This window comes from Acomys russatus, chromosome 14 (genome assembly GCF_903995435.1).
Source record: "Acomys russatus chromosome 14, mAcoRus1.1, whole genome shotgun sequence".
Classification (NCBI taxonomy): domain Eukaryota; kingdom Metazoa; phylum Chordata; class Mammalia; order Rodentia; family Muridae; genus Acomys; species Acomys russatus.
Genome location: NC_067150.1, coordinates 53,574,188 through 53,645,485, shown reverse-complemented (window position 1 = coordinate 53,645,485; position 71,298 = coordinate 53,574,188). Strand labels below are relative to the sequence as shown.

Below are 71,298 nucleotides of genomic sequence, written 5' to 3'. Positions count from 1 at the left end.
CCCTGGAAGGACAACAGCCAGCACAAAATGAGCCAGGAACTGCTGGAGTAAAGGGGAATGCTGGCAAAGCTGCTGGGAAGCTACTCTACAGGCCCAGAGATGCTAGGGGGTTTCACTTCAGGCTAGCTGGCCAGAGAGCTTCCAGGAATCCCCTGTTGAGCCCCAACCTGGCCAAAGTCATGCAGGGATTACAGACACACGCCACTGTGACCAACCCTTGCATGGCTTCCATGGACCCAAACTCCAGTCCATCAGGCTCGCCCCACAAACACTTTCACCCACGGAGCCACAGCTCCTCCGTGCAACCCTGGGAGGTTTCAATGCATCCACATGAGCAGGTGAGATCAGAAATACTTTTTATAGTGTGTGTCTTAAGATAGATGAGGCGGGAGGTAAGGGGGGGCGGGATACGTTTCACAATCAACAGGGTTTGGTAACCTAGAAAAGGCTAACAGTGTCAAGCAGAGAGGAATTGTCACAAGGTTTCCAGGAGACTGCCACCATGCCTGATGTCAGGGATGGCTTCCCAGGACATCAGTGCTAGCAGAAACCAGGCCTTGAAGAAGCTCAGGCGTGAAGGAAGCTGATAGAAAAGTAAGACAGAAGCCAGGAGTGGAGGCGCACACCTTTAATCCCAGCACTCAGGAGGCAGAGGCAGATCGCTGTGAGTTCGAGGCCAGCCTGGTCTACAAAGTGAGTCCAGGACAGCCAAGGCTACACAGAAAGACCCTATCTCAGAAACGAAGAAGAAGAAGAAGAAGAAGAAGAAGAAGAAGAAGAAGAAGAAGAAGAAGAAGAAGAAGAAGGAAAGAAGAAAAGAAAGAAAGAAAGAAAGGAAAAGTAAGACAGGGCTGAGAGGAAACCTTGGGAGGCTACAGCCCTGGCTCCATGCAGTGGTATGCAGAGTCCTCAGGGCTGGAGAGGTGGCTCAGTAGTTAAGAGCACTCACTGCCTGCTCTTCCAGAAGTCCTGGGTTCAACTCCCAGCACCCACTTGGCGGCTCACAGCTGTTTGTAACTCCAAGATCTGACACCCTTGCCTGCAGGCAGGCTCCCTCCCCAGCTGTCCACTCCTAACAGGCCAAGATGGCTATCTTAGGGAGATAACATTCCACACTGTGAGAAAAAGAAGCCGGTTCTGCTGACAGCTCTGTCTTTTCCTTGTGCACTTGTGTAAAAGCTGTCTAATTAGCCCCTATCTGCTTGGACCTTCCTTATAGGGACAGCACGTTCACCCTCAAAAGCACTGCCTTGACCAGTAAGGGATAGTTTCCTTTTCCTAATAACTCTCCAAGTGAAACAACTGAATGCGCTGAGATCTGGGTTTGGATTCTAGCTCTTCATAAAGTGAGCTACAGAACAGGCATGGAGCCTGTGATCCAACCCCTTGGGAGGCAGAAGCACGGATATCGGAAGTTCAAGGTGAGTTTGAGGCCTTTTTAAGCTACTTGAGACCCTAAATCAAAAATAGCAAAGGAAAGATAGAAAAACAAAACAACCAACCAAGAACAAAAACAGTGATGGGTCCTGTAATCCCAGGACTGGGGAGGCCAAGGCACATGTATTACTATGAATGCAAGGCCAGCCAGAAAATTATTTTTGATTTTTTGGTTTGTTTTTTGTTTTTTGAGACAGGATTTCTCTGTGTATCTTTGGCTGTCCTGGAGTCGCTTTGTAGACCAGGCTGGCCTCAAACTCACAGCAATCCACCTGCCTCTGCCACCCGAGTGCTGGGATTAAAGGCGTGCACCACTACGCCCAGCCCCAGCCAGGAAACTAAAAAATAAGCAATAAAACAACATGTGTTAGTCAGAGCTACCCAGCCTTCCTGAATGTGAGAGCTCCACTGAGATGGTGGCTGCTGAGCAAAGCCACCAGGAGTGTCATTCTAATCACTGGCCAACAGTCCCAGGAAAGTCGGAGGGCCAGAGAGTAATTACAACTTGGCAACCTCATTGCAGATGGGAGAGATAAGAGGAGTTACTATTTTATCAGCTGACACCAGAGTTCCTTTTAAGGAAGAAAGTGTCTTTATTTAGGAAAAATTCCTTGATAATAGGTAAGGGTGGAAACAGAGATTGGGAGGAAAAAACAAAAGATATCGAAAGACTCTGAGGAATAAGCAGGGATTTAGGATGAGGAAGGACATGTAGCTAAGAGAGAGAAAACAACATGTAGCTAAGGACCACTCAGGCTAACACCATGGCTTCTGCACTGGAAAGGCTGAGGCAGGAGGAGCATCAGTTGGAGGCTAGCCTGGGCTAGATAGTAAAAGTTCAACTAAAGACAAAACAAAAACAACAGAACAAGGTGCTAAAGAGATGGCTCAGCGGTTAAGAGCACTGACTGCTCTTCCAGAGGACCCGGGTTCAATTCCCAGCACCCAGCATCCACATGGCAGTTTACACTGTCTGTAACTCCAAGATCTGACACCCTCACATAGACATACATGCAGGCAAAACAGCAAGGTACATAAAACAACAACAACAACAAAAACAAACAAACAAAAAGAAACAAATCCTACCTAACGCTAGGGGCTGGCAAGATGGTTTCTGGTTCTTGCAGAAGACCCAGTAGCCACATAGAGGCTCACACTGCCTGTATCCCTAGTTCCAGGAAGTATGACACCCTCTTCTGGTCTCCTGGGGCACTGCATACATGTGGTGCACATTAGCTCATGCAAGATAATACACATACATATAAATTGATTAATTTAAAAATACAAGTTAAAGGCCGGGTGGTGGTGGTGCACGCCTTTAATCCCAACACTTGGGAGGCAGAGGCAGGTGGATTGCTGTGAGTTCAAGGCCAGCCTGGTCTACAAAGCGAGTCCAGGACAGCCAAGGCTACACAGGGAAACCCTGTCTTGAAAAAAACAAAACAAAAAAGTTAAAATCTGAGCGGTGGTGACACAGACCTTTAATCCCAGCACTTGGGAGGCAGAGGCAGGTGGATCACTGTAAAGTTCGAGGCTAGCCTGGTCTACAAAGCGAGTCCAGGACAGCCAAGATTAAACAGAGAGACCCTGTCTCGAAAAACCAAACAAACAAAAAACCAACTCCCCCCCCCCCAAAAAAAAACAGTTGTAAGATTTAACCTAACCTTTTTCTCCAGCATAATAATACACACTTCCAAATTGCTAATAAATGCTATACCAGCCCACTAGCAGCAAATGAACAGGGAGTAGAGAAGAAAGGGATGTGTTCACTTGGAGGATATTATGGGATACAGATGAAGGTGTGCCCATAAGACAGCTACAAGGGAGCTTTAGACACCTGAGCTAGGGAGTTCTCGGAGCTGGTGGCAGCCATGAAGCTTTCCCTACATTGCTGCGCATGTAGCCACTGTACTGGCCTCAGCCCAGCAGACATCTCTAAGTGTGAGGACCACAGTCCTTGCCTTTTATCCGGGTAAACATTTCCTCTAGGCTTCTCTGGGTCTGAGGTCAGTCATGTTGACTGTGACGGCTGAACTTCAGCCCTGACTTTGGAATCAACCAGATAAGAGATTACACGTTTAGCTTCTTGCCTCCCTTTTCTGACTGCCTGGGGCCACTGCAGCCTCTGGGCAGTGTTTATCTGGAGTCTTCAGTGATAACAACCTACTGTGCCTGCCTACAGGTAAAACTTCTCCACTTTCTCCTCTTGTTGAATCCTGGGTGGTCAGAAAGCCCCAAAGGACAGAAAGGCAACAAAGAGACAGAAGCACAAAGGTTCAGAACTCAAATGTGGATTAGACATAAATTGTAAGCTCTAAAGAGACAAGAGAAAAAGATAATGAGCACCATTAAAGAAGAGAAAAGAATCTGGGCGGTGGTGGTGCACGCCTTTAATCCCAGCACTCGGGAGGCAGAGGCAGGTGGATCTCTGTGAGTTCAAGGCCAGCCTGGCCTACAAAGCAAGTCCAGGACAGCCAAGGCTACAGAGAGAAACCCTACTTTGGAAAAAAAAATACTGAAAAAGAAGTAAAAAGAATTATAAAAACACGTGGACGGGCTTGGTGGTATGTGCTCATAATCTCAAAAATCGGAGGTAAAATCTAAAAGATCAGGAAGTCAAGGCCATTTTCAGATAACTAGTGAGTTTGGAAGCCAGCCTAGACTCCATAAAACCCCCTGTTTTAAAGGTTAGAGAGATGGCTCAGTGATTAAGGGCACCGACTACTCATCCAGAGGTCCTGAGTTCAATTCCCAGCAACCACATGGTGGCTCACAACCATCTATAATGTGATCTGATGCCCTCTTCTAGCCTGCAGGGGTACGTGCAGCTAGAGCACTGCATACGTAATAAATAAACAAAAACAACAACAAAAACCTGTCTTATACAGGCTCTGAGGAGAATCCACAGGAATTGAGTGAGCTGGCCCGAGGTCCTCCAGCACAGTGTTCAGCAGGTCCTGTTGGAGACGAAGTGTTTCATTGGCAGGCTACAATAACGAGGCCAAGTGACAGCCCCTATCACTTCATTTCCCAACAGATTACCCCTTCAAACCACCTGCGGTTGCATTTACAACAAGGATTTATCACCCAAGTGTTAACCGTAATGGCAGCATCTGTCTTGATGTTCTGCGGTCACAGTGGTCTCCAGCACTAACTAGTTCAAAAGCACTTTTGTCCATCTGGTCTCTGTTGTGTGATCCCGATCCTGATGACCCCCTAGTGCCTGAGATTGCTTGGGTCTACAAAACAGTGAGAGAAAAGCACAACAGAACAGCTTGGGAACAGATTCAGAAGTATGTGGTGTAATTAAAGAAATTATTGGATAACCTCTCCAAATAAAGCCAGGGGAGCTCTGAAGGACAGATTCCCTTTGATTTCCACTTGACCGCCTTCTGTGAGCTCAAGCTTCACCCTTCCTGTTTACCTGACACAGCAGGGCTGCGTGTTGTACATACTTGCGGTTGTTTGTTTGTTTGTTTGTTTTAGCGATAAGATTTCTCTGTCCTGGATTCTCTTTGTCGACCAGGCTGGTCTCGAACTCACAGAGATCCGCCTGCCTCTGCCTCCGGAGTGCTGGGATTACAGGCGTGTGCCACCCCACCCTGATTTTTTGTACATACTTGGAATAACCAACTGGAAATACTGTACTTCTGTACCAACATTGCCTCCTAGCAGAAAAGTGTGTGTGTGAGAAGCCAGTTCTCTGGGTGTAACCTAGGTGTGAGCCTAAAAGCTTCCCTTAGTGACTTACGTTTGGATAATGTGAGGGGTAGTGAGCACACAGTGTGTGTGGTCTTGAATGGGAGGAAAAAAACCTGTAAGAGATTGTTCTTAAGTGGAATCCACCTAATCTCAAACAGCTATAAAAAGCAAGGTGAGGGCCGGTGGCACACTCTTTTAATCCCAGCACTTGGGAGGCAGAGGCAGGCAGATCACTGTGAGATCGAGGCCAGCCTGGTCTACAAAGCGAGTCCAGGACAGCCAAGGCTTCACAGAGGAACCCTGTTTCAAAAAAAAGAAAGCAAGGTGAAAAAGGCTGTTTCTGTATTCATTTGAATAACCTACAACTTAGTTGAAAATTAGGACCAAACATTAAACTATACCTTCATGCTGTATTTAAAGGTCTAGATTTGTCCGCTTGGTTTTTTTTTTTTTTTTTAATTGATCTAATTTTATTTTATGTGCATTGGTGTGGGGGTGTCAGATCTCCTGGAACTGGAATTACAGACAGTTATGAGCTGCCATGTGGGAATTGAGGCCAGGTCCTTTGGAAGAGCAGACAGTGTTCTTAACCACTGAGCCATCTCTCCAGCCCTATCAACATTTAAGTGGACTGGAGCTGTTAGTACATAGAGGGTGATGGGCTTGGTTCCCAGCACTTTCCCATCTCCCTGCCCTTCCAGCTTTCTCCTGTTAGCCCCTTTCCAGCTTTCTCAGTTAACACATAGCTCATAGTGTTTATTTTTCTTACATTTTTAAAACTGTCTTAGGCCTATTTCGATGTAAGGGTCAAAGTTCATTTGATGGAAATACTTGTGTTTATTTAAAGACCCAGTTGCTCCTCTGGAGTTTGTACATTCAGGAATGATTAATCTGTGTAATAAACTGATTACTACAGTTAAAAAAAAAAAAAAACTAGCCAGGAGTGGTGGCACCTGTAATCCCAGCACTTCGGGAGGCAGAGGCAGGTGGATCTCTGTGAGTTGGAAGCCAGCCTGGTCTATAAAGTGAGGCCAGGACAGCCAAAGCTACACAGAGAGACCTTGTTTTGAAAAAAAAAGAAAAGAAAAACTCAAAGCCTCAAGATGTTGGCACACTTCTTTCTTTACTTTCTTTAATCCCAACAGAGGCAGGTGGATCCCCATGAGTTCCAGTCTACAGAGCAAGTTCCAGCCAGGGCTATGCAGAGAAACCCTGTCTGGTGAAATGGCTTAGTGGCCAGAGCACTCGATGCAGAAACCTGACATCCTGAGTTTGAGCCCTGCAGCCCACAGTGCGAGGAATTCCTGAAAATGGTCTTTGGAATTTCACACATGGCTTTGGCATCGGCTCTCATGCTCTGTGTGCGTGTGCACACGCATGTGCACGTGTGTCTCTCATGCACACACCAAACATATATACAATTATATAAATGAAAGCAGATTTTACAAACCCTATAAGGTACTTTTAAGACTGCTGGGGCTATAAGCAAGTCAGTAGAGCGCTCACTCACACGCACGAAGGCCTGGGTTCAGCCAGCAACTCTGTAGAAAACTAGAATTATGGCACCTGCCTGTAAAAGCCAGCACTCAATCGGTGAGAGCAGGAGGATCAGTTCAACGCTGCTAGCCTGGGGAATGCCTGCTTCTCTGTATCTGCTCCTTGGCCTAAGCATCCCACTCTACCCAGTTCGATGGGCCACCATGTTGTGCACCTCAGCAGCAGCAAGCAGCACATGGTGCCCTCTTGACACTTGTGGGAGCCAAGCACTGAAGACTATCATGTGCCAGAGAGCCAGTCCTCTGAAGGCATTGCTATAGGGAGGTTGGGAGACAGGGGCGTCTCTGCAGGTGCCAGGCCAGGAAACAAACTGTGAAGAGGGAAGAAGGAAAACTCAGTTCAGATTGACTCCGTCAACCTGGATCAAACCTTGGGGAGTCTGATGCCAGGCAGTTTATTGTCAGCATATTTCAAGCAGAGCACAACTTGGGGGAAAGTTTCCAGGCAGTAAACATTTCCACTTCAGGTTTCCAGGCAACAATCATTCCGGTTCCAGGTGCAAAAATAAAGCTTAAGGTGTGACTGCATAAAAACTCCTTTGCGAAGTACTTGTGACCATGAAGGCTGGTACTATAGCTAAAAGGCCTGGAATCTAGTGTGGTCTCTGACCAAAATAACATAGAGGTCAACAGGCTATAAAGTATCTGTGACAGTTCCTCTTTAAAAAAAAAAAAAAAAAGCCAGGCATAGTGGTACACGCCTGTAATCCCAGCACTTGGGAGGCAGAGGCAGAAGGACCTTTGTGAGTTCGAGGCCAGCCTGGTCTACAAAGTGAGTACAGGACAGCCAGGCTACACAGAGAAACCCTGTCTCAAAAAACAAAACAAAAAATGGGAGCTGCAGATAATGGTGTAGAGAGGGGGTCTGGGGTAATCCTTCTGGGGGCTGTGGCTGAGGTCTGCCTCCACAGATAGCAAAAAGTCACTGGCTCTTTAACCATCTCCACTCCCAGCCTTCTGGACAGGAAAACAGGTATTTCCTCCTTTGAGAAACACCCCTGCACGATTAACATTTCTGGTTTTCCTAGTGATCTAGGGGCAAAATGACCTTTGTGCCCCCAACAGAAGGTGTTCTCTCCCTTCTAAGAACTCTTAAATAAAGAATACTTTTAAAGCCAGGTGTTATGGTACACGTCTTTAATCCCAGCAATTGGAAGGCAGAGGCAGGTGGATCTCTGTGAGTTCAAGGCCAGCCTGGACAGCCAGGGCTGTTACACAGAGAAAACCTGTCTTGAAAAACGAAAACAAACAAACAAAAAGTTGACTTTTCAGGGGCTAGAGAGATGGCTCAACAGTTATGAGAGACCAGAATTCACATTCCCGCACCCACATCGGACGGCTTACAACTCATATAAGTCCAGCTTCCGGGGCTTTTTCCTGGCCTCCATACACATCTGCACACACATGGCATATACACACAGACACACGCAAACACACACACACACTCACACGTGCACACACTTATAAATTAAAACTCTCAGGCTGGAGAAATGGGGTGCTGATTAAGAGCACACACTGCCTCTGCAGGGGATGGACATGACAGTTCCCGTCACCCACATTGTGCAGCTCATAACAACTCCCCATGTCTCAGGGCCTCTTCCAGCACTTGTACTCACATGCATTTACCCTCATGCACGGCACAACTCAAAACAAATGCATTTTTTAAAATTAAATTCTCTCTTTAAAGAAAAAAAAAAATTATCCAGCTTTGTTTTTGTTTTTTGTCAACTTAGAACAAACTAAAGTTATTTGGAAAGAGGTACTCTCAAAAACGCTTCCATAAGACTGGCCCGAAGGCAAGTCTGTGGGGCATTTCTTTGTTAACGACTGATGGAGAAGGGCCGAACCCACTGTGAGTGATGCCATCTCTGCGCAAACAGCTCTGGGCTCTATAAGAAAGTAGGCTGAGCAAGCCATGAGGAGCAAGCCAGTGAGCAACACTCCTCTATGGCGTCTGCATCAGCTCCTGTTGTCAGGTTCCTGCCTGGGCTCCTTCAGGGATGGAGTCTGAGCCAAGAGTTGGAAGCCAGATGGATGACCTTTTACTCCTTGCTTTTGGTCAAGGTGCATATCACCGCAATAGAGACCTAACTGTAACGCCACCTGTTATTCCATGTCACAGTCACCTGCTCTGAGTCCCCAGCAATAGCTTCGGTTTTAGGTGCCCAAGTGGCTGAGCCAGCACCCTGTCTCCTCAAAGGTATCCCACACCAGCAGATGTGGTGACCAAATAATGGTCCCCCGGAGACGTCTATGCACTTTGGTCCTTGGACTTACCAGTGTATTCTGACACGTTGCAAAGGGAGCTTTGCGGATGTGGCAGGGATTCTGGTTTGGCTATGGCGACTCACATCTGCAACCGTCAGAAGACTGAGGGCACTGGGACGGGAACAAGTTCAAGACCAGCATGGTCTATGTGTCAGGTTCTGGGCCAGCCAAAGCTACACAGCAAGTAGGATCAGTCTAATCACAAAACTTCCGCACTAGGGAGGCAGAGGCAGGAGGGTTTCTGCAACTTGGAGGCCAGTTTGGGATAAACACTAGTTCCGCCCAGCCAGACAACATGGAAAGACTCTTTCAAAATAATAAGAATGAGGCCAGGCGTGGTGGCACACACCTTTAATCCCTTTACAAAGTACTCGTGACCATGAAGGCTGGTTCTATAGCTAAAAGGCCTGGAATCTAGTGTGGTCTCTGACCAAAATAACATAGAGGTCAACAGGCCATAAAGTACCTGTGACAGTTCCTCTTAAAAAAAAAAAAAAAAAAAAAAGCTGGGCATGGTGGTGCACGCCTGTAATCCCAGCACTTGGGAGGCAGAGGCAGGAGGATCTCTGTGAGTTTGAGGACAGCCTGGTCTACAAAGGGAGTCCAGGACCGCCAAGGCTACACAGAGAAACCCTGTCTTAAAAAAAAAAAAAAAATGAAGATAACAACAAGAAGAATCTTTGAAGATGGGTGTTGTGGGCTGGAGTTCAGTGGCTCTTCTTCTAAAGAACCCGAATCTGCTTCCTAGCGCCCACGTGGCAGCTCACAGCTATCTGCAACAGTAATCCCAGAGGGTCTGAAGCCTCCCTAAGGCACACACATAGCGCATAAACTACACAAGCAAACAAAACACCCACGCACATAAAATAAATACTTTTTTAAAATGTATGTTGTCTAGCATGCCCTGGGTTCAACCCCAGCATAAATAAATAAATAAATAAATAAATAAATAAATAAATAAATAAATTTGTTATTTTTTTTTTTTTAAGTGGGAGAGCATATGTGGCTGAGAATGAATCAGTTGACGGAATGTCTGCGCAGCATGCACAGAACCCTGGGTTCAATCCCTAGGCCTTCACCGGCCTGGCGTGGTGGCATATCTCTGTAATACCAGCCCTTTGGGAGGTGGACACAGAAGAGCCAGAAGTTCAAGGTCATTTTCTGCTACATAGTGAATTTGAGGCCAGCCTGGACCACATGGGATCTGTCTCCAGAAAAGAAGAGGAGGAGGAGGAGGAAGAAGAAGAAAAGGTGGACATGGTGGTTCATGGCCATAATCCTGGCACCTGGGAGAGAAAAGCAAGAGAATCGCTATGAGTTTCTGGCTAGCACTGTGGTATCTGTGGTGATTCATGGGGGCAGCAGCAGAAAATGAACACAGGGAGACACAGGGAGCCCCTGTGTTAAGATCCATAAGCACAGCCCTTAGGCCTGTCTCCTGGGGCTGTCCTAGTGCCTCTCTGAACTGGACAGGACAGTTGGTGTGGGCTGAGAGACTGGCCTGAGACAGAAAGAGAGAAGGAAGGAGTAGCATTCTCCATAGAGGACAAAAGAACCTCTCCAAGGACTGTACATTCAAGTCTAGCATGGGATGCACAGTGAGACCCCTTTGGGGCGGGGGACTATTGGTAAAGCACCTGCCTAGCACCCAGGCACCCTCAGCACCACATCTCCGTGGGGCCCCTCCCCCCGACCTCTGCCCATCCCGCCATAGCAGTACACCTTATAATCCCAAGCCTCAGAAAATGGGGCAGGAGGCTCAGAGCTTGCCTGCACAGCAAGTTTGAGGCCAGCCTAGGCTACATATGTATACATACATGAGATTCTGTCTCCAAAAGAGCAGAACAGAGCCTCTCCCAGCAAAAAGTCCCACTCCCCAAGCATAGCAAGAGGACCCAGCTATGGGGCAGGAAACAGGAAGTGGGTTCAGCTTTGGTGGAGGGCACTGGATGAACACAGAGCGCCTTTGGGGAGGGCCTTATGGCTCCAGACCCACAGAAGGACAGGAAAGGACTGAGAGCCTCAGCTCCCTGCAGTTCTGTAAAAGAGAATGAGTCACCGAAACATACGCTTATTCGGTGATGTAATCATAGCCGCAGCCCCACTGGGGTGGCTGGAGAATTAGGACCCCAAGCTGTTACCCTGGGGCAGTGTATGAGGTTTCAAAGGGTCAGAAAGGAGGAGAAGGAGAGAGAGAGAGAAAGAGAGAGAGAGAGAGAGGGAGGGAGGGAGGGAAGGAGAGAGGGAGAGAGAGACAGAGACAGAGAGAAAGAGAGAGAGAGAGAGATCTTGTTGTGCCTGACACAGCAGGATGTCAGTTCCCAGTGGGTTGCACAAGTTATTTCACTCTTCTGAGCCTCCATTTCCAGATTTAAGAGAGAAGAAGAAAATATGATTTGTATCCCAAAAGGCTGTTGGCGACACAGTGAGCCTGCTGTTGGTCACTACATTGCAGCACACAAGCAAAAATGTCCTTTATTCTGGTTCCAGGAGCCTCATTTCTCCACTTTTTGTTTGTTTGTTTGTTTTTGTTTTTGTTTTGAGACAGTTTTCCTGTATCCAAAGCTGGCCTCAAACTCAACATGTAGCCAAAGATGACCTTGAACTTCTGATTCTCCTGCCTCCACCTCCACAGGGCTGGGATTACACATGTGTTCCACCACGCCCAGTTAATACGGTCCTGGAGAAGGGATTCAGGGCTTCCTACACGCTAGAGTCTAGCAGCTAGTAGACCGACCACACCCAACTGGGCTCCAACCCTCTTGTCCCTTCTTTGACACCACCCTACCAAGCCAGGCAGCCATCTTGAGAGGCCTGTCACTGTCAGCACTTGCAAAGTCAGCGCCAGCCATCTTGAGAGGCCTGTCACTGTCAGCACTTGCAAAGTCAGCGCCAACCTAGTAGGAGAATTACAAAGAACACAACAAAGTGACCTCCTAGAGGTTGGACGGATGTGTTCTGATGCTAATTGCTGGCTTGCAAGATCTAGTTACTGCCCTGAACCTTGCCTCCCTGACTGGCTGAATAAAATACCTGAGTGAGGCAGAAGGAAGGGGGAGTGAAGTGAAGGTTTGTGGGCATTGAGCAGAGAGGATCTTGGGAGAGAGACAGAAAGGAGGAAGAAGAAGGAGACTCACCATGGGATAGATAAAGAGCCACTTGGGCCCAGAGGAGGAGCTCTGAAGTGCCTCACGGCCAAACGGACAACCTTAGCATGTATTTTGGGATTATGGATGGGAGGTGGTCCAAATAGAAATTATTAGAAGCAGATGGGATGGGATGGAGGCTGGAGAAAATGGAGGGTTGCTTAGGAGGTAATGTCTGCCTTGCCCCAGGTAAAAGCTTATTCTAAAATACACCGGGTGTTAGATAATATCACCATCATAACTGTAGCCTAATAACACATATTTATTAGGCCATACTTTTTAAATTAACCACAACAGCGACCTTGTCAGAATGATGCTTCTCCAGCTTCTTGCTGAGGCAGCACAGCTTTGTGTCCAGAAACGTGGCTGCCACTGATTGATGCTGGGCCACATGGCTGCCACTGATGCTGGGCCACATGGCTGCCACTGATGCTGGGCCACAGCCATATAGAAAAACCAGATTGCAAGAGTGAGGAAGTCTTTGGAATACTACCAGCAATCAATTTTGTTACTGTTTTTCTTTTTTTTTAATGTTCATGCAGGAGAGGTGTGTGATAAAAGAAAAAACGATCCATGTAAATGAGCTGAGAGGAGCATTTCAGTCACTACAAAATGGAACGAAAGGTCGTAGAGATGAAAATGTACCAAGACACTGGGAGATGGCTCGGCTGGCAAACCCTTGCTGAGTAGGCCTGAGAACCTGAGTCACACATTGCGAGAACCCTGGTGAGTAAGGAAGATGCAGCAGCAGCAGCAGCAGCAGCAGCAGCAGCATACTGCTATGCACTTGTAGTTCCAGCACTGAGAAGGCAAAACCAGGAAACTTCCTCTGACTCTCTAGCCTGGCCTAATCTGCAAACTGCAAGACAAAGAGAAAACCAAGATGGAAAGGCTGCAGAGATGACTCAGCTGTAACTGCTGCCTGAAGCTCCAGCCCTAGGGATCCAACATCCCCTCTTGACCTCCTAGAACACCTTCACTTGCTTGCAAATAGCCACACACATAAACGTAACGTAAAAAAGAAAATCATTCTTTTTTTCCTTTTTTTTTTTTTTTGGTTTTTTCCAGACAGAGTTTCTCTGTGTAGCCCTGGCTGTCCTGGACTCGATTTATAGACCAGGCTGGCCTCAAACTCACAGTCATCCACCTGCCTCTGCCTCCCAAGTACTGGGATCAAAGGAGTGCACCACCACCGCCCAGCAAGAAAATCATTCTTAAACAAACAAACAAACAAAACTCAGCAGTGGGCAGTGGTGGCACACACCTTTAATCCCAGCACTCTGTAGGCAGAGGCAGGCAGATCTCTGTGAGTTCGAGGCCAGCCTGGTCTATGGAGAGAGTTACAAGACAGCCAAGGCTACACAGAGAAACCCTGTCTCAAACAAACAAACAAATAAATAAATAAACCCTTTCTCCCTTGAGTTACTTCTGGGGCTGGAGCAATGGCTCAGTGGTTAAGAGTACTGGCTGTTCTTTATTTCCCAGCACCCACGTGACAGCTCACAACTGTCTGTAACCCCAGTTGCAGTGGATCTGACATCATCACACAAAACAAAACACTAATGAACATAAAATATAAGTAAATCATTTAAACAAAACATCAAGGTGGATAGCTCCTGAAGAATAATACCAAGGTAGTCCTCTGGCTTCTACATGCACACACATATCCTGTGCATACACATGAACATATGTACACAGATATAAACACATATGTGCACATACATGAGCACACATGCACAAAAGAACTAAAAAAATCATGTGTTGCCAGGTGTGGTGATCACACTTGTGATCCCAGCCCTCAGGAGGCAGACACATGAAGATCACACATACATTCTGAGCCAGCAAGAGATGTATAGTGAGACCCTGTGCCAATCAAAAACAGAATACAAGAGTTTTGGTTATTGGTTATGCCCAAATAACTACATGAGGCCCTATCTCAAAGAAACTGATCATGGGGTGCCCACACCAGCTGATACATCTACACCATAACGCCAGCACCTAAGGCTGAGGAGCATCTTGGAAGAAGAGGCAGGAAGATTGTAAGAGCCAGAGGATCAGGAAATCTGCTGTGAGGTTGTGTGTCCTAGAGATGACATGGAACCACACTCAGGAGTCTCACCAACATGGTTGCTTAAACAAGACCTGAACAAACACAACACCAACAGACACATTAACTGCTATCATAGAAGAGCAAAATCTCATGGGGCCCTAGCCCTAGGCAACTAAGAAACACTTGAGAGTGAGAGGAACAGTCCTTCCCAGGGATGAGCCCCCTAACTGGTTCTCTGATACCAAGTGGCCAGCCCTGAAACCATGTACACATATGATTATATATATATACACATACACATATATAAAACAAAGAAAAAGAGGCTATAATTTGAGATGGATAAGGGTAGGGACATAGGAGGAGTTGGAGAAAGGAAGGGAGGGAGAGAAATGACATAGTTACATTTGAATTTTAAAAAATTTAAATCCCAGCCAGGTGTGTGGTGGCACACTCAGGAGGCAGAGACAGGTGGATCACTGTGAGTTTGAGGCCAGCCTGGTCTACAAAGTGAGTTCCAGGACAGCCAAGGCTACACAGAGAAACCCTTTCTCAAAAAAAAAAAAAAGATATAATATACTATTACTAAGAAAACTTTATTCCTAGATTTCAAAGTTAATTTGTCAGAATAAAGCATGAAATCCCTACAGTCATTTCTATATGTGAAGAAAAGGTTGTTCACAAAAGACAACACTCACTTGGCATGGTGGCACACCGCCTTTAATCCCAACTCGGGAGGCAGAGGCAGGCAGATCTCTGTGAGTTCGAGGCCAGCCTAGTCTACAAAGTGAGTCCAGGACAGCCGGGACACCACAGAGAAAGCCTTTCTTAAAAAAAACAAACAAACAAACACACACACACACCAACAAACAATAAAAACCCAAAAACAAAATTCAACACTCGGGTAATAAAATTCAGGTCATTGGGCTTGGCAGCAAGTGCAGTTAGCAAATTGTCTGGCAGCCCCTCCACCACCACACAGACAGACAGACACTTCACAGCACCCTGTGAGGGTGGGCCATCTACATTGTACAGGTCAGGAAGTGAGATTGACCTAGGCACTCTTTGGATTTCTAGAGCCAAAGCTTTTAGGCTCTGGAGTCAAAGCTATGGAAAACACTCCCTGTGTTGGCTCACTTAGCCCTCAGTTAGCGCACAGTGAGTCTCTCCCTGTGTGGATGAGGAAACAGGCACTGAGAAGTTGGGACACTGCCCACACTTCAGGTGAAGTCCTCACACCTCAACTAACCGAGTCTAGACGACCACTCCACAGACACGTGTGGAGATCTGTCTCCCAGGTGATTCTAATTATATCAAGTGAATAAATCAATGTACGCCATCACACCGGGCTTGTAGAAGCTGGGTTCTGTGGCCGGCTCCATATAAACGGAGTGACAGTGAACATATGTGACCATGGCACTAATGGAGGCAAGAAGATGAGGGTTTCAAAGTCATCCTCAGGGGCATAGCAAGTATAGGCCCAGCCTGTTTCATAATAATAATAATGATGATGACGATGATAATGATAATAGTAATAATCTGTATTTATAAAGTAGAATTTTGGACAGAATTTTTTAAAAAAACTAACAAATGTATGTTGCATCAAAGGTAGAGTGGGTAGGGTGAATGATTTATGACATTTGATTTGGGGGTCCATGTGATTAGACTTGGGGGTCCATGTGATTACCTATTTAAAACTAGACCAAACAAGTATTTTAACTTCGCTTCCCACAAACACACCACTGTTTTAAGAGAAGCCCTCCCAAAGTGAATGAAGCTCCAGTGCCCATTTGTTGTTTTGATATTTTGATATTGATCTCTTAAGCCCCTGACAGATTTCATTTTGTTATTTTGAAATACTGAGGGACAACAGAGAAGCACTTCCCTTAAGCCTGACCACACGTGCCGGGATTTCCAAGCTCCAATCCCATGGCATCGTCTCAGACATGGGTCCCCCAGATCAAGCCAACAGAAGGACGGCTAACCAGCGAGGAAATCCGCCTTCCCCTCCGAGGGGTTGACAGCACAGATGCCAGCTGTGTTGGAATGGGGATTTGTCTTTTAAGCCTTTCATCTCCCCACAGACCCAGTGGAGCTGATTCTCTGACATCTTCCTCCTCAAAATTCATAGGGTCCGGATTGCTTAAATATCAAGATTCAAAACAGCATCTTTCCTCACCCGTTTATTTTTTTTTATTACTTTTAAAGACTTTATTTATTCACTTTACATCCTTGTTGTAGCCCCATCCCTCCTCACCTCCCAGTCCCACCCTTCATCCCTCTCCATCCTCCCTGCTCCCCTATTCCTCAGAAAAGGGGACCCTCTCCTTCCCATCCACCCAAGCTCACCAGCTCGTCAAATTACATCCAGACTAAGCATGTTCTCTTCCCCTGTGTCCTAGCAAGGCAGTCAATCCATCCAAGGGGAAGGGATCAAAAAGCAGGCAACAGAGTCCATGTCAGAGACAGCCCCCGCTCCCCTTTCTAGAGGACCCACAAGAAGCCTGAGCTGCCCATTGGCTACATCTCTGTAGGAGCCCTAGGTCCAGTCCATGCATGCATGGTCCTTGGTTGGTGCTTCAGTCTCAGCAAGCCCCTCTGGACCCTGGTTAGTTGGCTTTGTTGGTTTTCTTGTGGAGCTTCTGTCACTTCCAGGTCCTTTCTCCTTGCCCCTACTTTTCCATGAGACTTCCTACCCATTTCCCAATGTTTGCCTGTGAGTCTCAGCATCTGTTTTGAGGCACTTCTGGGAGGAGCCTCTCAGAGGACAGCGCTGCCAGACTCCTGTATGCAAGCGTAGCAGAGGATGCTTAATAGTGTCAGGAGATAGTTCTCTCCCATGAGGTGGGTCTTGGGTTGGGCCAGGCATTGGCTGGACATTCCCTCGATCTCTGCTCTGTCGGCTCTATATTTATCCCTGCACATCTTGTAGGCAGGGTAAATTTTGGGGTGAAGTTTTTTATAGGTGGGTTGGTGTTCCCCTCCCTCTACTAGGAGACTTGTCTAATTAGAGGGCGTCCTCTTCAGTCTCTGTAGCCCCTGCTACTAGGAGTCTCTGCTAGAGTCCTTCTCATAACCTTTTCAGAAACCTACCCTGACTTAGGTTTCCAGCTTGTCGCAGAGATGCCCCACCCACAGTTTCTATTTTCTTTACAGGCTTTCTGTCCTTCTGCCCCGACCCATCACTCCAGCTCTCCCCAGGTCTGATCTCCACCCTCATATCTCTCTGTGCTCCCTCTCCTACCTTGTTTCCTCTCTTGGACCATTAGCTCTGTCTGTTCTATTCCCCTTCTGAGTGAGATTTAAGCATCCTCCCTGGACCCTCCTTGTTACTTGTCTTCTTTGGATTTGTGCACTGTAGTATGTTTATCTGGTACTATATGGCCATTCATTTATTTTATATATGGGTGTTTTGCCTGCATGTTTGTAAGGGCACTGCTTGCCTGCCTGGTACCCTTGAAAGCCAGAAGACAGCACCAGAGTTGGGAATGATTGTAAGCTGTCCTGTGGGTGCTGGGAATTGAACCAGGGTCCTCTGCAGAGCAGCCAGTACTTTTAACCACTGAAACACCTCTCCAGTTCCACTAACATCATTTTAAGTACTCGATAAATTATGCATTGAAGCCGGGCGGTGGTGGCACATGTCCTTAATCCCAGCACTCGGGAGGCAGAGACAGCTGGATCGCTGTGAGTTCGAGACCAGCGTGGTCTACAAAGCAACTCCAGGGCAGCCAAGGATAACACAGAGAGGCCCTGTCTCAAAAAACAAAAACAAAAACAAAAGCAAAAAAACCAAAACAAAACAAAACAAAAATTATACATTGCAGAGAAATTGAAATAGGCTCACAAAAATTGTAGTATATTTAAAATATCTGCATTTTAATTGGATTTTATTTCATTTCACTTCATTTTATAGACAAAATCTCATATATCCAAGTCTGTGTGAAACTACAGATGGCTAAAATAGGCCCTTTTAGTACAAAAACAAAGTCAAAATAAATTTGTTCTATTTTTGCTAACCAAGAGATAATTACAGAATTCATAAACGTTCACACACAGTGCAATGGTTATACGTTCCTGACATGAAAAAAAGTCATATAATCTACAGTTACTTCAGAATCGCAATGCATTTAAAGGTAAGCAATAAATGGAGAAAGAAATGTAACCAACACGTGATATGTGGGATTAATACAGTTGCCTCACAGAAAGCTCCGTAAGCCTCACAAAAACACTAGCAACTCCTCCCACGTGAGGGACAGGCACAGGGAGATGATTTTCAGGAGAAATATGAATTTTTATCATATGGCTCAGTATATTCAAGATCCTGTGTTCAACTCCCAGTTTCACACGCAAGCACGCACCAGTAATCATAACCCAAATAAAACTATTTAACTTGTAGGGGTCTGGAGAGATGGCTTGGTGGTTAAGAACATGTAAATGACCTAGCTTCTGTTTCCATCCCTGGGATTGCAGGTGTGTGTGTGTGGGGGGGGGGGGGTGCCATAGTGCTTTGTAGAGGGTCAGGGGACAATTATTTTTATTTTATTTAATTTTTTTGGTTTTTGGTTGTTGAGACAGGGTTTCTCTTTGTAGCCTTGGACTTTCCTAGACTCACTTTGCAGACCAGGCTGGCCTAGAACTGCCTGCCTCTGCCTCCCCGAGTGCTGACATTAAAGACATGTGCCACCACACCTGGCACATTGAAGTATTTTAGTTGACTGTAAAAATACATTAACATGGGGCTGGAGAGATGGCTTAGAGGTTAAGAGCACTGTCTGCTCTCCCAGAGGTCTCGAGTTCAGTTCGCAACAACCACATGATGGCTCACAACCATCTATATGGTGATCTAATGTCCTCCTGGCATGCAGATGTATATACAGGCAGAGCACTGTATACAGAATAAATAAATAAATCTTTAAAAAAAAAGGAGGGGGGTCACGTTAATGTTCTAGGTGATTACCAACTGGCTATTGTTGTCAGTTTATAATCTTGGTTTTACGTATAATCTTCACATTGTTGTTTCATTATAGTGTTTTTCACACACACAGAAAACCCGGTAATATATTTGCCACCTCTGCTCTATAATTAACCTTCTTCTATATTTACTTTATCACATGTACACTGATTTATCTACTTTTTATGCATTATTAAATACATTCCAGAAATCAGTGCCACTTCATTTCTGAGTGTTCAGCACACACGTCATTAGCTGTGGCTCACTGTTTGTTACAGTTGTGTGGTTTTTTAGTTTACACACAGTGAAATGCATAAATCTTACATGGTTGATGAATTTTGATAAACGCATACACATGGATAATCCACTCTCCAATTAAGATGTAGAGTAACTCCATCACTCCAGGTCCACCTCCTGCCTCTCTCCAATACATTCCCACCCTCCTCCCCGCCCATGCTCCTGGTAGCAAACCAGTATCTGGCATCTAGCACTGGGTGCTGCTTTTGCTTGTTACTACATTTTGTATGTGAGTTTACAGATGTAGCTCAGTGGTAGAGCATGTGTGCTTAGGGCTCTGGGTTCTGCCCCCAGAACTACAATACACACACACACACACACACACATACAGCACACACATACACACACGCACACATACACACACGCACACATACACACACACACATACACACCACACCACATTACACCACATATACACACCACACCACATCACACCACACACTACACACGACTTACACACACCACATGCACACTCACTACACACACACACACACACACACACACACACACACACACCCTGTGGGTCCGCTAATGGAGATTGTTTAGCAGACAGTGTTTGCTGTGTGAGCATGAGGGGCTAAGACCAGAGCCCCCTACATAAAAGCCAGGTGTAGTGGAATGCATCTGTGACCCCAACATTGAATATGGTGTAGATACAGGATTCTGGGAGCTTGCTGATAAGAAAGTTAGGCCTTAGGAGGCAGAGGCAGACAGACCTCTGTGAGTTTGAGGTCAGTCCAGTCTACATTGTGAGTTCCAGGACAGCCAGAGCTACATAGAGAGAAACCCTGGCTCAGGGGCTGGAGAGATGGCTTAGTGGTTGGGAGCACTGGCTGCTTTTCTAGAGGAACTGGGTTCAACTCATAGCACCTACATGGCGGCTCACAACTATAACTCTAGTTCCAGGAAATCCAGCACCCTCACACAGACATACATGCCACACATATAGGCAAAAAAACCAATGCCCATTAAATAAAAATAAATAAATCATTTTTAAAAAAGAGAAACTCAGGGCTGGAGAGATGGCTCAGAGGTTAAGAGCACTGACGCAAGAGTCAATTCCCAGCAACCACGTGGTGCCTCATAACCATCTATAATGTGATCTGAGGCCCTCTTCTGGCCCGCGGGTGTACATGCAGACAGAGCACTGTAGTCATAATAATAAATAAATCTTTAAAAAAGAGAGAGAGAGAGAAACTCTGTCTTGAAAACAAACAAGCAAAAACAAAGCAAAATAAAAATGTTCTGATATTCTAGTGGGTCCAGAAAACATCAAGACCCACCCATTGGGTTAGACGTAGCTCAGCTAGTAGACTGCTTGCCTCGTACACATAAAATCCTGGGTTCAGTCCCCAGCACCGCATTAACAGAGTGTGACTGTAATCCCATCTGAGGCAGGAAGATCAGAAGCCCAAAGTCCTCTTTGGCTACATAGCAAGTTGAAGCCCAGCCTGGAATGCATAGGACCCTGGCCTCCTACAACCAAACAGGCAAGCATGCCCTCAGGCCCCTCTGGAATGGGACCCTGGTGGTTCTTTCTGCACTATTCGAGAGATCTGTCAATTAAGATTGGATCCTCCCCCGACCCCCAGATGACTGAAACAATGTCCCCCCCAAAAGCTCATGTGGGAAAATTTGATGCCCAGCTGGTAGATGCAGCCACTGGGGAAAGTGATTGGCTCCATCAGTGAGATCACCTATTGATAGACTCATAATTGACAGCAGTATTGGCGGGTGGCAGAGACACCAGGAAGTGAGGCCGGCTTGGAGATAGCCTCCTTCCCGTCCCCGCATCTCTTCTCTGCTTCCTGGTCACCAGGAAGTAAGCAGCTCTGTCCCACTCTGCCATCCCTTCATGCCATGTTACCTCAGAGGCCCACACACAAGAGAGCCAGCTGGCCAGACTGCCTCGGAAACTGAGCCAGAGTCAATGTGCCATCTTTTTAGGTCACTCCTCTCAGGTATTAGTCACAGCAACAGAAATTAACATACTATCTGTCAGGTCACAAAGAAGCCTGGGCTAAGTCTAGTTCCTTACCTCCGGCTTCTCCCAGCACTCCTCACCCTACCCTAAATACCTCCAGCGTGGGGTCTGGCTTCCCTTCCTCCAGCTGGTCTTTCCTATATAAACCAGCCGTTTTGGTCTCAAGCTCTCCTGGCTCTTCTCCTCGTCTCTTGGTCCCACTTGCCTGCCCTCCCCTACCCACCCCATCCTTCTAGGCCCATCTCAGTCTGGACTCTTCCAAATACCTCGGACTGTCCCTCATATCTACAACAAGCCCCGTCTCAAGCATACCTTGGAGTGGCTATGTCCTCATTTTCCTTCCCTGTCAAAAGCAGAAATTGTCCCATCATGGGGCAAGGTTCCCTGTTGCAAATGGGATTTGGCTCAAACAGCTTGTTTTGGCCTGGGACCTGCAGAGGACGGTGGAGCCAACAGAATGCCAAAGGTCCTGGAGCAGCCATGTGTTTGAATGACAAAAGGGCATTTGTTGCAAGTCTCTCAAATACCTGTTGTATGCTCTGTTCCCAGCTGGCCTGCTATGGGTGCCTCCTGATTTCCTCCCTGGCATCCGACTTCCAGTGATGACGTCTGGAGTTCTGGCCAAAGGAATGTCAGGAGAGGGAACACCTGATGTATGTTACATGGTTATATATGTACATGGTTAAGAGGGTGTGTCCTCAAAGGCTCCATTACAGAGTGTCCTGTTAGAACTGGTCCAGGAAGGCCAGGTGTAGTGGTGCATGCCTTTAATCCCAGCACTTGGGAGGTAGAGGCAGGTGGATCGCTGTGAGTTCAAGGCTAACCTGGTCCACAAAGCTAGTCCAGGACAGCCAAGGCTACACAGAGAAACTCTGTCTTGAAAAACCATAAATAAATAAATAAATAAATAAATAAATAAATAAATAAATAAATAAAACTGGTCCAGGAGAGTGGATGGCCCCTAAGGAACAGGAGAAAGACAGTTCCTGTACCCAGCTACAACAGAGAATGGAGAGGTGTGGGGGCATAGGAGATTGGGAGGCCCCCAAATGAAGGGCCGGCGGGCTCCAGAAAATCAGAAAAGAGAAACAGAAGACAAGGCAACCAGCAATCTATGAGCATCACACTGGAATGAGAGGGCGTGGCCTTCTCACTGCCTGCTGTGCAGCATCCATTTGAAATGTGTGCAGACAGAAGAGCGAAGGCTATTTTCTTTTTTTTATTACATTTATGTGTTTATTTTTTAAATGTATGTGTGGTGTATGTTTAGATGTAAACATGACTTTATAAGGGGAGAGGAAGTTTAACCTGGCTGGCCGACTCCAGGAGCAAAGGGCAGCAATACTTCTCCTGCCAATTTCAAGACAGATATCCCAGGATTTGGACATGCCTTGCCCCCACTCTTGCTTCAGGTCGGCTTCCCCCTGGCTCACAGCTCCCCGGCCCCGTACTCTTTCTCCTCCTTTAAAGAGCTTCCTACCTTGGGGACTACACCATTTTCTGTCACTATGACAAATATCTGAGGGAAATGAATGCACTTAAAAGGACAAACTACTTTCTTTGGCTCATGGCTTCAGAGGTTTTGGTCTGTGGTCAACTGAGTGCATTGTTTCTGGGTGTGTGCTGAAGTAGGAAGTTACAGCAGAAGAGAACACTTGAGCAAAGCTGTTTGCGGCAAAGGGGGGACTCACGCAGATGTGGGGCAAGCACAGAGAAACAGGTGGGGAAGGGCTAGAACACTTCTTGAGTAAAGAGCTCATATAGCCCAGCTTGGCTAGGAACTGGTTGAGGATGACCTCGAACTCCTGATGTGTCTGCTTCTATCTCTGAAGTGCTAGGAAAATCCCCTTTGCCTCCAGTGAGGCTCCCTTCTCCACTTTGGAATCTCTGCTTCTGGCCTTCAGCACCTCCACGGGCCCTTCCGTACTTCTCTCCTGTCAATACTGACTCCACCTCCCCCACCCCCCCCAACCAGCCTAGAACTCAAACTGCAGCCTCATAACTTTCCAAACACTCTGCTTTAAGGGGCTGCTGTTGTTCGTTTTAAAACAGGCTCTCATGTATCCCAGGCTAGCATTGAACACAGTGTGCAGCTGAAGATGACCTTGAACTTCTGATCCCTCCTCCTCCATCCCCCAAGTGCCAAGATTACAGGTATGCACCGCCATGTCCTGTTGTTGCGATGCTGGGAAGGAAACTGAACTTTGTGCACGCTAGGTAAGAACTTTACCCACTCAGCTGTAGCCCCAGCTAAATATCCCACTTTAAAGCCTCACTTGACAGTCTCCACTAAATGAGCAGCCTGCCCCTCTGTTGCCCTGTGGTTGCTTTCCTACCACCGCAACCTTCATTGTACCTGTGCCTTTGTTGTTGTTGTTGTTGTTGTTTTGAGACAGGGTTTCTCTGTGTAGTCTTAGCTGTCTTGGACTCGCTTTGTAGACCAGGCTAGCCTCGAACTCACAGAGATCCGCCTGCCTCTGCCTCCCAAGTGCTGGGATTAAAGGTGTGCGCCACCATGCCTGGCAAGAACTCTTAAAGAGCCAGGCATGGTGGCGCATACCTTTAATCCCAGCAGAGGCTGGTGGATCACTGTGAGTTCGAGGCCAGCCTGGTCTACAAAATGACTCCAGGACAGCCAAGGCTACACAGAGAAACCCTGTCTCGAAAAACAAAACAAAACAAAAAGAACTCTTAAAGATTTACTTATTATTATGTATACAGGGCTCTGCCTGCATGTACACCTGTAGGCCAGAAGAGGGCATCGGATCACATTATAGGTGGTTGTGAGCCACCATGTGGTTGCTGGGAACTGAACCCAGGACCTCTGGAAGAGCTCTCAGTGCTCTTAACCTCTGAGCCATCTCTCCAGTCCAAGAAATCTTAATAATAAACTATCTCTGTAGAACAGGAGAGGTGGCTGTGGTTAAGAGTGCATACATAGTACAGGTCTGTGAGTTTGAGGTCAGCCTGGTCTACAAAGTGAGTCCATAGAGAAACCCTGTCTCGAAAAACCAAAAAAAAGAGCACATAGTACATCCAGGGTTGGTGGTGCACAGCACTCAAGGAGGCAGAGACAGGTGAATCTCTGTGTGTTCGAGGCCAGCCTGGTCTGCATAGCCAGTCCAGGGCAGCCAGGGCTAAGGGCTACACAGAGAAACTCTGTCTCAAAAGAAAACAAAATAACAAAACCAAAAGAATGCGTAGCACTGTGCTTGCAGAGGACCTGAGTTTGATTCCCAGCACTTGTGTTGGGTGGCTCCTATATGCCTCTGTAATGCTCCATGACTTCCTGTTCTGGCCTCTTGGACACCTGCACTCACATACACAAAGCCCCACACATATGCATAATTTAAAATATTGAAAGTCTTTCAAACAACGACAAAACTGTCCGTATTCTACTATTAATCCACAGGTGTCTCTGAACACCAGGCCAACTGTGAATACAGCCTGCTGTCCTTAAGAGTAGGCAGTGGGCTGGGCGTGGTGGCACATGCCTTTAATCCCAGCACTCAGGAGGCAGAGGTAGGCAGATTGCTGTGAGTTCGAGGCTAGCCTGGTCTACAAAGCGAGTCCAGGCCACCCAAAGCTAACATAGAGAGACTCTGTCTCAAAAAACAAAACAAAACAAAAGAGTGGGCAGCGGGAACCATCCAGCTGGACTTCTGGAATAGCGTTCACACCCTGTGGTCCATCCAAATCCAATGGTCCCCCACTAAGAGGAACTGTTATGTCCCCCGCATCTGCTCCTGGAGTCCCCATGACAATGTCCCACTGGGTATAGTTTTCTCTGGTGTTGACCCCGCTAGTGCCTTCCTGGCTGGCTTCAGATCTGTCCCCACCTCTGGCCCTCTCCTTTCCATGTCTTGCTTATGCCCCGCCTGCCACAGGGACTGCTTGTTAGGGACCCAGTGTGGGAATCCTTCCAAATGTGAACAATGAGTTTTGGAACCAGGATATAAATAGTCTTTGCAAGTCAGCAAATGAGAGCCTGAATTGCTCACCTCTGGCCTGCATCTGCTAGCACTTCTAACACAGGATAAGAGCTTTGTCTCTGGTGTCAGAGACCTGGGGTTTTAAGGCACTTACGAGCCTGATAGTCGTTTTGCCTCTGAAGCTCAGCTCCCATCTTTGTGCAATCTAGGAGAGTGGGGGGTGGGGGGAGGGAGAGTGATGGGGCTGAGAGCATAAGGCCGGGAGGCCACACCTTGGAGCATCCCCTCCATTCTCTTTCCAGTTGGTGGCTGGATCAGGAGAGGCAGAACCTTCCACTGGTACCCAGCATCAGAAACCAATTGCGCTAGGAATGTGGAGAACTTGTGATGGGTCCTATCGCCATATGGAACCTTTAGGTTTGGCTCCGGTCCTCCTGGAAACGCTGCACTTCATCCCTTCTGTCCTCACTGTAGAGAGCCACCCCTCAGTCACACATTTCAGCAGAGGGATGGTGTCCTGGGCTCTGGGCTTGGCTCTTCCACTCCCTTGGCCCCATCACTTGCCCTTCCTGAACTTGATCAAGTTAAAGGGTGAATTAGGAGCCTTATTCCCATGTAACCAGGCTGTCCCAAACCTTGTTATATAGACAAGGATGGCTTTGAACTTCTAGTCCTCCAGCTCCCAACCAACTCCCAAGTTCTGGTATTACAAAGGGGGGGGGGAGGTGCCATTATGGATAGCTAGCACTGTGTGACTCTTGGGGGTTCATCTGGACAGCACTTGCTAGCACACTGCTGACTCCAGTCATGAAAGTATGAGCCAAGTCACCATGATGCCTCACCCAGCAGGCCACAAGTCAAGGATGCAGGAGGCTAGGGGAACTTAGAATAAGGACAAGAAGGTTGGCTCTGGGACCAGAGGAGCTTAGCTCCTCAGGGTTCTTCTGTGTGACCTTGAATGAGTCACTCTCAGAGACTAAGGGAACCAGCTGGACTGGCTGCATTTGAAGTACTGGGCTGGCCCCTGGGTTCAGTGCTCAGAAAAGGTTCACCCTTTCTCCATGCCATTCAGTGAAACTAATGTCATTAGAATCAGTGTGACAGGCCTGGGTTTCACCTTTTAGCCCCAAGCTACTCATCTCCAGCCTTCCTCATTTATGGGGGGAATAGGTTCAGGGAGGGGGGAGCAGACCATGTACTCATATACGCAAACATGTGGAGGTCAGAGGTCAGCCTCAATGGTTGTTCCTAGATGCTCAGTCTCTCAGTAGGGATCTGGGGCCTGCCAAGGAGGCTAGGCTGGCTGACCAGTGAGTCCCAGGGATCTGCCTGTCTGCTTCCCAATGCTAAGTTACAGGAGCATGCCACCACATCCAGCGTTGTAAAGTGGATGCTGAAGATGGCACATGGTCCTTATGTTTATACTTTACCCAGTGAACCATCTCCCAGAACCTGCCTCAAAGGTTGATGGAAATACATGGCCAGACACAGAAAGGAAATGCCCTGGAGGCTGTCTGCAGAGCTTGTTCCTTGCTACCCACACTAGGCCAGTTAAAGCCACCTCAAGGGTCAGGGTCAGCAGCGCCTGTCCTGAAGAGTTGCTTGCATGTTCTTACCCTCTGGAAGATGCAGGACACACCTGCCTGCCTCTCCCTCTTAACCACAGAGCTTAGCCTACAGGAGAGCATGTGACCTCACTTCTGGAGCTGCAGGTAGTTAGCCTAATAGAGTTGTCAGGGTGAAGTGAGCCCCAGGTCTTCTCAGAAGCATTTAAGAGCACTGGAACCCAGCCATGACTACAAGACAGTGAGGGCTTGTTATGAGGTGCAAAGCTGTATGGCAGACAACAGGTTGATATACAACCAGCGCACCTACAGATTGCTCTCACTATTCTGGAAAAATGTTTAGGGAATCTCATAGATGACCATAGAAGGTGTAGGAGGCAGATCTCTCTGATGTATGGAGTTCCAGGACAGTCATGGCTACTTAGTCAATCTCTGGTTTGCTTGTTTTCTTTTAAAGAAAAAGCAAGTGTAAGTACTTGGGGCTGGTGGGATGGAGACACAGCCCATTGAATAAAAAGCCTTTGCCGTGGAGCCTGACGTCCCAAGTTCAAACCCTGAGACCTGCATGGTGGAAGACCTGACTCCCAAAGGTCGCCCTGACATGCAACACACACACACACACACACACACACACACACACACACACACACACACTACACTACACAAAGTAAATAGATTAAAAAAAAATTTTAAGTGTGAGTACCTATCAGAAGAATGCTGGGGGTGGGGTGGGGGGGATTGGAAACATTCCAACAATCTACATATTTGGTGACAATTAAGCCAATCAGAACACAGCCTTAGGGCTAACAGGGAAGCAGGCACCTGAGTGCTTGGGAAAACTACGAGAACGGAGAGAGATGCCCAGGACCACGAGCAAAAAAGTAACACAAATAACGTTTTAACTGTTCCTGAGTTGTCAAGCATACTTTCTTTTATAATACGGGGGGGGGGGAGGGGGGGCATGAAAGATATTCTAAGATTTAAAAAGTAAAAACTAAAACAAATACTATTTATTGTTGGTTTGCCTTTTTGGGTGCTTTACTTTTTGTTATAAGTAAGTCTTGTGCCATCCCTTCGCCTGCTCCCCCCCCCCCCACTTCTTCCTCCCTTAATGATAGAAAGCCTTTAAGAATGCATCCCACCCAGGCTTACTTTGAGAACAAAAAGTCTCCAACCTTGATGCAACGCTACATCCTCGAGATGAGCTGTTTTAGCAGGTGATATTGACAAGACTTCCTCCCCCCCCTCCGGGCAACAGTTGATCCTAGGATGGTCAATGGCTTGTAAGAACTCAAAAGAAGCCATTCCCCCAAAAATTGTATAAAAAAGATTTATTGAAATTTATCAATGACAAACAGACATAAAACTCAAAGTTTGGCTCTTCTCAAGGGCAGGAGAAAAATGAGTTGCAGACGTTCTTCTGTACAAACGAGACAGGGCAGGGGACGGCACGCCACTTCTGAAGCGATCCGGGAAGGGGCACGCTGAAAGCAAACAGCATTCACTAGGAGGAACCTGCGGTCACTTCAGAGTCCCACTAGGTAAGAAAATACAAGTTTGCATTCTTTTTCCGTGCTCCAATGGATGCAAGAAGGAAAACAAAACAGAAACACCCCCCCAAAAAAAACCCCAAAACCTCAGTGGACATGCAATGTGCCTCCAGAGCTTAGATTTGTAAAAAGATTCTAAGCTGGAGTCCCCGAGATGAGTTCTCCTATCATTTTTGCAAAACAAATTGCTCTAATATTTTATAGAACAAGATAGAACATGTGTTTGTTTGTTTGTTTTTAAGAAGTTGAAATATGAAGGTTCGCTTCTTTTCGTTATTACTACCAAGCCATTCCTAAGCCCGCCATTCTTGGCTCTCAGGATCACAGGCCCGGAATAACAAAAGTTCTCTTTGCAAAACCAAAGCCCACTGCCATCTGTGAAGGGGGAAAAGGCATGAGAGATGAGGATTGTCCCCCAAACCAGTGCCAAAATACGCCTTTAGGTTGCTATTTACAAACCAGGGTGCTGAGTGCCCGTGGCAGAGACCACTGGAACCAGAACAAGATCACTGAAGACAGGGGCTGGGATCCAGTGCGCCGCTTGAGTTGTGAGTCACCCGGCGGAGGCCAGCCAAGGCCTCCTCTGGGGATGTGGGACATACCAGAAAATGTAAGAGACCTCCAAGCCATCCTTTCCGAGAGTAAAAACACTTGCTTGGTGTGTACTAAGCTACTGCATTTACAGGGACAAAACCAGACACAAGGAAAAAGGAGGGGGAAAAAAATAAAGAGTGGCAGTAAAAATAGTATTTTATTCCTCCCCCTCCCTCCCACCCCCCCACCCCCGGCAACCCCCAGTACACTTTTCCCCTCTCATTCCCACAGCAACGCTACAATCAGAAAAAAATAAGTTTCGGGGGGGAGGGCAGAAATAGGAGGGGGGAGGGGATAGGGGTAAAAACAGTCAGATCACAATAGGAATTTCCCCAAACAGGTTAATTCCCCTTAGTCATCCTCTTCGCCCTCATCTTCGGGTTCTCGTTTTCGCTTCTGACTCCTTTCTTCTTCTGGAAAAAAGCGAGGAAAAGGGACAGTTATCAGGCAGGCCATCTTTCCACCAGCCCTGCCCCCACTGAGAACCCAGAGCCACGCATCTCAGAAGCCTGGCCATCTAATGAAGCAGGCATCAAAGAAGTGCCTGGACCCGTGTGGAAGGGGGTACCCCCTTCCACTGTCTGGTCCTCAAAGCCCAAGCAAGGCAATGCTAGAGTCAAACAGGCCAGGCTGCCACGCCGAGAAGTAGCAAGAAGGCTGACATACCACCAGCATCTTCTTCATCTTCCTCATCATCCACCTCCCCATCGTTGTAACCTTCTTCGTCCTCCTAGAGGCAAAGACAGATAGAGGCAGGGTATTAGAAGTGGCCCTGCTGGGTCTGAGGGTGGGGTCGGGGGGGTGGGGAGGGAAGGGGGGGCAGGTGCACAGCGGCTCAGTGGAAGAGAGCCCAATGAGCCAGGCTCCACCTCAGCACCTCTGTAAAAGCTGGGCCCAGCAGCATGCTTGGGTACCTCCAGCGGGTTGGAGACACAGACAGGTGGATGCCTGTGCTCACTGGCAGACGGTTTAGCCAATTCAATGGGCTCTGGGTTGAGAGAGAGAGAGAGAGAGAGACAGAGAGACAGACAGACAGACAGACAGACAGACAGACAGACAGACCAGACCGACTGACCGACCCTGGCTCAAAATATAAGGTAGACAGTAATTGAGAAAGACACCTGACATTGACTTCTGGCCTCCACACATGGAGTGCACACACACAAATGTGTACACACACACAGGTACATACACTACACCCGCATACAAAAATGTTGAAAAGGAGAGACAGATAAATACCCCTGCCTGGGAAGGCCTTCCATTCCATCTCAGAGCTCACAATAAAGCCTGCAGCTCAGGGCGGACACACAGTAGGGTCTCTTACTGTTTTGAATCAAGGAACCATTGAGTCAGAAGGCTTCCAACATGTACCCTAAAGGCATTTCCTACATTAAGTAAGATACTGGCAAACCACCTTGAGGGTGAGGTAGTTGTGGACTGCCCCATGTTAGAAAGTCCGGATATGGAGTCCCTAGAAGACAGGCAGCTCTCCAGTGTGTGGCACTCAGGAGAACAGACTCCCCAGGCAGAGGCCCTGTCACTGAAAGTAGGCCATCCTTTCCTGCATCTGTCCTCAATATGGTTTTAGCTTCAAGGGAAGACCCCAGTTTCCACAAATACAGAACCAACTGGGTAAGCCTGGCTCTTCTTGCTCTGCCCCTCCCCTCAGCCAAGCCTAGCCAAGCCTAGGGGAAAATCAGGGGCCTTTGATGACCTCACTTTCAACTTGCTTAGGATTCAGCCAGGCCTGTGACTTCATTCTCTGGTCCCAGGGCTCTTGCTCTGGGTATTTCCCAGAGTTCCATGCTGGTAGCATCTCTGTACCTGAAGCCCTGTTCTTTAAGGCACACAGCAGCCCACTGCTTCTAAGAACTATTGAAGTAAATTTGCTTTTATATCAATGAGTAGCTCTCCCCATCTTGCTAAGACTCTCTCTCTCTCTTTCTCTCTCTCTCTGTGTGTGTGTGTGTGTGTGTGTGTGTGTGTGTGTGTGTGTGTGTGTGCGTGCTCCTTCACTAGTAACTGGAAATGGGCAGATGGTCAAAAATATTACAGAAAAAAAATCTACATATATAACAGACAGTCCACCAGTTAGTATATCCCATTACTGTCCTCAGGGAGAGACGCTCTCTCCCCCAAACATCCCTTAAAGGTGGGTCTGTCAGCCTGCAAAGAGAACCTCAGTAACAAATCAGAGCCTGGCTTTTCAGCTGGCATCTACCCTCCCTGGCCCTGGGGTAGGCAGGCTGGCAAACCTGCTCATGTGGTATGTGAGGTAGGTGGACTTGTGCAGAAAACTAGGAGAGAAAAGGAGTCTATGTGTGTTCTGTGTGTGTGTGCCTGAAAGCACCTGTCCACGTGCTGTCACTGCAAACCTTTCCTGGTACACCAGTCATTAGTGGCAAAAAGAGATTTAACATTCTAAACAACTCATGAAAAATCACTTTGCTATTGAGACCCTAAGCATCTAAACTCAAAATCCAGCACATGTGGAACAAGGAGGAAGGTGTGGACACTTGCGACTCGTGGCTGCCATACAGTCCTCCCCAGACACCTTCTGTCAGTATATTACTTTACTCTTGCGACTCGTGGCTGCCATACAGTCCTCCCCAGACACCTTCTGTCAGTATATTACTTTACTCTCTCTCTCGAATTTACAGAGATCCACCAGCCTCTGCCTCCCGAGTGCTGAGATTAAAGGCGTGCACCACCATACCCAGCTACTTTACACTCAATAACCCAGTGAGAAAGGTGACATGACCCCTTCCCCACAGATGCCAAGAAACCCAGAAAAGCCAAGAAATGTGTTCAAAAATATACAGGTAGCTCAGGGCAGGGCTGGAACTGGTTACTAAAAAAAAATAAGTAGGGAAGCCAGGATTGGTGGTGCACGCCTTTGATCCCAGCACCTTGGAGCAGAGAGGCTGGAGGATCTCTGTGACTCTGAGACCAGCCTTGCTACAGAGTGAGCTCCAAGACAGCCAAGGCTACAGACAGACCCTGTCTTGAAAAAGCAAAAACAAAAACAAAAGTAGGGACTGGCAAGATAGTTGCTGCCAAGCCTGTCAACCTGAGTCTAGTTCCCGAAAGTCACATGGTGAGAGAGATAGAGAGAACAGAACTGATGCCCAAAAGTTGTCCCCTGACCTCCACATAGACAGGCCCTTCTCCCCAACCCCCAGCATGTTGAGTCCCTGCTTCCAGCATTCCCTTCCCTACTCCGAAAGGACTTCCCCCAGAACGTCAGTCTTTGCAGCCAAAATTTGTACCTCAGATTCTTGGAAAGGGACCCCTGCGGGTGGGCAGGTGATAAACACCCCAGGCTCCTGGGTTGTTGTGATTGGGGTGCCTGGCAGGACTCAGGTGAGACTGCACAGGTACCTGGCCTGTCTCCTCACCTCCTCTTCTCCACTCACGTCCTCTTCCTCCCCTTCTTCCTCCTCATCCTCTTCCTCCTCGTCTTCCACAAGCTGGGCATATTCATCGTATTCGTCTTCTGTGAGGGGGGATGAGAAGCAAGTCATTAGGGACTGGAATGCCTGATGGCCCGCCTCTCCCCGACCCCAAAGCCCAGAGTCTGCACGGAGGTGGTGCTCACACAGCTAAACACACCCAAAATGACTCATGTTATATCAGCCCTCCTCCAGGCCACACGTGTGGACGATCCTATGTGCAGATAAGGCCACGGAGACCCTGAGGCCTGAGCAAGCAGGATCCCGGTGGGCCCAGGGAAGTGGAAAGGCAACTCCTCCCTCCTCAGAGAAATGACTTGTTCAAGGCCACATGTGGCCTGTGTAGTGGGGCAACTGGGCAGGGGCCTGAAGGGCTAACCTGGGGCTGTACCACAGACCCCTGCCACATACCACAACACCACACTGTGTCCCCAACAGGGCAGCATTTATAATCTCTTGGAAAGAAGACCTCCACCAAGGCCAACATAATATATGAACATCTCGCAGAAGACCCCAGACCAACAAAGACAACAGAATTGTAAGCTTCATTGACTGGGTACTATCTGGGCTCTTAGCTTTGTTTGGGCTGTAAAGACATGCAGGAAAGCTGCAGGGTACCAACTGCAGGAACCTGCAGAGGACTACGGGAAGGGGTTGTGGGGAGGGGCCCTGCATGCTGCAACCACCAGGGGGCACCACAATCTCTCCAGCAGAAGACCTGGTCTTCCAGATTTGGGGGGGGGGGGGGGGGGGAGGGGGCGGGGAGAAGAGGTCCTCAGGCCCTGTCCCCTTTATTGGCTTCTCCTCCCAAGTCTGGGGTCTCACTAGAGCGATATATACATATGGCCGGCCAGCTTGTCCCGGATGGGGTTCCTCACTGCCACTCACCATCCTCATCTTCTTCTTCGTCATCCTCCACGTAGCCCTCGACATCGGAGTCAGAGGCCTCCTTGTTGTCCCTGTCGTAGCCATCGAGGTACATGACCTGGGGCAGGAGCTTGAAGACGTTTTCTCTGTAGTCATTCAGGTTGGTCACCTCACAGTTAAACAGGTCTAGGCTTTTGAGGTTCTCTAACTTCTTCTGCAAGTGGAGAAAGGTAGTCAGTGGCAAAGGGAGCTGTGCGAAGTGGGTGGGAAGTGGGACGCCCTAGGGAAAGGCAGCATGGACAGCCCAAGAATTACAGTGAGAAGGAAGCCGGGCAGTTCCTGCGCATAGGGGACGTGCTTATGCACATGCGCAGAAGCGCACGCATGCACTCACTTGTAGAAGTTATTGGGTTTTTGGTTTCTGTTTTTTAAAAACAGGATCTCTCACTAAACCTGGAACTCATCATTTTGTTAGATTGCTGGTCCAGCAGCCCCTGGGATCCACATGAGGACAACACCCTAGCACTGGGGTGTGTTGTCACTCCTAGCTTTTACTTGGGCCCTGATGGTTTGAACTCATGCCTTCATGTTTGCACAGCAAGTTCTTTGCCCACTGAGCCATCTCCCCACCCCGAGACCTAGACCTGCTCACTTTAGGTTTGCACTTGCCCAGACCTCGGTGTACAAAAATGGGTTTGACTTGAAGATTTAAAGTTAATACTTTATTTAGCTTTTAGCCTAACTGTGACTGCCTGGAAACCAACCTTAGGCCCTTTGGGTACATGAGTTGAGGGCTTTGATGCAGCCCTGTGACAAGAAATCCAAAAGAAATGAAAATGACAACATGAACTACCCGACTCTCCCATCTACTTACTGATCCATCACCAGGCAGGGGCACAGCCCTCCCAGGGATTAAGCCAATTTACCCACCACCAGGGTACTGGGCATCTGAGAAAGGAAAGCAGAGGCCTGTACTCTTTTTTTTGGGGGGTTGTTTTTTTTTTTTTTTCCGAGACAGTGTTTCTCTGTGTAGCCTTGGCCATCCTGGACTCACTTTGTAGACCAGGCTGGCCTCGAACTCACAGCGATCCTCCTGCCTCTGCCTCCCGAGTGCTGGGATTAAAGGCGTGCGCCACCACGCCTGGCTCAGAGGCCTGTATTCTTAAGTCTGTTAAATATACTGTCAAAGAGGACAGGAGACGGGGCTGGAGAGATGGCTCAGAGGTTAAGAGCACTGACTGCTCCTCCAGAGGTCCTGAGTTCAATTCCCAGCAACCACATGGTGGCTCACAACCATCTATAATGAGGTCTGGTGCCCTCTTCTGGTTTGGAGCTATACTGGCAGGCAGAGCACTATATACATAATAAATTAAATAAAGAAAAAGAAAAAAGAGGACAGGAGACAAGCCATGGAGGACCCAGTTCCGTCTGTAGTGCTGAATATGATATGTGGCTTGTCAGGTCAGATGGTTCGTGGTCCACATTATCACATTGGATAGTTGGGAAAACAGGAGAGCCCTCTGGGTCGGTGTTGATTCTCTTCCACTTTTGTAAGTAGACCCAGGTGATACTTAGGAGGGGCCAAAGGCAGGGAGGACATCTAAGCTCTAGTTAGTATGAGGGGGCCCAGCATGCCCCAACTCAAAACAGGTTCCAACCCTGGGAGGGTACAGGACATCATATCAAAAACCAGGGTGGAAAGCTGTATGAACACACGTGCTCTGCGTGCAGGGAGTTGGGAACACGTGTGCCTGTCTAGTCTCCAGGGTGATCCTGCCACAATGCTGCCTCACGAAGATTTTATAGACTCAGCCCTACACACACTCCCAACACAAGGGATTCAGAAGATGGTTCTCTTGGTAACAAAATGATGACAGCAGGATTTCCAGGCAGATGAAAACAGTTCTGCCTTCTCCTGAGCCTAGGGAGACCTGGAAAGAGCTTTCTGTGGTCTGTGTTTTATTAGCTGACAGACAGACAGAGAGGCAAAGTCTGAGCTTGAAAAATCAATGCCATGGCGCATGCCTGTAATCCCAGCACTCGGGAGGCAGAGACAGGTGGATCTCTGTGAGTTCGAGGCCAGCCTGGTCTACACAGTGAGTCCAGGACAGCCAAGGAAACACAAAGAAACCCTGTCTAGGGGGAAGAAAAAAAGGAAGAAAGAAAGAAAGAAAGAAAGAAAGTAAGAAAGTAAGAAAGAAAGAAAGAAAGAAAGAAAAAGCAATGCCAGTGTGCTGCCATTGTCTCCTGACAATGTCCAGAGATTGAGGGGTGCTTTGTGGATAAGAACCCTACAAACCCAAACATGAAACTACTTGGACCAGCCACTTGGCAGTGTCCCAGGGCCTTCCTTGAGCCAACCTTTGTGAATGGGCTACTTTTTTTCTATTTCCAAAGGATTCTTCTTCTTCTTCTTCTTCTTCTTCTTCTTCTTCTTCTTCTTCTTCTTCTTCTTCTTCAAGATTTATTTATTATGTATACAACATTCTGCCTGCGTGTGTGTGCTTGCCCGCCAGAAGAAGACATCAGACTCCAGTATAGATGGTTGTGAGGCACCATGTGGTTGCTGTGGGAATTGAACTCAGGACCTCTGGAAGAGCAGACAGTGCTCTTAACCTCTGAGCCATTTCTCCAGCCCAGGATTCTTTTTTTTAAAAAAATCACACCTTCAGGTGGTCTCCTTAAAAATCAAAAGGGTGCCGTGCTGCACTTGGTCACAGACACAGCCATTCTGACCAAAATTACCCTTTCTAAAATGCCATCTATGTGTATGTCTGAGGCCCTGGTCACCAACAGAGACCTCCTCCATGTGCACTTGAAGGCCTGCACCCTCGTGCTCCCAGAATCCTGTGTCAGCACAAACCCCTAACCCACTAGCAAAACCCTTAGAAGAAGAAACACAGGCCAGTCTACCTCACACCAGCTTCGGTCTGGAAGTGCTCCTCTCTCCTCAAAGCGTGGCAAGGCAGCCAGGCTGTGAGGCCAGACAAACTACAACTCAGGCGGAAGGGCACCAGACGAGGGTCCATTCCCTGCCCCACACTCAGTGCCCATTCTGGCCAGGTGACCTTGGTCAAAAGGAACACTCCATGGACTGGGCAGAAATAGTTCCTGCTTTAGCTTATAGCACAGAATGAGGGTACAAAACAGTGATAACAGGGGAAACACGTTCAACATACAGCCGCAGAAAGTTGGGCTCCCCACACCAATCCCCACTGCCCCCAAGGAAAAGAAGGGAGGAGGACCCCCAAGGGACTCACCAGTGGCTCTATTGTGCTGAGGTCTTTTATTTTGTTGCCACTTAAATTTAGATGCTTAAGGTTCGGACATTTTTCTGCCAATACTTCCAGGTCCCCTGAGATTCTGTTATCGCTTAATTCAAGCTGTATGAGGCAGGGAGGGAAAAGAGCTTTTACCGGGAAAGCTGAGGGCTAGGAGCCTCCTGACTCTCCCCAGACAGTAGGAAGGGAACATCCCCAGGGACCTGCCAGCAGGTTGGAGAGCATGCACCTGGCCTTGCCCTTAATTATGCTCCCTGGGCACAAATCACCCCCCACCCCCACCCCCAGCCTCCCGGGCCCCAGCTGTTTACCTTCTTAAGTTTGTTTAACTTTGGTAAGTTCGAAATGGAGGTGAGGCCGACGTTGATTGTACTTAAGAATTCCAGTTCTTCAAATTCATCTGTGAGGCCTTTGATTTTGCCTTCAATTGACCGACAGTTGTCCAGGACCAGTTCTTTCACCTGGAGAAGAAAGGATGGCATTGAGTGGAGGGGGTGGGGTGGGGGTGGGGGCGGGGAAGGGTCAGAAAAGCACTCACCCCCTACGTCGCACCTTCTGGCTTGTCCAGATCAGAGCTGCCAGAGCAAAGGATGACCAGCCTGCCCTGACTTTCCACCATTAGCAAGACCAGGCCAGAAGAATATTAGGTAAACATGCCCTAGAACCAGGGAGTTATTTCAGAAAGGGACAACCAGTAGGCTTTACTGTCACTGAGGCTGGTGTGTGTGTGTGTGTGTGTGTGTGTGTGTGTGTGTGTGTGTGTGTGTAACACCAACCTCCTGCTGTGTGCTCTTCAACCTCAGTATACAATCAAAATCACAGTCCCCACTACCCACAGGCACCAGGTATTGCTGCCTACAAATGCCCAGGCTAGACCACCCACTGGAAGCAGGCTACTCACTTCCCGTGCTTGGCCCCGCCCTTCCTCTCCCTGCATATGCTCATGGCACATTCATGCTTGCTCTCACTCCTTCCTTCAGCCTCGGCCTGCTCACTGCAGCTTGGCACATAGCATTGTGATCAGGTATCCAGCCTGCTCCACCACACAGAGGCAGCATAACAGAGAACCCCTCCCCAAGTCCTCATGCCTAGACAGTACTGCTGTCCAGAAGTTCCCACCAGAAAGAAAATGTTTGGTGCTGTCCAAGAACAGAGCCTCCTGTAGCCCTGAACACTTTAAATCTTAAGTATACAAAGGATGCAAGGCATAGTTACTGGACCACGTGGCTCCTAAGTGTTTCTCAGTCCCTGCCTCGTAGAGGAAGATGAGGAAACCTTACTCCTAAAACAGCCCACATTGCAATAAATGAGGGCCAGCAAGGGTCCTACCCAATCCCTCTCCAAAGACTTGGGCCGGGCAGTGTTGGAAGTTCCTTGGTTTCTGACCAAGGGGAAAGAGACAGTGAAAAACAAAAGCAACAACTACAACAAAAACCACTCTGGTAAGGAAGTTCTAAGCCGAATACATCACAGGGACAGTTTCTGGTTCCAGTGGACACAGCAAATGGATGACAGGCCAAGGGGAAGCCAGTGGGTCTCAGGCACAGTCACAGACAGCCCAAGGAGTTAGCAGGCGGACTAAGGTACCCCCCGCCCCCGGCAAGCCAGGTGCTTCGGGAACCCAGTCTCTCTCTCGGCGACAGAAGGAACTCTTCTGTGGTGTGGAACTGAGGGTTGAGCCTAGACCCTCACATATACCAGGCAAGCACTCTCCCCCCCCCTTTTTTTATTACTATCCTCTTTTTATTTTGACACAAGTTTTCTCTAAGTTGCCTGAGTGGGACTTGAACTCCCCTTACATACCACTTTAAAGTAATTGTGATTAGGGAGCTGTGGCACTAGGACTGGCTGAAAGGAATCTAAAAAAGAGAAGACTGTCCCATCCCGATGGCATTTGTCCCACCCAGTGCGTCCCTGCACCCCAGGACTCTACCTCAGAACCAGATTCCACCTTACGGCTCTGGGAAGAAGCATCAAGAACACTGACTGGATACGCTGCACCCTCCCTTCCATCCACGGGACTTCAGAGGCTCACACAGCTCACAGGGTCACCACTCTCCCCTCACCCCCATGAAAAGCCCAGCAGCCAGTCCCTGCCCATGGCTGCACCTCTCTCCTTTAAGACGACCTTCCCTAGAGCATCCTCTGGTCTCCCAGACACCGCCCCCGCCCCATTGAGTCTGCATGGAAAGGGTAGAACATAGTCCACTCCAGGCAAATGGACAGGGCAGGGACTACCAGGCACCTGGGTCCTGCCTTCCTTTTTCCCTGTGGATGACGGCACAGTGAGCGCTCCATGTAAGGACGGCATAGCAGGGACTCAGAGCTCTACCTGAAGGAAAGCGAGCCAGGGCCACCACCTTCTTCCCAGAATCACAAGCTCTAAGCCTCTGCCCTGGCCTTGCTCCACCTTCTCGATGGCTCTAAGAGCTGAGGACAACCACAGATCCAGGTCAAGCACCTGGCCGGATAGAGTCCCTAAGAATAAAGGCCTTGCAGCCCTCCACTCTAGGGTAAGAAAACTATAGGGAGGAGGCCAGGCTGCTGGCAGCAAGCAGATGGAGGGATGGTGGCTGTGGGGCAGACAGACATGAGTATTATGTGTTGGACTCCTGTGGCCCAGTCTTCCTCCTTAACTGGTTTTCCTGGGAATCCCTGCTTCCAAAGGCAGGTCCCATTGTATCCTCAAGAGACTGCAGACATAATGTGGTTTTCCAAGGGTGGTCAAAGCCTCTCCTCTTAATGCCGTTAGCCAAGCAGCATAAGAGGACCTGGGAGGGGGTGGCAATGTGCTTCCCCAACTCCTGCTGCCAGGAGAGACTGCCTAGCATTCCTATAAACAGATGACCAGGCCAGTCCCAGTCTCCCAGCACTACATTCCAACTGGGGGCCCTTCTCTCAGGGACAACATACAAGTCATCACAGCTACTGTTCACACACACACACACACACACACACACACACACACACACACACACACACATCACAGCCCTCCCTCATAACAGACATGTTTAAGTAGTTTCATTTACACAACCCAGCTACACCCGGATGAAGGGGGATTCTTTCTATTTACAGGCACCCATATGAAAAACACCTGTCTTGGGTTGGAGCATGGTTGGTAATGTGCTTACCTAGCATGCATGAAAGCCTGGATTTGATCATCAGCACTGCAAACTGGTGTGCTCAAGGTCAGCACGGGCTACGGATGTAGCCAAGTTTGAAGCCAGCCTGGACTATATGAGAACTCATCTCAAAAAAAAAAAAAAAAAAAAAAAGGATGCAGCTGCCTAACCAAAGTGGTCAGTGTTGGCCACTCAATGTAGAGGTCCCCTAAAGCATCTCTGGTATCCCAAGGTTTAGGGCACATGCCTAGCCGGAGGTCACTCAGCTCCACAGGCTCCCATGCCTGCAATGGCTTCCTTTCAGCCATTTTCTGTTTCACCAGCTGGGTGGGCGTCACTTCCAGCTCCAAGACACCAAGGTGCAAAGCTCAATTTGCCAGGTTCTGATGCCTGTACACCCCCTCCCACCCCTGCTCCGCTGGGTGTGGGTCCCCGAAGAGTAGAGGTTGTTTCAGCTCCCTCTGGGAAACTCTCAGGTAGCCTTTTCCAGTCTCCTTTGCTTCTGCACCTCTTGACAGGCAGAAGAGTGTCTTGCACTGCTTAGGAGGGACGAGAGAGGAGCCAGGGCGCAGACTCCAAGGTTCAGTAAGCTGCAGACAGCCCAAGCCGCACATGCTCACAAGGAGATAGGGCGGTAGGCGCCTTGCCTGAGAAGTAGCTCAAATGGAACAAAGCAAAAACTCTAGCCATAGTCCCCTGTGTGAGTCAGCTATCTGCCTGTCCCTCTGGCCTGCGAAAGAGGGGACCCACCCTGCAACTACTATCATTTCCAACCCACTTCCTGCATACTTGGCGGCCTTTTCTCTAGCCCTTCCTTCCTTGTGAGGAGAACATCCCTTTTGTATCCAGGGTGTGCTGTGCTTGAAAATAAATAAATAAATAAAGTCCCACTTCCCTTGCCAAGTCCCGAGTGTGAGCGAGCTACATGTTAAAATTAAACTGAAAATTTGTACTTTGGGTTTAGATGCCCTCCCCCGCTTGTTTGTTTGTTTGTTTGAGACAGGGTTTCACTGTGTAGCCCGGGTCTCTCCGGGAACTCAATCTGTAAACCAGGCTGGTCTTGATCTCAGAGATCCACCTGCCTCTGCCTCCTGAGTGCTGGGCTTAAAGGCGTGTGCCACTATGCCTGGCTTTCCACCAGCCTTAAAAAAAACAAAAAACAAAAAACAGTGCAGTTGGTTACTCTCTGTAGCCCCAGAGACCAGGCTTACTCTGCTTACAGGAACTTCCAGCCCCAGGCAGGAGGCCTTCATTGCTTCAGAGGCCACACCCAAGAGAAGGCTGGCACTCACACCCTGCTGGCTGCAAGGAGGCACACTCACAGTCACAAGAAGTCAAAACTGGCCAGGTTCCCTGTTCTTTCAAAAACAAACAAACAAACAAACAAACAAACAAAACAAAAACAAAAAAACCCATCCCACTCCTACCCCAAATTTGAGTTCGTCAGCATTTCTCACCGGTGAGAGCCAAGTTTCAGGATAAACATTAACACACTCACTCGACCCAAGGACTTGTTTCAAAACCACCAAGTCTGGTCTTCACAAACTTCTCAGGTGTGACCTTTCTTCTACATCTCCAGCACTGAGCCCTGGTCACTGCCACCAAGCTACTTCAGACTTGTTTGTCCTGAGAAAAAGGCTGTAACCTCAGGCAAGGATGTGGTTACGCGATAGCCTGGGCTTCTGGTAGCAGACCTCTCCCTGGATGTGAGACCCCCCTCATCTGGGCTGTTCTCTGGGGTCCAAGCATCTACCTCCTTAGGAAAAGGGTGGTGACATCTGATTGACCTATAAAGTGCAAACTCTAGCCTCTAAAACACTGGAGGCTCATTAATGCCTGGGGGGGAAAAAAATCAAGTTTCTAAATGTGACCTAGCAGCCTCCCCCATCACCTACCCTTGCGCCGCCCAAATTTAGTTCAAGCCCCCCTCCCAGGAAACCATCCTTGTAGCTGGCTTCTGAAGCACCCAGGCTGGGCTCGGGGCGAGGAGGAGGAGGAGGCGGCCGCATGAATCATTTAATCGTGTATTAAGCATCTGATCCTCCTAGAGGTCAGAGACTGTCCTTCCCCATAATCAGCCTAGCGGGAATGCACAGCACAGCACTGCTTAGCAAATGTCCCCCTCATTGGGTCTGGTACAGTAAAAGTACTGTGAATGCCAAGAGAAGCAAAGCAGCCCCCCCCACCCCCGACACGCAGAGGGTAAAGAGCTCACTGGAGCGGGTGGAATCAATGCTGCACAACCTCTACCTTTCCTGCAATAGCTTTGCCCTGACAGCAAGTCACCTGCTATCCTACCAAACTGACACTCAGGCCACATTGTTGGCTCAGGGACATAGAAGCCATGGTGATCCAAGATGGGGGGTAGGGTAGGGTAGGAGTCTGCCAGAAAGAGGCCTGGTGGCATGCTGGGAGATTACAGCTGGCTGGTAAATGGCCTCATCCCCCAGTACTAAGAAGCAGAATAAGTTAGGGACACAGTATTCTTCAGATGTCCCTAGTAGGTAAGTCATGCCACTGAGGGCAGCTACAAGGTACCCAGAAAGACCAAGGGGAGCCAGGAATGGCTATGTAACTACAGCCTGGTACAAAATGAAAATTTTACTTGCTCAAAATTCCCTTAGAGGGCTGAACTGATGGATATCACCCTCAACTACATGGAGTTTGGGGCCAGCCTGGACTATGTGAAGCAACACCTAACATAGAATTCTATGACAGTGACAGGCAAATTATGTGTGCAGGTTACAAGGTCGTGAAGCTGGCTCTGAGGTTAAGAGCATTCCTTACTCTTCCAAAGGTTCTGAGTTCAATTCCCAGCAACCACAGGTGGCTCACAACCATCTATAATAAGATATGGTGCCCTCTTCTGGTCTACATGCAGGCAAAGTTCTGTGTACATAATAAATAAATAAATCTTTAAAAAACTAAAAAGAAATAAAATGGACAGCTTGGGTCTACAACAGCCCTCTAAAAATTAATAAGTAAATAAAGACCTAAGAGGAAGGACACTTTGAAAAATTGCTCCTTACTTTCTCAGAACTTCTATGTCAACTCAGAGAGGGTGGGCAGAAGGCAGACTCTGTAGTCAGACAGACCTGGCTGTAGTCCAAGTTCCTCTAGACCACCCTGTAGGTCGTGAATCCTTTGGGACTGAACGACCCTTTCATAGGGAGGTCTACCCAAGACCATAGGAAAACACAGATATTTACATTACAATTTATAACAGTAGTAAAATTAAACCACTGGTCTAGCCTGCCTCACCCACCTAGGGCCAGATTAAACAGTAAGATGGTTTGGCCCAGAACTTCACCAGCTTGAAAAAGGCTACCTACCCGCTCATTCCCTTTATCCACAGCTGGTTCTACTATTGTATCCACACCGAAGATGCCAGCACAGGAACAAAGGCTCCTTCCTACCCCCGGTCCTCTAAGATGACTCCCATGGGCTCTGAGTCCAACACTCAGAGCTCCAACCTGCTCCAGAGACATGCAGTGTGCTCAACCAAACCCCGCAGGTTCAGTCTCTACATCTTATCTTGCCTGGTTTGTTTGGTTGGTTGGGTTTGTTTTTGTTTTTGTTTTGTTTTGTTTTTGAGACAGGGTCTCTCTGTGTTAGCCTTGGCTGTGCTGGACACTTTGTAGACGAGGCTGGCCTCAAACTCACAGCAATCTGCCTGCCTCTGCCTCCAGAGTGCTGAAATTAAAGGCGTGAGCCACCATGCCTGGCCCTCTTGCTCGGTTTTCTACACCAACCTCCAGCCACGATGTTTCGGTTCCGTTACTGAAACAAGAATTGCATAAATATACGTAGCTTTGGCTTCAACCTTGTCAGTCCCTGACCAACTTAGGTTGCAGGCTTTGAACAGAAGAGAAGACAGATCAAATTGACCCTGCGATTTTGGCGCTCCTGGGTTTTAACTAGGTCAGCTTTTAAATGGGCCATCCCCTGTTGCAGATCCCATTTCTAGCTAGAAGGCCAAATTGTGTGAGTCATCGAGGTTTGAGACAGTGATAATAGATGTGTGCTTGGGTTTGTTTTAATGGTAAAAAAAAAAAAAAAAAAAAAAAAAAATCTTCTTACCAACTGGTGTGGTGAAACCTACAAAACTCAATCAGATTCCACGAAGGAAGGGACACAGCTCTGGGGGGAAAAGTTGGATATTTTGAAGGCTACAGGGATCTTAGGGGTTTCTGATCATAATCTACAGCGAGGAATACATTTTGGGAGCTGGAGAGATGGCGCAGCAGTTAAGGATACTTGCTGCTCTTGTAGAGGGCCAGAGTTCGGTACCTAGCACCCAGGGTCAGAGGCTCACAACAGCCTTTACCTCCAGCTGCCCTGCTCCCTCTAGTCTCCCCAGGCACCTGCATACATTTTAATTACACATACACATTAATACAAGTTTTTTTTAAAGACCCAAGTTACTCAGAGCATGCATACTTTTTGTGTATATAAGCACACACTCAGGATTCCATCTACCTATTAAATTTTGTATTTATGTGCCTCTTGTGAGTGAAGGCCACTGTGGGTAGGGAGTTTGCAGAGGACAATCTCTTGGAGGAGTTATACAGGGCTGTAAAGGGATGGCTATGAGTCCTGAGAACAGAGCCCAGGTCCTCTGCAAGACCAGCAAGTGCTCTTAACTGCTGAGGCAGCTCCCCAGCCTTTTTATTACTTAAATTTTAAAAGTGTGCCTAGCCGGTCGGTTGTGGCGCACGCCTTTAATCCCAGCACTAGGGAGGCAGGCGGACCTCTATGAGTTCGAGGCCAGCCTGGTCTACAAAGCAAGTCCAGCTGAGAGATTAATTGTTCAGCAGAGGACCCAGTTGTGGGGGAGTGCGGTGTGTGTGTGTGTGGCAGAGTGTGTGGCTGGGTGTGTGGGTTTGTGGCTGGGCAGAGAGAGCAAGAAATTCTGAGCTGGGTGATTTTTTTTTCCCCCCTCTTCTGCCACACCACACCTCCTATCCCAGGTCAAAATCAGTTCCCCACCCCCAAAGTAAGGGAATACACAACTGGTCCACCAAGTTCCTGGCGACCAGGGCTTGGGCTCTCCACGCCTCTTAGGGTCTTCTATAGTCTTAGTTCAGAGCAAGGTCCTTCCTCGCTTTAAAAACAACCACCCCCCACCCCCACGCCCAAGAACTGAAAACATCTGAGCCCTCGTTTTTTTTGCTGCTGCGTATAAAGCAGATCGGCTGGCAGGCAGGCGGCGGGGGAGCACGCGGTGCGGGCAGCAGTGACGCCATCAGGAGGGCGGGCGGAGGGAAATAAGGCCGACTCATAGGTCCAGGCGGCAGGGCGGGCCGCGACAGCTCCAGCCCACCAGCCCCATGACTTGCTTCGGTCGCCCGCTCCTCGCTCCTCCCTCCTCCTCCCCTGGCAGTCGGGTGACTTGGCACATCTTCACCTTCCCCGCAGCTAAGAGACGCTATCCTCACTTGGTGAAACCTGGAGACCCTCGATGCAGGCTGGACTTGCTCAAAAGGATGTCTGCTCCAGCCCATTGCTGCGCCTTTGCGGTCCCCTTTATCTTTGGGTTTTTAATTTGTTTTTTTAAAGATTAAAAAATGTGCGTGTGTGTGCCGCGTGCCTGCAGGGGCCAGAAGAGATCATTGGATATTCTAAAACTCGTCTTACAAACGCCCATGACCCACATGTGGATTCTGGGAATCGAACCCAGGTCTTCTACAAGAGCGGAAAGCACTCTGAACAGCTGAGCCAATTCTCCAGCCCCATCTGTTCCTGTCCTACCTCTCCATCTCAACCTTCCTCCTGCACCAAGCCTTCCTTCCCTGGTTGCCCGGCTCTACCCTAGGCCTGCCCGACTTTCAGGTAACAGAAAGTTACCAGAGAGGCGGGAAACAGCCTAGAGAGCCGCTGTGGGGTCTAACTGGCTGTGGCTGAGGGTACAGTGATGAAAGAGAGATGGGGTGAGGAGGTGCACAGGAGGCCGGAGGTGATGCTCCGCTCTCTTTTAACAGTTGTTACCTTCCTGTCTGGAATCCAGGAAGAGACAGAACACTACTCCAGGCATCCAGAAATAGGCGAGTCAAGAAGCACTCTCAGAATATGCAACAGGCGCTACCAGGCAGTCTCGGGACTTGGCTACTGTCCTGTTGTCTCTGAATTTGCTGTGTGCCCTGGTAGAAGTTGCTGCCCCACTCGGGGCTTCTGACTACACACTGGGCAGTGGGGCTGCAATAAAAAGATGAGGTCTCTCGGGAGGCAGAGGCAGGTGGATCGCTGTGAGTTCGAGGCCAGCCTGGTCTACAAAGCGAGTCCAGGACAGCCAAGGCTACACAGAGAAACCCTGTCTTGAAAAAACAAAAAACAAACAAAAAAGATGAGGTCCTTCTGGTCCCAATACTATGTCCAAGAACCTCAAACGCCTTATAGCCCCTCTGCGTCCCCTCAGGCAGGCCTCCCTAAAGGAGATACAGGGGGACCTCAGAGGTGTGGAGCTCAGACTTCAGCATACAAAGGTACAAGGCTGTTCATTACTCAAGGCAGTGACTAAAACGGAGAAACTGGTCTCCCATCCCTCTCTACGCACCCAGGGGCCCAGGGTGTTGGCTTTCCAAATGTGGCGAGCTGGTCAGTCATCTCAGAGAGCCCCCAGTGGCACCCAAGGCCCTTGTGGTTAAGGGGGAGGAGCAGGAAGTGCCTCCACCCACAAGGTGGAACACTCCACTCGCCAACACCCTGATTCCTGAGGGAAACCTATGGAGGCTCTTATTAAAAGAGCCACAGCCCTGTCCCTGTGCAATGGAAAAGCCAGATTCAGAGAGGCTGGCTTGAGGCAAAGTGAGCCGACCCTACAATGTTGCACGTGTGGCTTATTATTCTTCGCCAAAGCCTTTGACTGACGGCCATGGAGCTCAAGTGCAAACCCAGAGCAGGGTTCCCAGGCCCCCAACCCCACACCTCTTTCTGAGGCAGCTGTCTATGCCTCATCTCACTGCCAGCCCCACTCCTCTACGGCCAAAAATGGTGACACCATATGACATTGGGTGTCACAGGAATTCTACCTCCTCTCTTAACCTTTCCCTGTCCCCCAAGAGCCCCTGAGAGCTGCTCCACAGGTCTAAAGACTCAGCATCCGCCTCTCCATGTGCCCTGCACAGAGGGGTTGAGTGAAGCAATCGTTTTAGATGCTTCTAGATGCTAACTCCCTTCCCTGACTTCTGAGGCAACACATCCCACTAGAACCACTGTTGGGCAGATCCAACTACACCAGCTGAGGGAGACGCGCGACTAGTTTCTGTCATCAAATGGGAGGTTTAAACCCAGTGATGCTGTGACCTCTAGTGGACTCAGGGCTGGCTGCTAAGGAAAGCACACTCCATGGGAGATCACTCCCCCAGTTTCTTTACTCAAAGGCCCATGCACTGGCCATTCAAGGATTCCGCCCACCCCAGCCCCTGCCACGACCCATCTCAAAAGGCACAAAGCCATTCAGACTCACAGGCCAGGACATTGGAGCCTTGGTGTGAAGATCTACCCCATTTCCAGTTGGCTTTGTAAAACCAAACCAAACAAACACATGCTTCAGGGATGGAGATACAGCTCAGCTGGTAGAGCGCTTGGTTAGCGTGCATAAAAGCCCTGGGTTGGCTTCCCAGCACCGAGTAAACCATGCTAGATGAAATGCCTGTAGTCCCAGCTCCCAGAGGGCAGATGCAGGAGAATTGAGAGGCCAAGTCTATCCTCAGCTGCCTAATGAATTGGAAACCAACGTGTGGCTGCAAAGACAGTCCGGTCCAGGGAGACCCAGACCCAAGCTGGGCCTCCTCTCTACCGAGCCTTACCCAGAAGGCACAGAAATGCACAAGACAAGAAGCCTCAGAGAAAGAAACCAGACCCGACAGCAACCTCCTCAGTCCCAGGAGCTGAGCAGGCCCTGGTGCTAAAGCCGGGGCTCCCAGGCTCTAATAGTAAACGGATGATTTGGGCAGAGATTGAAAACAACCATGTGGAAGAACCCCACCACTTTAGCCACGGGTTACCCATAAGAACTGAGTTAATCAGCTCTTTCTCCCTTAACCTAACAAGATGCACTCAATTTACCCAAGTGACAAATCAAATACTTAGGGTAAAACACTGCTGGAGAAAGAGGAAGGGGAAAGCAAAAAATAGGGGAGGGGGAAGAAGGGGGAGAGGGAAAAGGAGGAGGAGGTGGGGGCGGGGAGGAAGGGGAAACTAAGCCAAACCTGCATTGCCTGATTGGGCTTAGCTTCCGGAGTTCCATTCTCTTGCCCTGGTCTTGCTAGTGGAATCTGAGCTATACTTAATTATTTTAAAAATAGGATACAGATTGAGTTAACTGCTGTTCACAGGGCCACAGCTGCTTTAGTTTTGTTATGTCTTATTTTGTTTCTTCACAAGGGGAGATTTCTTGGTGTAGTTCCCGCTGTCCGGGAACTTGCTCTATAGCCCAGGCTGACTCTGTCTCCCGAGTGCTGGGATTAAAGGTAATCGTAAACAAAATAAAGAACCCAAAATGTTCTTTAAGACTCTGAGAGTCAGGGAGGGGCTAGTCGGCTGGAAATAGGAGGTAAGGTGAGGGAGACTGGTTCCTGAAGGATGTCCCAGTCACAGCAGCACTTACACATAAGCTACTCAAGCTGTGCTGAGAGAAATAAGCAGGAATTGGCATGGGTGGGAGTGTGGCTCACTGGTAGAGTGCTTGCCTAGCATGTACTAACAGGCCTTATGTTCAAGTACCAAGGATTGGGGAATGCGGATGGGGGGGGGGGCGCTCAATGGCTGAAATGCTTGTCACCAAGCCTTGATGACCTGAGTCTGATTTTTGAAACATATGTGTGGAGAGAACCAAGTCCTGCAAATTGTCGTCTGACCTCCTACCTACATTCTATGACACACGTTTGAGTACACAACTGTCCATAAAATTAAAACAAAAACAAAAAAACAAGGCTTCTTGGTGGCAGTGTCCCAAACCCCAGGTGCACCTACAAGACCAAATCTTACATTCCAGAACCTCAAGGGCAGACTGGGTGGAAGGAAGGCAACCAGATCTGAGAACTGGGGTGATGGACAATCTAGGCAAGAATGTGGGAGGCCCATGATAACCAAAGGATGCTAAGCAACCATCTGCAAAGAGCTTTGTGCACAGACTGTGCTAAACACCCATTAAATGGATGAGTAATGTCTAATGAAGCCCTGCTAAGCATATGTCTTGGACCTTTCCACTTCTAAAAATGCTGCTTTGCCCCCCCCCCCCCCTCCACACACACACACTCTGGAGGAAAGTTACCAAGCTAGGCAGTAAGGCATAAAAACATTGTGATGCCTGCCCTCCTGCCTGCTTGACTTCTAGTGGGAGAGCCAGATACTAAGCCAGTGGTTGTATACAACTGATGCTCAAAGGAAAAAAAAAAAAGGAAAAGCAATAGTGACAAGGGACAGTATTGAAAGTGTGGCCAAAGAAGGTTATCCAAGGCTGCCTGGAGCCCCACAGAGTTTCTGATCAGGCAGGGCTTACAACGAACGGAATAGCCATGGCCAGGACTCTAAGTGGAAGCATGCTTGGCCACACTCTGCAGCTGAGAGGCTGTAGGAATTTGTAGAGGGAGGGTTGGACAGCTGGCTAGCTCAGTGGGTAAAAGGAGCTTCTGTGGACCTGATGAACTGAGTTCAATCCCTGGTCCCGACATGGTCAAGGAAGGAACGGGCTCAGACAAGTTGTCCTCTGACCTTCACAGCTGCTCCATGGTACATGAGCAAAGGACTTTACGGAGGCTGCAAATAGCCGTGTTTTCTGGTAGAAGTTGGCCTGCGCTACACAACGAGAGACAAGCTATAGGATGATGCTTTAATTATCAGCATAGGGACACATGAGATGTGTGACCAGTCTGGTTTGGCTCTAGGCTTTTCCACTTAAGAACTGAGACATGGGCTGGAGAGACAGCTCGGAGGTTAAGAGCACTGGCTGCTCTTCCTAAAGGTCCTGAGTTCAATTCCCAGCGACCACATTTGGCTCACAGCCACCCGTAATGAGATCTGGTACCCTCTTCTGGAGTGCAGGCATAAATAAATGAATAAATCTAAAAACAAACAAACAAAAAACCAAGACACATTTTGTTTGTTGTTTTTGAGATAAGGTCCCATGTAGCCCAGGTGGTCATAACCCCTCTATTGCAATTGAAGACTTTCAACTTCTGATCCTCTTGCCTCCAGCATCCAAGGACCAGGAACTCAGCTGGAGGTGAACCCGAGGCAAACTCTACAAACTGAGCTACAATCCAAGCCCAGAATGGTAGCTTTGATCAAGACTTCACCAATTCAGTGCGTTTACTACTAGAATGGGAAGGAGAGCTGTCCCCACAGAGGAACCCATGGTTCCAGGCAGGCCAGATGCTGGGTAGGAAGGCGAAGGGAGGCTGTGCTGTGCTTGGCATTGCCACAGTATATGCCACAAGCACGTTCCTTACCAAGCACGATGCTGCATCCAGAGAACAGAAACGAGGTGCTGTATGCCCAAGTCCCCTACTCTGCCTTGCGACTGACTAGCCCTCAGTAAATCTTTGCTGATCAGAAAGGCATTAAAAATAGAACCTAGGACAACATCCTGGGATTTGACTCTCCAACTATACGGCATCTAGGATGCTCTAGAAAAGTGTACTGAATCCTTCACTTCTCAGCTGGGAAAAGAACCAACTGAGTTACACCATGGCAGTGCAGTGGGGGATAAACTCCAGGGATGGAGACCAAGGCTGACCCACTGGAGGAGGCTCCTTGCTGTGGGGCCACCTTAGCCCTACCCAACCTTCCAGAGAAGTCAGACTGCTTGCGTTCAGATTAAGCAGCTGTGATCTACACTAGAGTGAATGCTCCCCAAATCAGCCTTTTGCTGTTGCTTGTTTTCCAAGTGTTATGACGATGACGCTTAACTAGTACCAGAGTCAGCCTCCTGCTTTCAGAATCAGACCATAAGAGAATCCAGCAAACCCTCCCATTACCATCCTCTTGGCTGGTCCCCATAACTACACCACCTACCTATCTCCATCCACGGTGTGTTTAGAATTTTGGAATCTGATTTTTCTTGCCTTTACACCGAAACTAACCTATGCTATTGTGGGATTTGTTGTTGTTGTTGTTGTTGTTGCTTTGTCTTTTTGTCTTTACCTTGCCTTTTCCCATACAGTTCGTAATCTGCCTTGCCCAGGCATGATGGTGCATTCCTGTCACCTGAGCATTTGGGAGCCCAAAGCAGGGAATCATGAGACCAGCCTGAGCTACACAGTATGCCCCTATCTCAGTAACAAAAAAAAAAAAAAAAAAAAAAAAAAACTACAGCCTCCCTGGCAGCCCTGGGGATTGAACCTGGGGCCTCATGCATGCCAGGCAACAGCTCTACTGCTGAGCTAATGCCCTAGACCACCACACCAAGGCTTCTTTGTAGCCAAATGGGGTCCCGTCATGTGGAGGGCCACTGTTCTTCCATAGGCCCTTCCTTCGTTGATATTTTAGGTGGCTTCCAGCCTCTCGCTGTAGCAAATAACCATGGAACATAAATAAGCCAGCACATGTCACTTTGTGTCCACCTGGCTCAGTGACAAGTGCTTACGTCAGATCCTATCCTGATTATAGGGTCACAGTCCAGAGAGTCCTACAAATCTAAGGTCCTCATCACCTTTCTGGATAGGTTATGTAACCTCAATCCACCCCACAAATGTCTAGAACTCACTCAACAGGAGATGGGGCTACAGTGGAATGGTGTCCTTGCTTCCTGACCCAAGACTGTCTAGTCTGGGAGGGGCACGCAAAAAGAGGCCATTACAACTCAAAAAGGAAGGCGCAGTCTGCCAATCTGACCTTTTTGAGCCAGCCTTCCTATCTCAAAAACAAGTGGGCCAACCTTAGGATGTGCTCATAGATCCAAAAGGTAGTGCTTACCAAGTACCTAGCAACAAGCACTACCCAAAACTTACACTAGGCACTCCAGGAAGGGTCAAGTAAGCCTCCTCTTATCCCAGGAGAGGAAAGGGCTTAGCGCAACAGGGTAGGGACACGCTTACACTGTTGCCACACCCGTTCACAGGGGTGCTACTCCACTCTTGCTGAAGGGGCAGCCAAGCCCTGCTCCTGTCTGCAGAGGCTCTGTTTTCATTAGCCTACTTTCATTGGAAAACAATGCATCTTCCCCTACTTCCCAGACCTAGGTCAAAATCTGAGTACGTTTCTCTCATCTGCGGCCATAAACCTTGCAGTATAAAGTATGTCAGAACCTCCAAGGGAAAGGACCTTCCCCAAAGGCCCTGGCACAGCCTGAGGCATGCCTGCAATCTCAGCACTCGGGAGCCTGGGAGGGGGATTGAGAGAGAGCTCTAGGAGAACCCAGGCTCACAGTAAGGCAAAGGTGGGGCGGTGGGGGGGGGGGGGGAGGGGCACACAGACAGGCAGAGAGACTAGAGGTTATCGTCTGGGTGGTTGGAAGGTGCAGGTCGAAGCTAAGGTTCTAAGGTTGTGAGCACAGCTCTGAAGTTGACCTGGCTGTGTACCCAGGACAGTTTAGTTGCTCAGTAGCCAGGACCCAGGATGGTGCTCAACCCTTATAGCCTTCCTCCCTGCCCCCTCACCCCCCCACCCCTACCCACTGGGAATAATCTTAACTACTTTGTAACACTTCTATAGTTTAAGAAGGTATCCCGCACAGGGCACACAGGCACAAGCAGTAACAAGCAAACAAAACACAGTTTTGAAAAAGACTTACTTTTCCTCACTCTATGGTACCAAGTCCCAAGCCTAGCGCTTTCTTTTAGAAGTTCAGAGGACAGCAGCATAGTATCATGAAACACCACTAACACCAGGGAGCCTTGTTGGAGCCACAGTGACGTTCAAACTCTCTTTCTGGGTAAAATCCAGTGGCCCAAGGTGGTTCACCCTGGGCCTTGGGAAAAACTGGTCAAGTTCTCTCCCCACAAATACCAGTACAAGAGGCATTAGGAACCCTGCAACAACACGACGCAGTTTAACAGCAGTGGAGAGTTCTGGCCAGCCCACTCCAAGGCACCTCCACCAATTGGTGCAAAGGCAGAAAAGGTCTAGGCAGGATGAGAGCATTCACGGGTGTCTTCCAGACCCACTGTCACCTCAGAAAGACCAGAGTACACACCTTTAATCCCAGCACTGGAGTTCTGGGAGTTCGAAGCTGACTGTGTACAGAGTGAGTTCCAGGACAACCAGGGCTATACAGAAAACAAACAAACAAACAAACAAAAAATGTCCCTGTCTCAAAAAAAAAAAAAAAAAAAGAAAGAGAGAGAGAGAGAGAGAGGCGGGGGTTGGGGGCTGGAGAGATGGCTCAGAGGTTAAGAGCGCCGACTGCTCTTGCTCTTCCAGAGGTTCTGAGTTCAATTCCCGGCAACCACATGGTGGCTCACAATCATCTATAATGTGATCTAATGCTCTCTCCTGGCATGCAGGTGTACATGCAGACAGAGCACTGTATACATAATAAATATATATATATATATATATATATATATATATATAGAGAGAGAGAGAGAGAGAGAGAGAGAGAGAGAGGTGTCATAGTGCTGACCTTCCAACACACCCAAATCCATTTCAAAGTTCAGCTCATTCAAGGCATGAGCCTTAAGAGAATAACAAGACATAACAAGACATTCTGAGATGGCAAGGCCCTGCCTACGGCTCGGGCCAGCAGAGTACTGGCTTAGCCATAAGGTAGTTTCCCACATTTGTATCGGTTCATTTAGATCACCCCATCCATGTTTGTCCGTCCCGCCCCTTGTCTCCTCCCCTGTCTCCTGCTTCAACCTCCCAAGGGGATGGAATGACACACCAAACCTGGTCCCCAGCAGTATGGTGACCTGAACCCAGGGCTCTGTGCATGCTAGGTAAGCACTCTCCCACTGAGCTACATCTCTCTCTCTTTTTTTTTTAACCTTTTAATTAACACAAAGAGTATTACTAAGTTGCCCAAGCTGGCCTGGAACTCTCAGTAGTCCATCCATGCCATAATTTTGCCATACCTGCTTGCCCCAGCTCTGGTGTTACAGGCCTGTCAATCTTATTCTCCTGGGACCCTCAGTAAGGACACTTGTGATCAACTAACTGGATTTTAAACTACAAATCCAGCAGAGTTTACTACGCTGTCCACTCCTCCTCCAAGAAGCCTTCCTGGACCACAGCTTTGTTTTCAAGGCACTTAGTGGTGGCTTTGCTGTGGTTTACTAACCAACTCTCCATCAATGGAGGCTGGCTGTGTGGGCAGGACAGAGGATGTGACTGCTTAACTATCATATCAAGAAAGCCTGAAACATAACCGTAGACAGCAGACATTCAATGTCTGTGTGAAGAAAAAGAAAAAAAAAAAAAAAAAAAAAAAAAATGGAAGCAGCCAAGGCTGAGGGTCAGTAGGGAGATGGGATTCCAGCCTCAGCTGCCTTTGCCAGCTGGGAAATGCCAGGTAAGCAGCATAAAACTGGTTAACATCAGATACCAGCTGGTCAGGGGCTGCTCAGCACTGGGACATCATGGCGTTAACACAGTCAGTAAATACAGGTCTGTGTTCCGGTGTAGTGGGCACTCCCTCCAGACCAAGACTGACCTGCCCAGGGTCTACAGCCACTGGGCAAGCTCAGGGGCACACATGAACTTCTCCTGTGCCATTCCTGACAATGACCACACAGGCCGCTGGAGTAGATTGTCCACTAATGCTCCCAGAGAACAAACGTGTGCCCTGAAAACAGAACCCTTGTGGCCTGCGTTCCAGTTGGGTCCCTGTCACCACACCCCAAACAGCAACCCAGGGTGTTGCTCCAGAAACTGCCCCAGACTCACTCCAAGCCCCCCGGAAGAACAGATATACCAGCCTTCACCCAAAACGTATGCGAGCATGTCTGCCACAGAGCCACAAGCTAGATGATGCTCAGAGAAGCGGAGCTGCTTGCGATGGCTCGAGGCCAGCCTCTGCAGAAGCTTCCGCAGCTTCTGACAGCCAGAGGGGGAGGCTAGCACACTCACTGACAGCCCCACTACCCCTGTCAATGTCCATCCTCAAGGCGTGGGGAGACACACAGTAGAGGAAAGCCAGCTCCCAATCCTGCATGTGGATGCGGCGCCTTCCCACAAGGCGAACCCACAAGGGTTCCCACCAGGGAACCTTCCTGTCCCAGCTGCTGCAGACCCTCGCTATGATCCTTGCTTGGCAAGTGTACAAAGAAACACTGACCAGACGAACTGGGAGAGCCACCAGTGCACACCCCCATGAGGTACTATGGAAATCCACTGGGGAGACAGATCATGGCCTCACATCCCGGATGCCACCTGGGCAGATGCGGAGGGTCCCCCACCACCCCCGCTGGGTCCAGGAGGACTTCCTGAGCAAGGGGCCTCTGGGGAGTTGTTTGGAAGATAAAGGAGAGAAAGGATGACCAGTCCAAAGCTCTTGTGGAGAAGCAGAAGGGCTGCCACCCCGCCGAAGGACAGCTGCTGTAGAAAAGGCCAGCCAGGCAGAGTCTTACCCAGGGAGTCCCAGGCAGAGCATCCCTGAAGCTGCCTGTGTCCCTACAGTCCCACTTCAACAGAAGCCAGTGCCTCTGTCCTGTTCTCAAATCTCCCATCCGCTTCTGAAGCTGAGGGTGGGTGGTCCTTGCTGAAGAGGAGAGCTCCCCCTGCCATTTAGCAGACAACCTGCACAGCCTCCCTTAGCTTTGGCCGGCTCCCCATTCAAACAGTCCCTTCACTTTTTGGGGGAGACTCTAGCTTTTCAGCTCGGTCTAACACACTTGGTGCAAACTATTCTCCCGCCATCCTGGAGATAGAGGCTAGAAAAAAACGAGGTTGTTAGCTGCCACTTTACAGAGATGGTGACTGAGGCCCAGAGGGGACCAGCTAATATCCTGAAGACACTGCTACCTATTTGATTGCCTGGCCCAGTGGCCCCGCTTTCCTACCAAAGGCTGCGCGCGTGCGTGTGTGCGTGCGCGCACACGCTGTGTGGTTCCACATCTGGTACCGTCCTCAATGGCCTCTCTACCTAGTTTTCTGAAGCAGGGTCTCTCAGGGAACATGGAGCTCACTGATTGGGCTAAGCTGACCAGCCAATCAGGAATCCTCTTGTTTCTGTCAAACCCCTAGTCCTGGTATTATAGACATGCCCTACCATGGCATTATACGGGAGACCTGGGGTCCTCGTGCTCACATGGCAGGCACTTCACCAATTAAGCCATCTCCCCCAGGCCCCAGGTCCACTCTTGGTCACACTCTAGTAGCAGCAGCCGCATGGGACACAGGTATTTAGACACAAATGTGATGGGCAGACCGACAGCATGTTTAAAGTTAGCATGAATGCGTGGAGGGGGAGAGGGAGAGACGTAGGCCAGGAAATGGGTCCTCGCGGCCCAGCACGTTAAAGCTGGACCACTCTTTAATTCTATTGCCCTCTTTTACTTCCATTTAGCATGTTTCTTTCTATCCACTGAGAAGATCTGCACCCTGCCTCAATGTGGCTACGCCCAACTGTGCCTTCAAGTCCCCCCCTAGAGCTTTAAAAATACACCCAAAGACAGATCCAGCAGTTGGGGGAAGGGCCTGGGAAGTCGCTCTCAGATGCTTCCCTGGTGGTTCTGATGCCCAGCCAGGGCTGCACTCTGAGGCACTAACCACATTCTTTCCTCCGTCTATCACACAAGCTCCACCGCAAGACCCAGGCATCACCCTAGTCCTCCCCACACCTCCAGACTCAAGCCACGCAGGACTCAAGAACAGAACGCAATTAACTAAGTTTGCTGTGCAAATGGCTTAGGAGAATAACCCAGCCTTATTCCAAGGCCAGCGGGGTCCTCTCTTATTTTCCTTCAGTCATGGTAATGTTGGTCTCCTGGGAGGTCAAGGGAAGGTGGTGACTGACTGAATCGCTTCCCCTCAAAATCTACTGTAATACATCCTTGCCCCCCACCTTTGCCAGCCTGCTTGCTCCCCCCACAGTTCTCAGGTCTTTTGCAGGAGGCAGCTGAAGAAATCCAGGCCTGGGCCCTGTGACTACTTGCAGTTGTTTCAGGACTCTGCTGAAGCCTTACACAGCAATACTGGCACGTGTACACACACACACACACATGTACACACACACACACACACACACACACACACACACACTTGAACCTCTTCCTTCCCTCACATTGCTGATCTTCCAGCCTATTGTAGATCCTTCCCTAGTGGCCTTCTCAGCAAGAGGGGAAAAAAAATTACCTAGGTACCCATTGGCTCCAAGTATGCAAGAACGGGATCCTCTCACTAAGCCTACTCCTGGCTTCCCAGCCTCTCTGCAGGGAGAACCCAGGACATGTCTCTTTGGGACCCTCAAGAGAAGCAGAGTGGGGCTGGAGAGATGGCTCAGAGGTTAGGAGCACTGCCTGCTCTTCCAGAGGTCCTGAGTTCAATTCCCGGCAACCACATGATGGCTCACAACCATATACTTTGTGATCTGATGCCCTCTTCTGGCCTGCAGGTGTACATACAAGCAGAGCATTGTATACATAATAAATAAATCTTAAAAAAAAAATAAGAGAGAGAGAAGCAGGGTGGATTTTTCTGGATCTGTAAACATAACCAAGTAAGCTGTCATACTAATGGGGACTGTGACTGTCCCCCACCCTATCCCCCATACCAGGGATGGGAAGATCAGCACAAGGACAGTGTTTGGCATGGTAAGGGCACTTCTTTTACACCATGGACTTTTATAATAAATTAAAAAGCAAGCAAGCAAGCCAGGTATGGTGGTACAAACCTTTAATCCCAGCACTTAGAGAGCAAAGCAGGCAGTTCTCTGAGTTCAAAGCTGGCCTAGTCTACATAGGGAGTTCCAAGCCACTCAAGACGACATAGTGAAACCTAGCTTAAGAAAGAAAGAAGCAAAGAAGGAAGGAAAAAAAATATTTTTTTTAACACTTTTTAAATAATTTATTTACTCTTATTTTGGGTAAGTTGGTGTGAGGATATCAGATCCCCTGTCTGTAACTGGAGTTATAAACAGTTGTGAGCTGCTTTGTGGGTGCTGGGAATTGAACCCAGGTCTTTTGGAAGAACAGATGGTTCTCTTAGCCACTGAGCCATCTCTCCAACCCCAACATTGACTTCTTAACTGAACTATCTAGAATATTTCACTAGGCACAAGGATTTTACATAGATATAGATAGCAATCCCCTATCTCATAGCAATCCGCTATCTCATAGCAATCTGCCTGCCTCTGCCTACCGAGTTCTGGCTAACACCATGCCTGGCTAACTTTGGATATTTTTTAAATGTCTCCTTCACTATGTCCTTTGAGATACTTAATGCATACATATATGTAAACAATCCATAATTAGAAAAAAGGATGGGCTTGGTGGCACATGCCTTTAACCCTAGCGCTCAGAATTGATTTGAGTTCGATGCCAGCCTGGTCTATGAGAGAGAGAGAGAGAGAGAGAGAGAGAGAGAGAGAGAGAGAGAGAGAGAGAGAGAGAGAAGAGGGGGGAAGGGGGGAAGAGAGGGAGGGCGCATGCCCCAGGAGTCCTTCATTCTGTCAATACTAGGAGAATGCTTGCTGAGTGTGGGTGCAGTGCTGAGCACTGGAGACACCCCAGGATGAAGGAAACCCAGGTACCTTAAGTTTCCGGGCAGGGGTTGGGGGGGGGGGGTTGTTTGCTAACTAACAAGGGCAGGAATGAGCAATTACAAGGGAAAATCCTATGAAAGTTTTACAACAAAAGAATCCGGCCTAGACCTTCCCAGGAAGGAAGGGGAGGAGAGAATAAATTGCAAACTGTGGCAGGAGTGGTTTGGATTCAAACGAAGGGCAGGGCAGGGCGGTGGGGAGAAGGTGCCTCTTCTCAAGTGAGGAGAGGGTCCTACATTCAACTGAGCCGAAGGCTGAGGGATCCCCAGTGGTATATCCAGGAAAGCTACTTGGAGAGGAGGCAGGAATGGTCAATGGAGTTACTGTAATCTAAAAGACAGGAGACAGCAGCAAGGGACCCAGCTCAATCAAGAGGTCTGGTGTTTTGTTTGAGACAAGAACTCGATTGTATAGCCCACGCTGACTTTGTGATCCTCCTGTCTTGGCCTCTGGATTGCTGCCCCGGACCAGGTCCTGTGCCCTAAGACCAGGGAGAAGTACCCTCAACTCGGAAAGAATCCATAGAGAGAGAACCAGAGGAGTCGGGAGAGATGGCTCAGCGGGTAAATAAAGGTGCCTGCTGCCAACCCTGCCTGTTTAATTCCCAGGACCCACATGGTGAAAGGAGGGAAGCAACTCTCCGAAATTCTCCTTCGAGGAGCATGGCACACATGCATAGACACTGAAGCGGGTACGCATGCGCACACAGTGTGCGCAAGGAAGGCGGAACTGCAGGGAAGGGAAAGAGAACTTCTTAGGAAACCAGGAGACCGGCGACGTTTCTTGTGGAAACTGTCTCAGGCGAGGAGAGGGTGAAGGACCAGGAAGCAATCCAAGTGGATGCCTGAAGCAGTGGATGTGCAGTGAGAAAAGGAGCCGCTGGAGAGGGCTGTGGACGCACATCAACCTCTACAGAATCCACGGTGGGGAGGCGGTGCAGGGCTGAGGGCTGAGCTGCTCTGCAATGCTGCAGCTGCTCCTGCACCTACAGTGAGTGGGGTCCTGGGGTCTGCAGCGGCCACTGAACTGATGCCTCTGGCAAATTGGCATCTCCAGATTCTAACCTCTTTTCCTACAGAAACAAGTAAGGACTTACTTCAATGTGAAGTCTCAGTCTCTCTCTCTCTCTCTCTCTCTCTCTCTCTCTCTCTCTCTCTCTCTCTCTCTCTCTCTCTCTCTCTCTCTCTCTCTCTCGTGTGTGTGTACGTACACCTTGTTTGAGACAGTCTATTGTCTGTCTGGAGCCCTGGATTACAGATGTCGTGTGTCACACTCCACACCTCCAGCTTTTATGTGGGTTTTGAGGATTTGCACTCAGGTCAAAGCGGTGTGGCAAGTGTCTTACCACTGAGCCATCTCTGTAGCCTCATTTTGAAAGTGACTGCCAGGCTGGGCATGGTGGCGCATGCCTTTAATCCCAGCACTCGGGAGGCAGAGGCAGGTGGATCACTGTGAGTTCAAGGCCAGCCTGGTCTACAAAGTGAGTCCAGGACAGCCAAAGCTACACAGAGAAACCCTGTCTTGGAGAAAAAGAAAGAAAGAAAGAAAGAAAGAAAGAAAGAAAGAAAGAAAGAAAGAAAGAAAGAAAGAAAGAAAACACAAAAAGGAACAAAAAGTGACTGCCAACTTCCACACTTTAGCACAGCGTCAGTGGCGCTTCCGGTACCTGAGACTGTTGGTATGACAGCCTCACGTTCAAGACTCCAGTACACACAACGAGGTGAAGGGATTCGCCCAAGTGCTGGAAGTGGGAGACAGGCATACACCAGGCACCCCCTCTCTATAACTTTCTGACTCAGTGAAAGAAAAATGTGGGTGCCCTTCAGTGCAGGGGACAGGGCAGCAAAGAACACTGGCATAGCCAATAACTCTGGCGGACCCATTTAGGATAGGCACTTAAACTAATGGCTACTTTTACCATGAGGTTGTCTGGGATACATCAGAGTAACCGGAGCAGCTGGAGACCAGGTGCCCAGCTCTGAGCTGCCATGACACTGGGAAAAGTGAGCTTATACAAGGCTCTAAAAGGCGAGCTCTCTCCCCAAACCACCATTAAAACAGTTGAAGGAACCTTAATATCCAACCTTTAATATTTCCCAAACAGTACTAGAGTGAAATCAATTTACGAGTCGAAGCTAGCATATTTTCTTTTAAATTAATCAGATACTTTAAAAATATGTCTGTATGCGTATATGTATGTACGTGCTGGGCAACAGTGTGAACCATGTAGGTTCAAAAAGTCTGAACACCACTGGGCTAATTAACTCAGCACCCCCAGGTCATTGATTTGGACAGGGTCACACGTAACATAGGCTAACCTTGAAATTGATATGTGGTTGAGGATGCCCTTCAGCTTGATTCTCCTGCCTCCATCCCTGAAGTGCCGGGATTGCACTGAGTGCTAGCATTACATCCAGTTTATGCTGCACGGAAAAGCAGAACCCGGGCCTCTGTTTCTTCCAGCGGAGGACTCTAGGAACTGAGTTACATCCCCAACCTTAACCTTCCCCCACACATCCCATTTTAGATGGTGAGGAGACAGACAGGCTGAGCACCTTGTCCAGCTCAAGTTAATGACAAGGCTGAGGAAAGCACCCACGTCTCTAACGGGGCTCAATAATTTCCTCACTAAAGCCGGACTCTCAAAATGCAAATAACTTTGAGAGAAAGGCAGGGATTGCAATCCACTCCAGAGTAAGTAATTAGTAGAGTGGGGTCATCTTTTAGACCTGCTGCCCGGAGCCACAGTTCAGTAAATAGTAGAATGGGCATGGGGGTTTGCTCAACACAGAACAAAACAAAATCAGTTCCAAGGGCCCCACCACCCCCACCACCCCTCCCCTCCCAGGTGCGGTGCAGTACAGCAAAGGACAAGGCTTGATGCACAGAACAAAGACACTAGCATCATGTGGACGACTGGTCCCATAGATACACCATAGATACAAGGAGGCTGTTTCAGTGTCTGGGAAAGTGGGTGAAGACCATGGGTGCTTTGTTCATCCAGCTTCAACGAATTTTATTAACTGTGACGTTCTGAATAACTACCTACCTCTGTTCCAATCAGAAACCCTTCTCCCCACCTTACACGCAATTTTCTTTTTTTGTTTTTCAAGACAGGGTGTCTATGTGTAATAGTCCTGGCTGTCTTAGACCAGGCTGGCCTTGAACTCACAGAGACCTACCTGTTTGCTTCTGCCTTCCCCAAGTGCTGGGATTAAAGGTGTGCACCAGTGCCAGCTAGCAGACGTTGTCTAACTCAAACACGTTGTTCTATAATTCTAATGTAATATAAACCTCAGGTCAGGGGCTGGAGAGATGGTTCATCAGATAGGAACACTGTTCTTCCAAAGGTCCTGAGTTCAATTCCCAGCAACAACATGGTGGCTCACAAACCATCTATGCTCTCTTCTGGAGTGCAGGTTAGAGCCCTCATACGTGAAATAAGTAAACTCTTTAAAAACAAAAACAAAAACAAAAAAAACTCAGATCAGGTTGATGTTTCCTTTACCTGTCAGTAGGAAGCAGGTGCTGGGCACTGATGGCAAGTAGGTCCCAGGAGACATAGCCCAAAAGGGGATGTGTCTCCAAGGGAAAGGCCTTTCCAGACACCAAAGGCAAGGAGCTTGCTCTTCTTCCAAGTCAGAATTCAGGCCAGAATGCCGGACCAAGTTCATTCGATCAGACCCCAATCACAGCACCTCAGCAGCAATGCTCTGGGCTCAGGCAGAGGAGGAGGGGTGAGCCTAGCAGACAGCTGATGCAAACAGTCCCCAGCTCTTCAGGGTGGTGACTTAGTACTAAAGTCGGGTACTTTTCCCTCTGTGCTGCAAGTAAGAAGGATGGCTAACTGCACAAGTCCCAAGTGAGTCACCTTGAGAGGCTGCTAAACTAATGTGGCCCCAGCCAAGGGAGGGGACAGGGTCTGAAACCACTGTCAGTAACTGGACATTCCGCCCACTCAGCAGTTCAGACATTAAGAAGCTACAAGTAGACATGGGTTTTGAAGCCAAAGCCATTTCTGCTTTACTGTGGGTTATCTTCCCAGGATACATGCCCCAAGGGAGAGCAGCAGGCCTGAGACTGAGGTGCCAGGGTGACCTGGGGTCTTCGGTGACCTGTGCTGACCCTAAAGCTAGTCTCTAGGTACACAGGAGCTTTGCCTAGGCCTCAAAGTCTGGAACTGAATCGACTTAAAGTTCCGCCCCCTCTAACTCTGAGACAGAGAGGGCTGCTCCAGAGGGAGGCAAAAATGAAAACTTCCTAAAGAGGCTAGTGAACTGCCCATTTCTGTGAGGATCAAACTAGGTATACACAGAAGGTCCTGGAAAATTCACAGTACATCACCAAATGTAGGACTTGCAAAGCACAGCCCCTCAGGGACCTCTCCAGCCTGCTATACAAAGACGAACCAACTTTTCAGGTAGTAAACGTCACCAAGAAGCAAAATTGAGAACACAACACAGGAGCCGTTATAACAAAAGAATACACATATCCATGTAATTCTTTTATTGATCAAGTTCAAAATAAGTACATTTTTTTTTTTTTAAGTTTTGGTAACACAAGTTTGTTAAAGTGACAATTTGCAGGAAGGAGGATTCACAGTTAAGTGTCCCGATTCACAAATTTCTCAGTGTTTATACAGACAGATTGTTTTCAACTCAAGCAGCAAAAAGACAAGCCACTTAGCAGCAGTTTGGTGACCTGGTGGAAAACCCACATCCAGGGGGTGGAGCCCAGGAATCTGCATTTCACTGGCTCCCCAGATGATCTGATAATATAGGTCATGTTTGGGCCTTTGTCAACTACAGAACTACACAACCTGCATTCTGCCCACATAATCTGCTGGGAGATTGACTCTGAGCCGAGTGCCATCCTTACAACGGGGAGGTTGTCTCACCTGCTTTACCTATCCTTAAGGAACTGCAGGTAGAGTTAGGTGACAGGCTCTAGGCAGCATTATTAGCACACTACCTTCCAACACTAAGGGCCTGCCTACTCTGTCCAGAATGTTTTTCTGTCTGTAGAAAAGACTAATAAAAACAGGAAATGTATTTTATATATAAGACCCCAAATAACCACTGGCTAAGAATGGCTCCTGTTTGTCTTATCATTACCTCAAAATGTGCCCCAACATCTAAGAAGCCAGACTCACTTCACCCTAAAACAACGTATATTTATATTTGGAACCAGGGTGAGGTGCCCCTTAAAACACCTACCCACTCTGCATGTCCGCTCCATCTGACATTTCAATAAGAAACTATGCTTTGTATCAATGTCAACACCAACAGACCCAAACTCCACCCTCTTACAAATAAGGTGGCATCACTCCAAGGCTTGGAGGAGGAAAAAGTCCTTCCCCATGGTGCTTTACAAAAATACAAATAATAGCACTTCAGCGTTGAGGCTGAGTTAGGATCCCGGTTCTGCACTGGCGGGTGATGACCTGGAGCCCTGTCTCAATTCTGTTACATTTAATGTAAGAATAACAACAGTACTTAACATAGTGCCCTTGTGAGGATAAATTAACTGAGGTCTGTAATCCACTTAGCAACATGCCAGACACAGTAAGAGGCTATGTAAGCATCTGCTATTATTATTGGGAGTTGTTATCTTAAACCTCCAAAAGGCCCTAAGTTAGCCCTCACCCACTCCCCAGCATCTGTATCAAGCACCCACAAAAGGGCCAACTCAAACCAGTTTTGTTACTTATTGATAGAGCAGAACTGTCCCCATCTTGCAGGACACATGTACAAAGCTTTGGAAAACTAAGGTCACCTACACCACATCATAGGTTGGCAGGTTCCTACCTCCTTGTAGCTGATGAACTCAAACCCAGGTCTGTGTGGCTTCAGAACCTAGCCTCACCATGGAACCTTCTTCAGATTCAAAACAAGCAGCAGCTGCTGCCTGTCACAAGACTCAGATAATCACCCCACACCAAGGTCTCACTTCTCTAAGCCCGAATCCCTGCTTGGCTTGCATAAATTGGAGCAAATACCACACCACTCACTTGAACCCAATTAGGCAGTAAGTCAGCCTGGAAGAAGGAAAAGAAAATGCAGTGCATTCCAGAGGTCAAAGTAGACGCTGGTTCTGACAGCAGCCTTTGCCGGACACTTCATTGGAAATAAGTCTCTGCATGCAGGCACCAGCCTACAGCCCGCGAGGTGCCTACCAAACGCTTTGAGTCCCACAACGGGGGCCAGCATTGCGAACGAATTGCCCGAGTGTGAAGTCAACACAAAAAAAGACTTTTAAAGAAAGTCCTATTTCTCTTTCGGTTTAGGGTAGCGTTTACTACGTAGTGAGATACAGTAGTTAGCTACCTTCCCCACCAAAACAAAAACGAAGAGAAAAAAAAGTCGGGGGGGGGGGATAAAAAGTGAGAGAGCTCCCCCAGCCTGCAGGGTACTGCGGACACCCACCTTAAACTCTACCAACGGTTCTAGACAGCCCAGCCCCCGAGGGCGTTTCCCCAGCGCATCCTGACAACTCGTCCCTTCTCGGTAGGAGGCCGACGCCCCCGGCTTCAGTGAGGGACACCAGACTGGCGAGCCTGAACCCCTCCCGCCCTCCAGTTTCACCCCCACCCCCCAAACACCACCCTCTCATTTCCGCCGAAGGCGCCAACACCACAGCGATCTCTTCGCTTTCAAGGCCACCTTTCACTACGTGCGGAGTGCAGAGGGAACACGAAACAGAGGGCGCGCGGTGGGGGGTGGAGGGTCATTATGAGGACCATCACCTTCTCAGGGCTGCGACAGCTTCGGGATCCTTGGATCCTGGGCACAGGGTGGGAGTCCCCAGAAAGCCGAATACGAAAGTGGGATGGGGGTGTCTCTGGTGCCAGCTCCCCTAGCAGCCACCTCGCTAGAGGGCAACCGTCGGGGCGATAGCGCAAGCCTCTTGCGCCCCCCCCCCCAAGCGCGACAACAGCCATGGTGACAAAATGGCAGCTCGGCGCCCGCTGGCGAACCACCGGCACAGAGGCGGAGACAGCCGTCCCAGCACCCTGAGTATGCCAGAGAACCCTGGGGGTCTCCCACTAGCCTAGCAGTGCAAATGGCGAGAGCAGATAAGGGCCCGCAGATCCCAGCAGCTCGAGGGCCCCCGGCCCGCCGCGCCCTCTCCAGACCGGATCCCCAGGCCCGTGCCTCTGGGCTTCTGCTGCGCCTGTGCGAGCTTGTGTCCCCAATGCTGGGCGCCTTGGTCCCCGCCGAGCCGAGTCCGCGGCCGCCGTGGGGGAGGGGCGGGCCGCCGGCGCCCCAGGAAACATGGCTGCTCGTCCTAGTTCGGCGTCGTCGCGGCCACCAGTCCTCAAGATGCGACTAGGGAGAGAGGTTGCAGGAGGTGGGTGCGTGGTGGAGGGGGACTCTGGGGAGGGAGGTTCCCCGGAACGATCTGTTTTTCCAAAAATGTTTATTTGAAAAAAAAAAAAACCAGCAAAACAACAACAAAAAGCCAGTTCCTCCTCCCCCACCCCTTTTGTCCCTCTTTCGAGAGCTTTCTGCCCTCCCCTCCCCCAAGAGCAGCAAGTGCCCCCTCCCCCGCCACCCGCGCGCCCCACCCCGCCAGAAGCCCCGAGGACGGCGAGTGGGCCGCGGACTCGCGGCGAGGGGGCGAAGCGTGAGAAATCGCGCCCAGCCCAGAGCGCCCGCCCTTCCCCCAGCGCACACACTCGGGGAAGTTTAAAGAGCCGGTTCGACCCGCTTTCCCTTTTGCTCCGGGTTGGCTAGTACTGTGGATCGCTTGGTCTGGCACCGTGCTGCTGCGCACCTACTCGCCACGACCCTGAAGCCCCCCGATTACGTACAGGGGTCTTCCGGAAAGTACGAGGGAAGTCGCGTTTGGCCCCCTCCCCCAGCACCACACCCAGCCCCCCTCCACCCTGGGGATCCCGCACCCGAGCTGGGTCCGGACGCCACCGGCCGAGCCGGGGAGCCCCGCAGCAAGTCCTGCTGTTGGCGGAGCCCCCTCCTCCCCGCCCTGCGCGCCATAAGGCTGTGTAGCACGTCTCTAGTGCACAGCTGCGTGAGGATGGGCGGACGGCAAAAAAGAGCTTGTTTTCAAAAGTCTTACTCAGGTTTGGAGGGAGGAACCAGGGGAAAAGAGGAAACGAGGCCCGCCTTTGTCAGGATTCGAGAGGCCAAGTGGCTGGAGGGGCGTCAGGTCAGCACAACGTGCTGCGCGAGCCCCAAACTCGGTCCGAACCCCGGACACACAGCCTCGACTCCGGAATCTTCCGGCCCGCGAGAGCCTGCTCTCCAAGACCCGGCCTATAGGGGAAGTCGGCCAGGGTTTACACCCCAGAATCTAGGGTCTCCGGGATGGGCCAACTCACAGACAACAAGATTGTGTGAAAGCGAGGAGACAAAAATAAACAGTAGCGTTCGAGTCACCCACCCACCCTCACTTCCCCTTGCAATGGGCTTGCGCCCAGCCTCCGTGTTCCCACCGATTTAAGTTTCCTCCTGCCATACTCCCGCCGCTGCCCAATCCATAACGGCGACGTCCAGACGAACTGCCCATCCCAGAGCTGCGTGCCAGCCGTGCCCGCAGGAATGTAGACCCGACCGGTCCACGCAGCGCCACTACCTCTGGGCAGCTTGGGTCCTGATAAAGTTTCCTGTGCCCATTTATTAATCAGGCGCCGAATGGCTGCCTGGGAACCCACCCCAGGTGAAGCAGGGACTGGGAGGTGGGGTGGCTAATGCTGATGGGGCGTCAGGGTGCCAAGGCTCTCATCTGAGGAAGGGAGTTGGGGGCCAGGGGCTCACCGGGACGCAGCCTCCGGGCAACTTACACTAGCGATCGCTCCTAGTTGGGGAGACGCGAGGATTATCTGAGCATTTGCACACTCCACAATCCCTCCCCCTCCTTGTAAGTAACCCCCCTCCTCTTTTCCGCGAGGAAGAAGGGAGAAAAGACAGCATCTGGCCCAAAGGTGGGGTGGAAAGAGTGAGAGAAAGAAGGAAGGCAAGCAGAGAAAGGGAGGGAGGGAGAGAAAGGGCGCGTTCACGAACACGACAAAGTTACAAATATGGCTCCCCACCTCTCGCCTCATCCCCGCAGAGAAACGAAGACGCGCTTTAAACTCGAGCCATCTCCCAACTCCGCAGCAGCCGGATCCCCACGCGCTCTCCCGGGGGGCCTCGGGCCACATTGATCTGAAACTAAGCTGGACTCGCGAAGCCCAAAACTTATTGTGTGCGACCGACCGACCGACCGAAAGAGACTGCAAAGGGAGGGGGCAGGCGCGGGAGGGGGAGGGAAGAGGGGTACGCTTCTAAAATATAACACCCCTTTTTTGTTGTTTAATCCAGGAGGCAACCCATCTTCTCCTCCCCTCGATCATCTTTTCCATTCAGACGCGAGTCGTGGAAGCTGAGAGAGAGCTCGGACCAGGGTGAGATCGCCGTGTTCCCTCCGACCCGAACGCGTGCGCCCCGCCGGTCCCCCGTTCGGTGCACACTCGCACGCACACCCTCGCACCCATACCCGCACACGCGGGAGCACACGCACAGGTAGTCAGTCCACACCAAGGGCAGGAGCGGCGGCGGCCGGAACATGTTCCGATGGCATTGCAACACCCCCCCCCCTTCCAACCTTGCAATTCATTTGCAGTCAGACCCCAAACCCCACACCTCCCCGGAGCTCCTCTCCATAAAAAAGTGCCTTCCCCCCAAACACACAGGGACACATAACACAAAGTAGGAGAATGCACAGATAGAGATATTTTTGGCAAATGCTCACATCAGAGGGCGTCCTGTTCCGCAGCTCTAAATAAATCCGTTTGTCCATATCCATCTCTCGCGCGCTCTCTCTCTCTCCCTGCAGAGGATCCTGCGCCAGCGGAATTCAATCAATAAACCCCGAACCCACGGCCGCGCGTTTTAGGACTTTGGAGGCTCAACCAGCTCCGCTCGGTTCTCGAGCCCCCAGCACCCACGGCGCACACTACCCTGATCGCCGTGGAGGCGGGACCTGAGGCTTCTTGAGTGGAGCGGCGGCAACACGAGCCAATCGAGTGGCGAGACTCCGAAAATCAGCCAATGGTGGTGGCGGCGGCGGGGGGCAGGGTCCAATGGGTGGCCTGCGCAGCGGGCCAGGGAGGCTCAGCCATTTGGCTGGATGCGGGAGACGGACCCCTTTAGATACCCGGGTGGCCGAGGAGGAGAGCGGCTGCACCTTGATGATTGCGCTTGGGGGGCGGGAGGGAAGGCTGGGCAGGTGCGTGGACCTGAAGGTTCGTGGCCGGGGGCGGGGCCGCAGGTGCGTGGACACTGGAGGGGCGGGGGCCTTGCGGGGGCATCCTCTAGGTGCTTGGCGGGCGGACGAGGTCTGGGGCGCGCGGACGCTGGGCAGGCCCAGGGAGGGCGCTCATTCTGGTGGTGCACGAAGGACGGATCCCACCATACACACACCCCGGGGTGCCCACCTGGCACATCCCATCAGACCGGGTCTATTATCATCCTCGCAATTAAATAATCAAATTTAAGTGCATGATGCTCCTCCCGTCTTCCAAGGAGCGAGGGCGCGACCTCTACCAAGAAAGAGGCTTGGCATTCTGATGTACTACTACTGCCTTAAAAGAAGGATAACCCGAGAGCCACCCGGGACCTTGTGTAGAGCAACTAATGAGTGGAAACGCCGCAGGTGCAGAACTGTATAGAATATTAAAAAGTGGAAAAGGAAGGTGCTAGTAACTGCCGATCTCAGAGCCAAACATAATTTACCGGCTTTATAGATTTTATTGAGAACGTTGCACGTTTCTTTCTAATCGTCCACCAGAGTCGTTTGGTTGGATCTGAGTTGCCAAGGAGTCGCTAACTGGGGCAGTTACTCCAGGTTTTTCAATTGCTTTGGATTTTGTTTTTGTTCGACCACGTTATGTTTTTAAGAAACCTTAAAAGCCATAGCTTACACTGAGCTGCCAGCTTCTTGTGGGCAGCCCTAGGACCTCGAGTACTGTGTGGATGCCTGTGGCTGTGAACAAATTCTGGGGATGACTGGTAACCGGGAAACATGTTTAACTTCATCCACACAACTGGATCGTAGTGGGTGGTTTTTGTTTGTTTTTCCGAAACAGGGTTTCTCTGTGTAGCTTTGGCTGTTCTGGACTCGATTTGTAGACGAGGCTGGCCTCGAAGTCACGAAGATCCGCCTGCCTCTGTCTCCCCAGTGCTGAGTGCTGGGATTACAGGTGTGCACCACCACGCCCGGCATGAATCCTAGTGTATTTTTCATCAAGTCTACACTCTTACGCAAACACCCTCAAAGTAGTTTTATCTTTTTGGATACATTGGGACTGAGCATTTTATTCAGTAAATTAGACCAAGCAATAAATAAAATTGAAAGCTAATAAATGTTTATTCTAAGTAACTGGAAGTACAAAATCAACACATATCATCCAGGAAAATATGATGCAGTTTCTTTAAGTTGTTCGTTTAACATTTCTTACCCTTAGATTTTCGTTAATTTTTACGAAGGCTGTGTAACGGGAAATTTTCAATTGTATTGGTTCTTTTTAAAAACACAGGCGTGGTGGCACATGCCTTTAATCCCAGCACTCAGGAAAGGGAGGCAGGTGGATCGCTGTGAGTTCAAGGCCAGCCTGGTCTACAAAGTGAGTCCAGGACAGCCAGGGATACACACAGAGAAATCGTGTCTTGAAAAACCAAAACAAATAAACAAAAAACACAAAAAACTCCAGATGACCTCTTTGCCACTGAGCCAGTTAGTATTTCTGGATATGGAAGTTAACATTTTTAAAGCAATAGCTTTTTATCACAAATATATTAAGAGGGTATGGTGTGCAGAATCTGTATAGCAAGAGTCTTGAAGTTCATGTTCTTTGGTATAATAAATGCTTTCTTTTGCTTAAACACTGACCCATACTTGAGGTCCTAGCTAAGAGTGGTGTTGTGAGTTCTTTCCGCAGAAATGGCTTTCAAAGTCCATGGAAGCAAGGAGGTACCCATTCGACTACCTCTGCTAAGTAAAAGCAAATAGCTCACATGACAGGGACAGAAGAGAGTTACTTGGGATCCCAACCACCCCCAATACCTCCTCTTAATGGAGAATATACAGAAACAAAAATTATGAAAATGCAGGCGTTTCATATGATCTGAAGAGAAACCTGAACACTAGAGACTAAATAGAATAGAAAACCACAGTGACCCCATACTGAATGTATTAAATATAACTTATTTTGAAGCATCTTACTTCTACAGATTTTCAATAACAGCTTTTGCATTTAGTGTCACACAACTGAATAGTATAGACTCTGAAATATTGAAAGCACTTTGAGTATTGCCCACTTGCTAGAACACGTTAAAGAAAGAAAGTTCCTCCTGTACTTTATCTAAGAAAGTTTTAATAGGTCTTTGGTGGTTTCCTTAGGAAACAGGAAGTCAGCACAGATATTTGCCCTATAAGACTTCGATATGTATACACACATATGAATGTGTAAATTATTGTTTGCATGGTTATTAAATTATATTTTTATTGTGTGTTATAGTAGCAGGCACGGCTCCAAGTCTGTCTGCATTTCAGAAAGGTAGTAAAAGAAGCCCCACCTCAGCCTGGCGGTGGTGGTGCACGCCTTTAATCCCAGCACTCGGGAGGCAGAGGCAAGTGGATCGCTGTGAGTTCAAGGCCAGTTTGGTCTACAAGGCGAGTCCAGGGCAGCCAAGGCTACACCGAGAAACCTTGTCTCGAAAAACAACAACAAGCTGGGCGTGGTGGCGCACGCCTTTAATCCCAGCACTCGGGAGGCAGAGGCAGGCAGATCGCTGTGAGTTCAAGGCCAGTTTGGTCTACAAGGCGAGTCCAGGGCAGCCAAGGCTACACTGAGAAACCTTGTCTCGAAAAACAACAACAACAACAAAAAGCCTCACCT

At 49.2% G+C, this 71,298-nt stretch overlaps 1 protein-coding gene and 2 pseudogenes across 1 annotated transcript; 2 read left to right on the top strand and 1 right to left on the bottom strand.

Annotated features, from left to right (window-relative positions):
- Nucleotides 1–1,364: 1,364 nt before the first annotated feature.
- LOC127197920 (ubiquitin-conjugating enzyme E2 D2-like) lies at nucleotides 1,365–4,743 on the top strand (annotated as a pseudogene).
- A 24,480-nt stretch (nucleotides 4,744–29,223) lies between these two features.
- Anp32a (acidic nuclear phosphoprotein 32 family member A) lies at nucleotides 29,224–68,377 on the bottom strand. The gene is made up of 7 exons (XM_051156622.1): nucleotides 68,151–68,377; nucleotides 36,944–37,093; nucleotides 36,612–36,734; nucleotides 33,373–33,565; nucleotides 32,431–32,528; nucleotides 29,699–29,762; nucleotides 29,224–29,445 (listed from the first exon to the last, which is right to left on the bottom strand). The coding sequence occupies exons 1-7, from the start codon at nucleotides 68,202–68,204 to the stop codon at nucleotides 29,384–29,386; spliced, it is 744 nt and encodes a 247-aa protein (XP_051012579.1). The 5' UTR covers nucleotides 68,205–68,377; the 3' UTR covers nucleotides 29,224–29,383.
- On the top strand, nucleotides 65,129–68,151 carry LOC127198700 (uncharacterized; annotated as a pseudogene).
- Nucleotides 68,378–71,298: the final 2,921 nt, after the last annotated feature.

Bases quoted from the DNA above. Each gene is read 5' to 3' on its own strand.
- Anp32a (XM_051156622.1), bottom strand. From the start codon at position 68,204: ATGGATATGGACAAACGGATTTATTTAGAGCTGCGGAACAGGACGCCC. The intron at 32,529-33,372 runs GTGAGTGGCAGT...CCCCCCTCACAG, and splicing joins CGAAGAAGAAGATGAGGATG to AAGACGAATACGATGAATAT. The intron at 29,446-29,698 runs GTATGTCAGCCT...GCTTTTTTCCAG, and splicing joins AGATGAAGAAGATGCTGGTG to AAGAAGAAAGGAGTCAGAAG.